The following is a 72,089-nucleotide window of genomic DNA, read 5'->3' on the forward strand; positions in this document are numbered from 1 at the left end:
TGGGTTCTTGGCATGGCTTACTGGAAATTAAATTAAATTGAAAAAAAAAAAAAAAAACAGCAAAAAAAAACCAGAGCTGAAGCCTGTGATGTAAACGTGCATAGGCCATGTATTCCTGTATTCAGAGAATGCTGAATGGGATGTAAAGCATGGAGCTGATGGTTTTCTCTAAAGCAACTTGCAACATGAGGCTTGTATTCTAAGCTACTTGTAATGCACACACACCGTCTGAAACGGCTTGGCCCAAACGGGGTCCCGGGGAGCCGGAGCCTAACCCGGCAACACAGGGCATAAAGCTGGAGGGGGAGGGGACATACCCAGGACAGGGCACCAGACCATCACAAGGCACCCCAAGTGGGACTTGAACCCCAGATCCACCAGAGAGCAGGACCCGGTCCAACCCACTGCACCACCACACCCCCTTGTAATGCTTTATTCATTTATACAGCTTGGAATTTTTTACTGCAGTGATCCAGGGTAAGTGTTTTGATCAGGATAGAACATGTTGAAGTGGGATTTGAACGCAGCTCCTTTGACTGTAACTAACTGTGCTACCCACTGAGACGATGCCATTTTTCATCCTTGTGGCCAGTTGTTGTTAAACCTTTTCTATTAGGATCAGCAGGTGGCACAGTGTTTAGGTGTGTTGCCTCCAAATGTGAAGGTCTGAACACCACTCCAGCTGTACTGTAGTATACTTGATCAAGGTACTTGACCTGAACACGTACGAGAATATACCCTGCTGCAAAATGGGTAGATCACGGTAAAGTTGATTATCTGGCATTGTATGTCGCCTGGGACGACTACATCGTCTAGGAAAGGTTAATTATTAAATCCTGAAAAACTTCACACTTTTTTAATTTTGAGGAAATTGCAGAGGGAGTGCGCCTGAAACAAACTGATATACCGCTCGTCCGCCCTGAACGGCCCCGGTCGCGCTCGCAGCTTCAGAGCCCCAGCTTCGTTTCCAACGCTGCCGTGACGTCAGAAGGCCGCAACACGCACGCCGCACGCGCCACGGCGGAGCGGGCGAAGGGGTTAACGTGCCTCGAGCAATAACCGTCCGCGGGCCCCGAGGCTGCACGGGAACGAGCAAGAGGGCGAGGACGCGCAAACGGGCGCGCGCAGACCTTCCCAGGTCGATCCGGGGAGGGACGCTGGGAAGGAGGGGGACGGTACTGACGGTACCCCGTTACTGAGCCGTTAGCGCGCGAGCTGCTGAGTCAATAACCATGGCAACAGCAGCAGCAGCAGCAGCAGCAGGACCAGCGGAGGCGCCGCGCGGTGGACGGCGCCGTCGTTGAGCAACGGCCGGTGTGTGTGTGTGTGTGTGTGTGTGTGTGTGTGTGTGCGCGCTCGAGTATCCGCATAGCCACCGTGGCACCGACTCGCAGCCACAAACAACCCGGCAGGTGAACCGAGCGGGGAAGGAGCACATGAGAAACCGGGAGGAGACAAAGCAGAGGGTCGCAGCGAGTTCGGGCGAGAGGTAAGTGCGCGCGGCCCCCCCGCCCGGCTGTGTTTTCCGCGCTCTCTACTGTGCGGTGTGTGTGCTGGTCGACATGGTCGTTGTCAGCGGCCGCATTTGGGACGGACGACTCGACTGGTGTGTCATTTTACAGAGAGGTGCGGACTTGTGTGAGGAGAGAGGACTGCAGCTGCATTGAAACGGAGGCTGGACACACACACACACACACACACACACACTGCGCGTTTCTCTTAAGGCATGCGTATTTGTCGCGTGTCACAGTCTCTGCGGGCTGAGTCAGGCTGAGGTGAGGGATGCCAGTGTTTCATCGCCTGGTTTCTCCGCATAACACAGACAGAGTAGTATGTTCGATGCGCATTTGCATGATTCTCTCCACGCGCTCCTCTCTCTCTGCCACCATAACACGCGCCGAGCACGTTACCCCTTCCTTTGTCTTCGACACGCGTCCAGTCAGAATTACTGAGGTGAGGAGAGCAATAAAATAATGAGAATGATGATAAAGTACGCGTGGGAGAGAATGCGTCGTTGAATCGGGGAGGCTGACCGGCCCCGCGAACAGTAACTCAGAGCGGCGGCTAATGAGCGGGCGGCGAGGAGGAGCGCGCGCCGCGCCGCGCGAGGACGCACACACTGTAGCTAATTAATCCCGAGCGAGCGGCTCCGCCGCGCGACGCGCCCGGGGCACGAGAGGCTCCAACTTCGTCAAACTGTCGCGTGCACCTGATGTGCCCCCCTCCCGCACGGTCTCAAATAAAGTATCTAGTTGGGTTTGCTTCTCTCGCTGATACAGATTTGGTGCAAAACAGTGACGGTTAATATATTTATAGTGACGAACAATAATCCGAACTGTTGGATACATAAGGAGAATAAATTCAGTCGTTTCAATATGATTTCCTTATCTATTAGCGCTTGCTGCTTTGAGCGATCAGTGTCGCCTTACTGTACAGTATGTGACCGAGAGTACAGTACAGTACACACTACTCTCCATTCTGTAAGTGTGCACTGAACAGTGTAGAGTATTTTAAATCATTTAGAGTCTACTGTACACTGTACTCTCTGATTAAGGGTAAAGATATTCAATTCAGTTTAACTGAGAGTGTACTCTAGTGTACTGTGTTTTACTGAGTCAGTGTCCCATACACTGCACTCTACTGCCGAGTGCCTGCTGTTCTATATAACCACAGGCCCAGAGGATGCTGTACAGTATAGTACACTCTGCACTCCATATCATTAAGGGTCAAGTTATTCATTATCACTGAGACTCCGCTGAACACTTTACTCTTTCTCACCGAGTGCACTGTACGTTATGCGTTATTGACATGGCACCTTACTGCACTGTGGTGCAGTGCTTGTCATTAAGAGTAAACTTATTCTGTACAGTAACTGAGGGTACAGTACACTATAACTGAGTCTAGTACTGTACCCTACTGATGAGTAGACTTGTATGTAATTGAAAGTGTCCTATATACTATAGAGTATCCTGTATAATTAAGAGTTCCCAGCATTGAGTATAATTATAGAGTACAGTGTACAGTACACTCCATACTCTGAATAATTGAGCAGACATATTCTATGTATTTGAATGGACTGTACACTGTAGTGTATATAATTTAGAGTGCACTGCACTGTATATAACGGTAGAATACAGTGTGTAGTACACTCTGTACTCGATATCTTTGAGTAAGCATAGTGTATGTCATTGAGCGTACTGTATTCTGTACTGTATATCACCATGGTAATATTGTACTCTTGAGTTCACTGAACGTCATCAAAAGTGTACTATATACAATTGAGCGTGCACTGTAGTGTACATGAAGGAGAGTAAAACGTGGTGGGAGTTTCAATGATTTGTCTTTTTGAAAGCTTTATTTTGGTGACAGATGGTATGCGGTTGTAGAGGCAGTGCCTCAGGTTATGTTACGCAAATGAACCGCAGCGCTTTAACGTCTCTGTTTGGTTAGTGTGCAGCTGTTGTTACAGAGATTATTTGGCGGATTTTACTAGCGTAATTTAAAAAAAAAAAAAAAAAGATTCATCAGGTAAGGGATGGAGTGCCATTAAATGACAATATGGACAAGATATGTGGAAAAACTAAGCACTGAAGGCAATAATGTAAATTAAAGCATATATATATATATATATATATATATAGTATATGTATAAAGAACAGAAGCAATTGCTTACAGTTATCCTCTTGAGCAAATGTCTGTGGCTGTGTGCAGGACATCTCTGGTGGCAAATGGCGATGTCTTTTGGTGGAATGTGTCCACAGAGGCCCTGCTGGACTCCAGGCCAGGGATGTAAATGTCATCAGCTGTTCTGCCAACGTCATCGTGACCCCACCAGCTTTCCATCCACAATGTCTGTATAAGTCTGCAAACCATTTTTCAAGCTGGGAAATAATTTCTACACGTGAAGTCTTGCTTTTCCCATGCATTTAACAGTATACTTATGGTAAAAGTGATTTTGTCATTTCTACTGTAAAAGTAGCGCTTTCTGTTGGGACATTGAAAGGCGTAGGCTTCAATCCTTAGTCTTGCTCTAGTACCCTTGAGCAAGGTGCTTACCCTGAATTGCTCGAGTAAAAATTACCCAGCTGCATAAATTGGGCAATAATTGTAACAAATAGCTTAATATTCTAAGGTGCTTTTGTAGAAACGTGTCAGCCAAATGGATGATTAAGCAGATGTAGCGACTCATGGCTACATTTGCAAGCAGTGGCATCCTCCGTATGTCAACAAGACCCTGTACAGAATCTTTACGCTCTACTTATTTGTTTCTTCGTACTACTTGCCTTGTTATTCACATTAGGAGTACAGTGGTATCCACACCAAAAAAGAATACATATATATATATATATATATATATATATATACACAATTATCACTGAGAAGTGAAACATCATTTCATTGAGTGCACTTTGCACTGTAGTGTATAAATAATGAGAGTAAACATGGTAGCACTTGTATACCTAAAATATACCTCTATAGACTATAAATATACCGAAAACATAACTCTCATATATGTGTGTATATATATATATATATATATATATAAACATAGCGAGAGAGAGAAAATTATGTTTTAGAGATACATATAGTCTGTGATGTGTAATTGGTATGTTGTTGTGGTTCATGTAGTATAGAAATTTCTCCTTTCCAATTTTGTCAGGAGAACGCTCATTTGGCAATCATATTAAGAAAGAGTCATGTGGAGATTCATGGTCTCAAGACAAGAGTGCATCCCTGAGGGGAAAACACTGCGGTTACATGCATCAATGTGTCAAGTGAGGAGTCCTGTATGGGACACAGTGCTAACTCAATTTCGTACACAAACAACTGAAACTGGACTGTCCTTTACATCATCCAGTCCTACTCATAAACACAAATAGACATCTATCTATCTATCTATCTATCTATCTATCTATCTATCTATCTATCTATCCACAGATATGTAATAAAATACCGTTTCAATAGGTAAATTCTAGAAAGCTGCAGTTTGAGAGTTTTCAGTCATTACTCATTAGTGCTGAAGTATCAGATTAGTGTGTCTTTGTTTTTTCCAGTGCCAGTAAATTGTAGGGGGTAGAGGGCTGTTCTCCTACAATCCTGAGGCTCCTGGTTCGAATACTATTTCTGTAGTACTCCACATCAAAATACTTACACTGAATTGGTGCAGTAAGTATACCCTGCTGTATAAATGGGTAAATCATTGTAAAATTGATAATCTAACACTCTAATTGACTTTGGAGAACAAAGTCAGTGAAATAATAATTAATAATGGAACTAATGTACATGTGATTTTTTGACAATGTGACTTTTTTATATTTCCTTATAATTATATGTCTCATAGTGTCTGACTGCTACCTGTGACCAGGAATGTCTGATTATAATAGAGTGGCAAAGACAACTCATAACTGTGATATAGGGGTGTGGAAAACATAGGTAACTACATCATTTTAAAAAGATGTTGCGGATGGATGGAAAATAGCTTTGAACTGACAAGCCATTCTGTATCATTTAGGCCCACATCATGCCATAATTTATTAAGTGACACAGCAAATGACACCATATTACACTGCAGCCCCAGCAACTCTAAAACTAACAACACTGAAGGCAGTAATGTAAATAAAATCATAATAGTAATAAAAACAGCTAGTATTTCTGTTTACAAGGGATGTCTTTGTCCAAGGTGACATAGAGTGTTTAATAATCAGATTTTCAGTGATTTATTCATTCATAGAGCTGGGTTTGCTGAATACATTAATTTAGTGTATTTGCCTTTATCAAGGGCGCTGCTGCAGTCCAAACTTGATTTTACATAAAACAAAGGCAACATATACCATACTGTAAGTGTGTGAAGGGGAAAAAAAACATTCACAGTTTTATTAAATTTGTTTGTTCTATTTCAGAATTGGACTTGATTAGTATGGCAGCGTGCAGCTGTGGATTGTTACCGTAGTGTTACAGGGATTTTCCAGCTGACTTCAACGCAGCTCGTGTCCGGCTGCTACAGGCAGGACGCGCTGAAGTCTGTCCCTGCGGAACAGCAGTGACGTGTCACGTACATCAGCATGTCAAAGCACCAGGCGTGTCTTTCAGCACCTTGAGGGAGAGCGTTGACTCAGGGCACCATGTAACCGGCTGTCGATGCTTTCTTTCTTCGGCTGTTTTCGCTCAAATCAAATATAATGAACCTTTATGGTAATGCATCAAAAAGTTTCCCCACGTAAATGCTGAAAGCAATTAATAAAAAGACTGCTGATTTCATAGTGAGTTTTCTCCTTAGGAAATAGGCAAGGCATTCACAAGCACATAGTGTTAGAATTAGAGATCCTTTTAGCTCTGACCTCCTTAACATTCAGTTTTGTATGTATATATATATACAAACACACACACACACACACACACAGACAGTTTTTATGTATGTATACAAAACAGAAGAAAAGAGGTTTGAGAAATTGTGTGGCTGCAGGGTATCTCTGGAAATCATCTATACATGTCAAGCATGTATATAGATATAGATATATTTCAAAGCCAAAAACGAAAAAAAAAAAAACTGTGTCCAGACACCCCATCTTCAAAATTGTAGACACTTGCCAAGCAAGATTGATACCCTTTTGTTACCACCGTAACAGGACATTATTATTAATGCATTACCTGGCTTACACTTTTATCTGAAGGGACTTACAATGCCAGATAATCAACTTTATAATGATTTTATTTATAGATGATGGCATTCTTTCTGCATCAGTTCAGGGTGAGCACCTTGATCAAGGTTAATGCAGCAGTAGCAGGGAGAGGGGCTTGAAACCAGCAACCTTCAGGCTGCAAGTCAACATCCACAAGCACAACATTAAATTTCTTAGAGAAAGCCTGTTCTCTGAGAGAGCACTTTCCAGTCATTACTCCATAAGCAGATGATACAACACCGTATTGGAATGTGGAAAAAAAAAATAGTATATCTATATTTATATCTAAAGCTAGAAAAAAATGTATATTACTTTTGTTGGAATTATAATTTTCATCCGATTCACTATGTAACAATATCGATTGATCTGTTTTTAGAGGATGCTGGTTTATTATATATTATTGCTAGTAAAGCACGCTGCGGCTTAAGAGGTTTTAACATAAACACATTTTAACAGTTCCGCACCGAAGTGTTTGTCGCAGCTTGCGCCCACAATGAATTGTTCATTTTTAACACTGAGCAATTAATCAGCGTTGGGTGGGCCCGCGGCGCAGTCCACGCCAGGGCGGGCGACGTCTCCATTAGCGAGAGGAGCTTCTTTTCTGGCCAAGCCGTCCGGGAATCCGCGGTCACCACTTACTTTGGAGACGGGACTAATTATAGAATTCATTTTCTCCACCTTCGAAAATGGAGCCAGACTCGATTAAAGCGGACGGCCTCGGGACGGGCGTAAGTTGATTAGCGCGCTTGTGCGCTGCCCTGCCGGGAGACCTCCGAGCGGCACCGTGGGGCGGGACGCGGGTGGGTCGCTCGCTTTGAGCCGCGGGGGTCCGTGCCAGCCGGTCTACGTCGGGACCTGGAGGACGCTCATCCCCCGCCGCCATCCCCTCCAAGGCATCCGCGCTCATTTCCTTAATGTCGCCTCGGCCAACATTCGCTCTCATATTATTTCTGTAACCTGCTTTGCCTTAAGCGCTTAAGTGAATTGCAGATGACATGAATCCACGGACTGGAAGCACACCTCCCCGTTCGTTCTCCTACAAGAAAGACATCGCAGATGAGTCCTTTCGGTGGCCGCTCTTCAAAAACCAAAGCGACACTTGTGTGAGGAGGTGAGAGGATTGTAGAGGGCTGCTCTAAGCGCGTCGGGGTAATTCGGGCGCTCTGCAGAACACGCTTCCTGACATGCGGATCGCTTTAATCAGAACCATAAAAAGCGCTTCGAGACGTTATGATGTCATCGCGCCACGCCGACACCTTGCAAACATGATGTCGCATCTTTACAGCCAACGAGAACAAGTTTTACAGCTTAATATTGTTAAATGAAACATGGGCTATAAATGGAGAGATGGAGGACTGCGTGCTCTGTCTGTCGGGTAAACGGGTGCTTTGTTGCATGTCAGCCTCCTATTTGGCCCGGAAACCAACCACTGTCTCAGAGCCGAACGTGCACAGTTCTGAGGTTGACTTTGAGGTGGCACCTTTTGCATTACAACAGCACTCTGTTCTGACAAAGTTATTTATTCAATATATTTTTTCGCTGAAATTTAACTGAAATTTTTATATGGTATATTTTTACATTATATATATATGGCAGACTGGCGCCTGCTCTCTGGTGGGTTTGGGGTTCGAATCCTGCTTGGGGTGCCTTGTGACGGACTGGTGTCCCGTCCTGGGTGTGTCCCTTCCCCTCCAGCCTTGCGCCCTGTGTTGCCGGGTTAGGCTCTGGTTCTCCACGACCCTGCTTGGAACAAGCAGTTTCAGACAATGTGTGTGTGTGTGTACAAAGTCGACTTATCGACGGGGTTGCTGGATCGTAAGCTAAGAGCACTTGCATTTGTGTAAAGATTATATTGTAGAGAGTTTGCGTTAGCAGCACAGTATAATTTTTTCGAGGGCAGATTTCAGTCCTTTATTAAGGTCCTTTCTCTCCTTTCCGAAATGCCGCTGGTCAGTGCAAGTTCATTGTGTTGATGGTGTCGTTAATAAGCTCCCCGAGTGCACCGCCAGCGTTTAAAGCGTCTGTGCTTTGTCTGCGCTCTGCATTTACAGACTTGGAACCGTCGGCCGACGCAGAAGGCCGGGGCCAAAAATTTCACCCTTATTACTCTTATTTGTCCGGACAGGGCGTGTTGAGAAGTCAGCACTCTTTAGAGTGCGTTTAATTCGACGGTAACCTTTGAAACGAAATGCCCAGAAGAGCACAAGGCTGCAGCGCCTGTCAAGTCCTGTTGTACGTGAGCGGGGCGCTGGGGTGAGGAGGCCCACTCAAGTGAGCTGGAGGACGTGGAAGGGGCACCTTCTGAGTGGGTGTGTGTGTGTGTGTGTGTGTGTGTGTGTGTGTGTGTGTGTGTGTGTGTGTCTTTTAGAGTACATCTACCAGTGTCCTTTATGTTACCTCTTCCTCCTCTTTGTTTACACCATAAATCACAGTTTTTTTTTTTTTTTGGGTTCATAACAGCAGTAATTAGCTCAAAACTGAGTAGTGTATAAGACTAGTGTAGTATTAATGACATACTGTATGTATAAAAGTAGAGGATACCGTAGAATTGTTGTATCAGTGCTCACAAATGCCTATTTGTAGTGCAAATATAGTGAATTTCTGCAAAATGAAACTGCACTGATTGATTTTTTTTTTTTTTTTAAAGACTGCTTAGATTAGCATGATGTTATTCAGTGTTGGAGTGCTCTGTGAGACCAGTGAAGGGTACGGCGGCTGCTTCGTTTCTCGCATTTGTTGACCTCTCCACTTGAAAGTAGTGTGCTGAAGGCAAGGGTTCGGCATGAGAGATGCTGCGACTGTGCGCTACAACTGTGCAATATAATGCACTTTTTTTAAAATGTTTCATTTCAGCCCATGCGGTAGCTGATATAAAGTATCTTAGTGCTGTTAGTTAGCCTTTTAGAAATAAAGTTTAAAAGCCAATCTTCCAAACAGTCACATAAAGTAAATAATTTTATTTTATGAAGACATTAAAAAATGACTCATTTTAAAAATGTAATTTCCTGAGATCTAAGAATAGGCTCAAACAACTTTCAATAATGACACTGATGTTTTTTTTTTTTTTTTAAATTGCCAACTAACTCTGAATTAATGCGTATATGTTGGTCTACTCTATATGTTGTTCTGCAAAACTGACAAAACACACACACACACACACACACACACACACACATTGACTGAAACTGCTTGTCCCAAGCGGGGTCGCGGCAAACTGGAACCTAACCCAACAACGTGGGGCGGTGGGCTGGAGGGGGAGGGAACACACCCAGGACAGGACGCCAGTCCATTGCAAGGCATCCCAAGCAGGACTCAAACCCCAGACCCACCAGAGAGCAGGCACAGACCAAATTCCCTGCACCACTGCAAACCCCCATACTGACAAAATAATCACTCACTCACTCTCTCACACACACACACACACACACACACACTTTCCAAACTGCTTGTCCCACATGGGGTCGCAGGGAACCGGAGCCTAACCCGGCAACACAGGGCGTAAGGCCGGAGGGGGAGGGGACACACCCAGGACGGGACGCCAGTCCATTGCAAGGCACCCCAAGTGGGACTTGAACCCCAGACCCACTGGAGAGCAGGACCCGGTCCAACCCACTGCGCCACTGCGCCCCCTACAAAATAATCATTTTAAAAAAAAAAAAAAAAAAAACAATGTGTGTGTGCCCAGATTTATCATGGACAGGTTAAGAATGGTAATTTTTTCAGTGTCTTTACGCATAACACTTGCAGAAATAATGAAACGCTGCCCCGAGAGCGTAGTGTATACACACCTGACACTCTCGCAGTGGCTGTATGTTAGGGCCACAGAAACGGAAAAGAGTACAGTTGAACTTCTGCGTGAGTGGGGAGACTGTGACTCGTTGGCTTTGCTTTAAATTTAAGTAATTTGTCGATCCGTCGCATCTTTTCTTACAGCACATTGTACAATATCACTGAATTAGACTATAATAATTCCCATTGCTTCATTCTTTCATAACACACATTCAGCGTTGTGTGGTACAGCTATCCTGTACGAGCGCAGCGAGTGTTGACTCTACGTTGTGATATTTGTTCCGATCAACAACACCGGCGTTTGTTTTCCCGTTGAGCAGAGTTCAGTTGGAAGCATATTAGGAACATTTTTATTTGTGGCCTGCACAATGTCTCCTGCCAGCTGGATCCGAAGCCTCCCCGTCAGGGGGGCGGTATATTGCGCCGTCATAATCTTTCAGCTTTTAAATGTCGTTATTGTTGTTGTTTAATGCCTCGGAAATGTCTACCAGCATTATTCACGCAGAGCGGTTGAGTAAAAGATGAATGTAATGTTTCCTACTCGTGCTGAAGGTTACGGTGATGGGGAACGGGTTCACACAGCGACACCTCTACCTGCAATGTTTCTCTGTTTCCGTGGTTACGCCATTACGCCGCTCTCTGTTCTCCCTGTTTTCCCAGCAGCCGTCGCACCCGGTAAACCCGCTTTGTAACGCGGAGACGGGCCGGCCGGAGCACGAAGGCGGTGCCGCTCGAAGCCGTGCGCTCGACTTCTCAATTAAAACACACGGCGATAATGAGCTCCTTCTGACGGGATGGCGGGCAATAATTCTCTTAATTTTTCTTCGTGTCTTCACAGTGGCAATTTCCATAAACAAATTAGCACCTTGTCACTTACGTAAGCGCTGTTCCGTCTCCGATGCATTTGGCTGCCTCGTTGTTAAGAATCGCTTTATTATCGTGCACCTTTACGGGGCGGCCGTTTAGAATGCGATTTGCTTCGGCGGGGAGCGTTCACCCTTCGGCGTGAAAGCTCCGAAGGGCTCCCGCTAACAAATTGCACCCCGTAGACACGCAACGCTCGCTGGGCGGTAACTCTAGTGTGGTTCATCTGTCTCCGCCTCACTGTAAGCGCACGCACTACAGGTGGCTCTGCTTCCGACCAATAAAGTTTACATTTATTCGTTTAGCTGACACTTTTTCCTTCAAATCGACTTACAATGTGAAGGTCGCACAATCATTTACCCATTTATACAGCTGGGTAATTTTACTGGAGCAATTTAGGCCAAGTACTATGCTCAAGGGTACTATAGCCAGAGGTGGGGATCCAACCTGCAACGTTTGGGTCCAAAGGCAGTAGCGCTAACCACTGCACTACCAGCTGTCCCCCCCTTTGCCTTGTAAATATGGAAAATGCGGATTGTGGATAAGCGCTTGTTCTATTCAGGGTCGCGGAGGTCCACAGCCTATCCTGGGAGCACAGGTTGCGAGGCACGGGTAGCACCTGGTACCTGGGCCACCAGTGTCCATCGCGGGGCAGTCACACGCTCAGTTCTTTGCACATTCGCATGCTACGGCAACGAAAGAGTCACCAGTTTAACTGAAACACATGTCTTTGGAGTGTGGGAGGAAACCAAAGCGCCCGGAGGAAACTCATGGAAACACGGGCAGGCCGCGCAAACTCCACGCGCGCCTGTCCGGATTGAAACCCACGTCCGACCACACGGCCGAGGAGCTTTCAGGAAGAAGCGCTACCCTCTGAGCCACCTTTCCACTCGGAATAAACACAATTTGTGTAAATCAGTTCCAGGATACGGGCAGTCTGTCAGCGTGGGGCACGTGAATCGCGCAGAATCGTCGCCGGCGAGTTTCTGTGCGCGCGCGGCCCCGCTATCGATGAAGAGCCGGGCATTTCGACATACGAAAAGGGGATTATGCAGATCGCGTTATTCCCTTGTCTTGTCGCGCCATTACAGATTTGAAGTGTGAAACGGGATTTTTCTGGGCGCTTCAAGGATGAACGTGCACTCGGCCCGTGTTCGAGAGCCTTTGCTCGGCATCGGGTGGAAAATAAAAACCGACAGCGTTCCCTCGCGGAAAGCGGTGGGCGCAGACCTCAGCGTTACAGGTGTGCCCGACGTGGAAACGCGCGTAACGGGCCCCCCGGCCGCGTTCCGCGTTGCACAGAGAGATCGGGCTTATATGGAGGAGCCGCACATTCCGAGTGCGCGCCGGTGGCTTCGCAAGTCATACCTGCCACTGCGTCACATGGCACGGATTGACGCACGTGTACGCTCTTCGTATAGAGTCGTCTTCTGGCCCGCGAGGGAGAGGAGCATCATTACCTGTCGTTGTAACATAGTCTTTTTATCCCTTTTTTTTGCAGCAAGAGTACAGATTAAATTGGATTACAGTATGGCATGAGCTCGTAAGGCCATATGGATGTAAATCCACGTTGCAGTACGCAAAGAGACAAAAGAAAAAAAAGTGTTAATTGGAATAAACAAAAGCAGCGTTTTCCCACTGTGGGATACAGTAGAGCAGTCAAAAGTTTGAGCACACCTGCTGTAAACTCTCCCCCCCCCCCACACACACATACACACACACACACACAACTGACATTTTATGAAGTGATTGGAGACTAACAAAAAACTGAAAATTGTCTGTGAATGTTAGATTTCTCAGAATTGCCATCGGTTGCATAATAACGAATGGAAGTAATTGCAGCTCCAGAAGTACGCGGCAGTCGGTTAACAAGTTTCAGCAGGTGTCCTTAAACTTTTGATTGCCTACTGTAGCAGCGCAGAAATGTAAAATATAGAAAAAATACATATTTCGCTGTTTTCCTGCTTCTAAACCTGTCTGTGCAGTGGTGACATATTTGGCCGCAGTGCCGGGCCTTCTGACAGCGCGGCGCTGCGGCGAAATGAGCACCTTTCTGGGACTCGAACGCTGTCATCGTGCTCTTTCTCGAGTCGTCGTGCCTCATCCCATCCATCTCCATGTTCCGCGCGCGACACGCTGATGAGCAGAGCTTCCGGGGCTCGTCGGAGATAACGGCAAACATTTCCTGCGATGACTCACCCTGGTCTAATTAGATGCGGCGGGGCTCGCCGCTGCGCTCCTCCGGCTCCGGGCTCCGTCCACGGAACGCGCCGTGGACGCCCGAGCTCTGCGGACGCGACCGAGGGCCCGCGAGGGGCTCCCGAGGGGCAGGACGGGCTCCTGAAAGAACGCTGCGGCTCCGGACTCCTTCATCACTCGATGATGTGTGCGATGAATTGCTGTTGTATAGACTGCAATGGGCTATTGGGTTGTGGCCAGTGCCATAAATGTGTGTGTGTGTGTAAGTAAATAAACAATATCAGATACTTCTTGTGAGAACAGATAATGAAACAAGGAAGACGATCTTCTTACTGTGTTGGTAGCAACACTGTTTCATCCTCAGCTGTCATCAGCTGCTTATCTTGCAACCTTGAGTGCAGTTTTACCCATTACTGTAAGTCACCTTGGACAGAGGCAGCAGCCAAACACATACACACACACACACTTTCTGAACCGCTTGTCCCATGCGGGGTCACGGGGAACCGGAGCCTAACCCGGCAACACAGGGCGTAAGGCTGCAGGGGGAGGGGACGCACCCAGGACGGGATGCCAGTCTATTACAAGGCACCCCAAGCGGGACTCGAACCCCAGACCCACTGGGGAGCAGGACCCGGTCCGACCCGGTCCGACCCACTGCGCCACTGCGCCACCGCGCCCCCCGTTGCTAAACACACACAAACTAAGTAATATGGCACAATGCAAGCAGCCAAGTAAGTAAATAGATAATTGCAATAATGTTAATAAGAACAACAAAATAACAGCAGTAATAATGAATAATTCACCTTCAGCTTTGCCAAGCTCAAAAGGTTTGAAATCCAATAAACTGTCATAATAATAATAATAATAATAATAATAATAATAATAATAAGTATTGTATCTGTAATGTATTGTGGTATATTTTGTCACTCGTTTCATTCTGTAGAAGATGCTGTAAAAGAACTGGATACAAGCTTGTGCAGTATAAGAAAAACATGACAAAACAGATTTTTTTTTCACTTTGTCAAATTGTTTTTTTGGACTTTTTTCCTCAGGTGATGAGCTGGAATAGATCATGTCTGAAGTGCAGGGAACCGTGGAGTTTTCTGTGGAACTCCACAAGTTTCATAACGTGGATCTCTTCCAAAGAGGGTAAGCTGCCACATCGTGTGTGTGTGTGTGTGTGTGTGTGTGTGTGTGTGTGTGTGTGTGTGTGTGTGTGTGTGTGTGTGTGTGTGTGTGTGTGTGTGTGTGTGTGTGTGTGTGTGTGTGTGTGTGTTTCTGCTAATGAGCAGACCGTGTTCTTGGTCTGAGGCAGGTTTTCTCTTCTTCCTGCTCTCCTGGCACCAGATGTTCCTCCAGCACATGTCACCAGAGTGTCCATCCAACCAGACAGAACTGGTGTGTGCAGAGGAAAGAGAAAAATCATCCTCTTTGCATTGTCATTTTGGACTTGTTCGGTCACACTCACAATAAATAAAAAAAAAAAAAACAAAACAAACTGATGTCACCAGATGCATCTAAGGGAAGCGATAAACAAGGCAGGAGAAAGTGAGCTATTCAGGGCTGCTTCCTAGGTTCTGCCAGAGAACTTACATTTGATTTGGACGTTGTCTAACTCAACTTTCTGCACGCGTCTCACACGCTGCTTGTGAGCATCACGGAAGTGCCTTTTTTCCCGTGCTGCGGAAACGTGACGCAGCTGGCGCCCCTCTCGCTGAGAGCAGCCGGGGTACGAAGGCCAGCTGCGCTGCCAGCAGGGAACATGTTGTGAGGAGGATGAGGATGAGGATGAGGAGAGTGGCTTCATGCAGGGCTGGATGACATTGGCCGGTTCCTCTTGAGGTGCTCACTCAGAGCTGTGCTCTCTCCACTGAATGCAAACTTAGCGTCGTGTCCTTCTGAGACTTTCTTCTGGACACCCGGTGCACTCGGTGCCACCAGTGGTGTGATGTGATGAGAGGTAGAGCGGACGCCAGGTGGCTTTGGATTCGCTGCTCCTGATTGGTGCAGTGCGGTGCTACCTATACTTGCCTTTCGAAGGGATCGGTAAACTTGGGGATGAAGATGGAGCTGGACACATGTCTGATCCTGGTACTTTCCTTTGGCTGGGGAAGGATGGAAGAAGCTCCAGGGCTCGTGAAGATCTTCTTGTGGACTTAGTGGAGAACCTTAGTTATGGAGTGCTGGCAGCTTGGCCTTGTGCAGGGAGGACTCCGAGGCTGTTACGTGTCCACCCATGTCAGTTATTTCCTCTGCGGAAGGACCGGTGGTCCTTCGAAGAAGGGAACGGATGACGCACGTGTACGCGTGGCGACTTCGGCAACGGAAAGGTGCCTTGCTTCGTTAAGGAAGAAGTGGCAAAAGGAGTCAGACAAGACAGGACAGGACTTCCCCCGGAGATACGCGCCAGAGGCGGCACGCAGCCGGGAGCACGCGGCCGCGATGGATCGCTCCCGTTCGCCAGGAAATCCAGAACGACGGCAGCACTTTGTCCCGGTGTTCCCGGCCATCCCGGGGTTGTGCGGCGGCGTTCCCGAGGCGTCTGTCACGGGCCGTTTTCAGACTTGTCTCCCGTGCCATTTCGACGGATGCCCTTTCCTCCCAGTTTGGAGGTGATGTCAGCCCCCAGCGATGCCAAGACAACCGAGGGCCGCGGAGTGGCCGCGTCGCCGAATCTCGGCATGCGGACGGGCCGACGCCTGACCTACCTCGCGTGTACCCCGGCTGGGCTCGCTGCGCGCCATCTGGCTGAACCCGTGCTCTCGGTCTAATCGCCAGTGACGTCTGTGCTCCCTCCAGCGTGCAATGCCCTCCGTCCCTAAATCGCCCGAACCTGGGGTTTGAGATAAGGGCAACTGAGGGCGGGGCCGGGAGAGGGGTGTGTGTGTGTGTGTGTGTGTGTGTGTGTGTGTGTATTATATATATATATATATATATATATATATATATATATATATTACATGGGAGCCATCTAGCAGCCATTCGGCCGGGAAAGAAGCAAAACAAGAACCAGACATGGGTAACTTTTACTTGTCCGTTTGCTTATTTTTTTTTTTTTTTTTTTAAATTGATTGGAGCAATTTATGTCCACACTTAATAGAAACGTCTGTGTTGGGACATCACCGAATCCTCCCAACGTAATTATACTATTCTTAATTCTTAATTGTACCCCTTCTGTTTTTTTTTTAATGATGGCACATCTATCTGCCTAGATATCTTTCTACATGTATTTATTTAGCTGCCATTTCTCACCCAAGCAACTTACAGCGTTACAATGATTTATACAACAGGGAAGTTATTAGTGGAACCATCCGTCTGCCTGTCCGTCCATCCGTCCGCGATTTATTCAGTTTCTTTATTTCTTCACATTACTTACTCACTGACTGCACGCAGGCGGATTTGGATTTCTGAAAGTTGTCTTTACAGTTTCCAAAAAGTATTAGCTGCATATCTAAATAATTATTTCTGTGAAACGCAAGTTGCTAAGCTCAGCAACAAAGTAGTATTGCGGTATTGTACTACGCAACGCACTGGTGTCTTCAGATGGACGTCTTGTTCTGAAAAAAGTAAATTATAACCTTTCTGCTCAGATTATTATTGCAGCATTGCTATTATTATCACAGTAATAATCTGAAATGCATCCATCTTATTTCCCAGGTATTGCTCTTTTGGTCTCTGCTCTCCACAGTACCTTACACATCTATGGCATTTCAGACACTTTTTGTTTGTGATAATGATATGAATTTGATAGATGATGTAATAATGTGTTGGCAGCACAACGGACAAGGAACATTACACACCAGAAAAAAAGAAAATCTAGGATCAGCATTAGCTAAATCATGTGATCTCTCACTGTGATGTAGATTATCTACATTTGCAATTTCTGGACTAAAACTGCTGGCCATTTCATAAACCCTCCACCAGCCTCAGGCAGTTTTAATGATTAAATCACCGTTACACATTTAGAATAAAGGTCATTTTCATGTCATATAACGCATCTGCAGGAGGGTAGTGATTATAACGTGGCATCTGGCTTTGGACTCGCCGAAATGCCGGCTTTAGTGAGATTTCATTTTCTGAACAGGAAGGCTAAACCTTCCTACAAAGTAATCTCTTGTGGAGAGTGCTCTAATACAGTGTGTGTGTGTGTGTGTGTGTGTGTGTGTGTGTATATACTGTATTAGAGTATTATACATACAACGTGTGTGTGCATATATAAATACATACATATATATATATATATATATACTATATCTTTATATATATAATTTTTTCCCCCCACTGGCTGTTCCTGCTTTTATGGACCAGTGAGCAAACTCTCTTAGCAAAACAATTTGATGGTTGAGTAAAAAGAATATGAATTAAATAATGATATGAGTAAATTTATACACACACACACACACACACACAAGGCACCCCGAGCAGGACTCGAACCCCAGACCAGCCACAGAGCAGGCCCCGGCGAAACCCACTGCACCACACCCCCCTTTATATATAATTAATATTAAGGAAAATCCTTTGTCCTTGAGGAGTACCGTTCACAGATGCAGACTCTCAGATGGCCGCTAGATAAATCACTGACCGAGTCTTCATTTAATGTTGAAAGCAGGATAGCTGCAAGAGCGTTGCTCGCCTTTTCAGTTCTCTGTGGCGGATGCCCAGAAAGAAACGGCCTCTGCGTTGCATTTTATGCAAACTCACAGCTGATTTGTATCTCATCTTCAGTTTTCATCGGACGCAAGCGGTACCGATGAAGCGTTCGAGTTCGCCGAAGCGCTTTCGAACCCTTCGACACCGCGTGACCTCGTCGGCTCGTGCGCGTCTGTACGGCTTGGCTAGCGGAGGACACGACGCTTTAGCGGCCGCAGATTGCGGGGGATCATGGGATTTTCACAGTCTTTGTCAAAGTGGGGCTTTGCAAAACCGCAGAACAGCAGGAGAACACGGAGAAGACCGTTCAGGACTTACTGTGCATGGTTAGGGTTTTATTGCAATAAAGAGAAAATGTTTTCTTAGTCCAACTACTTATTTCACTCACTCTGATGAATTGCTGAAGGTGGGAGCTGTTTACACCTATTGGTCAAATTTAAGGGCAAACATCATGATAGTTTTATTAAGGAAATGAAACAAAGTTTTTTTTAAGACACAAAGTATTTGATACAGAAAATGTGTGACCTGCGATATTTTTTAGCAGTATTTTCAAAACTATGAATGACATGGCCAATGAAAGTATGAACTATTTGTGCCGTAGTCAGTGTTTAATTGTGTTTATTTTTATTTCTGCCTAAAATTAAAAAAAAAAAAAAAAAAAAAAAAATGTAGGAAGGTGATCAGGAATTGTCTATTTTGTTTTATGCGGCTCCTCGTGTGATGAGCATCGGTGCATAAAGTGGAAAGAAACAAAGTTTACTTAAGAATCACAAGTCTGCAGCTATGTCTCTTTCTCCTAATGTGATGTATTTCTCTGAGATGTACGTTGCTTTGGAGAAAACTGTCTGCTAAATGAATAAATGTAAATGTAAATTGGGCAGTGTTTATGAATTAAACGCTTACCCAGGTCTTAAGCAGTTTGTACATGTGTGCTTTCTGTGCACCTTCATGCATAATAGCGTTGCATTTATTACATTGTATAGTGTTGTGTAGTGTGTTCCCGTGCAGTGTGGAATAAAACATGTAAGTAGGATATAAAATTGTTGTGGAGCACAGAAATCCTGCAGTTGTGTCTGAAGTTAATTAAAAATGATGAAATAAACAGAATATGTTTCTGTTTGTTAGAGCTTTGACTGTGATTTGTACTGAACCTAACGAGTAAATAAACTGAAGGAGAAAATTATTTTCGCTTCGACTTAGTGGTAAATTTCACTTCGAATTTACTTTTGACTTCTGGTCCCAATTGCGTTTGTAGGTTGAAGAGCTGGTGTACGTTTTACAACAGTTTTAATGAAAAATTGCTTGAGCGTGTTGCCCTGAATTAAGCCTATGTTGTCCAACCTCAGGTTCTATCAGGTTCGAGCTGGACTCAAAGTGTCGTCACGGGTGCCACACCGCCTGATTGCAACGACAGGGGGTCACACAGGTAAGAGGGAACCTGGCTACCGTCTCGCTCTATGTGCCAGTTGTATAGTCCGATACTGTGAGTATCATTCGCTTCTCTTACTTAATCACCGCAAACTAGTCATATGCACCTCACTCACAACACACACACATTTTCAGAACTGCTTGTCCCATATGGGGTCACGGGGGAACCGGAGCCTACCCAGCAACACAGGGCGTAAGGCCGGAGGGGGAGGGGACACACCCAGGACGGGACGCCAGTCCGCCGCAAGGCACCCCAAGCAGGATTTGAACCCCAGACCCACTAGAGAGCAGGACCATGGTCCAACCCACTGCACTACTGCGCCACCGCACCCCCTTTACTCACAACAGCACTTTGTAAATATCAAAAGTCCAAAGTGCATAGGTTGCAGGTCTTGGTTTGATGTGGTGGAATGAGCTCCCTGTCTCCCTCAGAACTGCTGAGCCCCTTTTAGCATACAAGAAATTGCTGAACTTTTCTGTTTTGGACCCACTGCTCTCTGCTTCATAAACTTGTATCACACCATCTATCATGATGACTTTTATATTTCCTCTCAATTCTATATGCAGCTACATTTACAATTATCCATTTAGCTGACGCCTTTCTCCGAAGCGGCTTACAATGTTAGTCTACCTACAATTATTTACCCATTTACAGGCGGTCTCTGAGTTCCGATGGGGTTACGTTCTGTGAAACTCATCATAAATTGAAAATATCGTAAGTCAAAAATGCATTTTAAATCCACCTAATACACACCTGTGCATGACAAAGTGGGAGATGCAGATCGCTTGCCAGTGTCACAAGAGAGTATCCCACCGCATATTGCTTACCCGGGAAAAAAATCGAAATTCAAAATTCAAAGTACGGTTTCTACTGAATGTCTATCGCCAGTTCACCATCGCAAAGTACAAAAAACGTAAGCGGAACCTACCCGTATATAACTGGGTAACATTACGGGAGCAATTGTAGGGTAAGTACAAAGGGGGGATCAAACCTGCAACCTTCAGGTTCAAAGGCAGTAGTTCTAACCACTATGCCACTAGCTGTCCTTGCAATAACTTCTTTTACAATGTGTGTCATTAAAAACAGGGGTATTGAACAAATTGACTGTACTTCCGCATTCGAATGTCTGCATTTATCGCTCTTCATCTGTTGGTGCAGTGCACTTCTGTTTGCTTTGGAGAAAAAAACATCTGCTAAACAAATAAATCCAAATGTGAATGTGGCATTTGAAGTGTGCAGTTGTTTCAAACCAGCAAAATCTTGTTTCGTACAGGTAGTACCTTTGAGACCCTTGTTTTAACCCGAAGAATGCGCAGGTGTCTTTGCGATGACCTCTTTCGGCAGACGGCGTTGATGTTTCCGAACGCAGTCATTTGTTCTTTGCTGCCTGCTGTCTTTCACATGGCGGCAGAATCCAAATGCTCAGTGTCTGAATTTTTGCTGCTCTCCTATTTTGTTTTGAGTTTTAGTGGCTTCACCAGGGAGAGGGCAAAGAAGTGCAAGGGTGTGATAGCGTAGCAGACTTTGTTGAGTCCTGCTCTCTGGTAGGTCGGGGGTTCGAGTCCCGCTGGGGGTGCCTTGTGATGGACTGGTGTCGTGCCCTGTCCTGGGTGTCCCCTCCCTGTGTTGCTGGGTTAGGCTCCGGCTTAGGACAAGCGGCTTCAGTCAACGTGTGATGTCATTGACATTTTACATGACAAGGTTTCCAAAGTGAAGATATGTGAGCTGCTGGGAATATGATATATTTTTTTTTTCGCTTTTTTGTGAGTCTGGGTGGAAAACAGACTTTACCGAGGATTAAGTGCCTATAATGAGAGTCTGCCTTGTGAGAATATGACGTCGGTAATTGTGATTCTCATATGACAGCAGCGTCCACAGACATCGCACCGTCGAAGGAAACTTCTCTTGATTAAATAAAAGAGATATAGCGTAGGCTACCGATCCTCCCTCGTCGCAGTTAGCGTAAGTGGTGTGTGTCCGTAGCGATGCAAAGAGACCGAGCTGCAGCAGAGAGTCCTTAGAGTCCTTATGTCTGCAGCTGCCCTCCAGCGCTCATGTGTTATGCCCCTTCGCCTCGCAGCACTGCCACACTCAGTGAGGGAAAAAAAAATCTAATTGATAGCAATAAAGAAGAATAAATAAGCTTGTTCTCTTTATCTGTTTCACATTTCAGTTGTTTCAGGGTTTCTCATCACCCTTTCGGAGGCATTTTGTTTGCAGAAATAATGCTGTACCTCTCTCGAAAAGATGGGAGGTAGACGTGCATCTGGGTAATATATATGTTGTATATATTTTGTATAGCACTTAACTGTATTAAGTCCTTTTCAAGTTGAAGGATGTCTGAGGAATTGAAATTCAGATTTTTTTTTGTTGTGGTTGTTTGTTCTGATTTTTTTTTTTTTATCCAAGAAGTAATGCAGTCATATATGGGCCTGAGAATGGAGCTTACCATGTCTGTGCCGCTGTAAGAAGATTATCCTTTATAGGGCAGCGCAGATGAATTGAGAGGCTTAGCAGAATTTATAAGTGAACAAGCAGCTAGTGCCATAATGAGAGTGCCAACAGCTCTCCTGCTACACCTTGGGCTGTGCTATGGCTCTGTTGTTAAGGAACTCAACCTATTACCAGAGCGCAACAGGTTCTAATCCCAGAAAAGTTACTGCTCTGAACAGGGACATTAAATCTGTGCTGCTCCACTAAAATGTCAGACTGTGTGGTATAAACACACAAACTGTGTGTATGCTTTGCTCATCTCAGATAAGCTTGTCTGCTGAGCAGATGAGTAAATATATAATATTCGGTGCACCACAATTTAAGACAGAGACTCCCATCTATTTCCTCAATATCTTATTTCTATATCCTGTTTTTAGCTCCGTGCAGGCAATTTTCATCTACAACTGTGAACTTGGAATTGGCAAAAAATATGCCAAACTATGTTAGATAATTACATTAAAATATTTATAATAAAGTATGTGTTGACTGTAAACGTACAGCGTAGGCCTGTAGTATGCAAGAGTTGTGCAAGAATTTTTGCATATTAATGTACTTAATTTTAGCATACCTTATTAAGTACTGCTGGTAACTCCATCTCTCATTTCCCCTCATAGGCGAATGCAGTTTTACATCTGCAGGGGTCCACGATGGGACTGTTTACAGCAGGATCTTCCAGATCATGTACAGAAACGAGGAGATAGCCGTGAACGACTCCATGAACTTCAAGGTCCACCTGCTGCTAGACGGAGAGAGAGTAAGCGAGTCCGTCAGTCGGTGCGCCCACAGACCGGCCTCGGTGTCAAAAGGAGGCGAAGAAGGACAGCAGAGACACCAGAGGGCATTCGTTCTGAATTTTATCATCATTAAAAGCATGCATTCGAAAGCTCTTCTGCGCGTACCCTGAACATTAAATGACGAGCGCTCTCAAAGACACTGTGAAGAAGCGCCCTGGCTTCGGGGCATCGATTGTCCTTCAGAGCTCCGTCACGGCCTTGGGAGCATGACTGCATTTATGTGCGGTGTTCGTGCTCGGGTTTACCGTGCCGGTGACCCCGTGCCGTCACTCAGGAGCTGCGGTAGACCTGGACAGTCTATTATTGTTCAGTGCCTCAAGGTTATTCTTCATGTCTAAACGTACACGTATCCACCTGTTACGTCTTTCTTCTGCATCCCTGCGCCTTTAGTCGCTTTGTATGACGATCGTTTCGTTAGAAGGATACAACTAAATAAGAAAATTTTTTTAAAATCCAAGGCAAAATGTATTTGCTTCTCATTTAGTTCTTTGTAGATATATTTCTAAGGACTATATTGTACTAAGAGGGGAACTGAGGCTTCACATAATATTACCGCCGTACCGTACCGCTGCCGAATACTGCACGGAAACACATTTATCAAAGCAAATTCCTCAGCTGGGAAATGAAATGACAAACCCTGCGCATCACAGAGGATAGGTTTATTGTCTTCCCTCTAATTTTAGAACTTTTCATTATAGAGTATTACATATTCATATTAAAGTAGGAAAATTCGGCGCTCCAAGGCATTTCAGCTGCCAGCAGTCACCTCTCATAATGAATACTTCTCATTAACCTTGTATGAAGTTTCCCTCTTTTAACCGTGGGATGAAACAATGCAAAGGAGAGAGGAAGGATTTGTGCTTCACAACGGCCGTCGGTGTTGTCTGCGGTGGCTTTTGAAGGGCATCCCCTCAAGTGTCGAAGCGTTATTGTTCCCGTCACGCTTCCTTTCAAACGCAGCTTTGTCGATCCCTTCGCGCTTCGGATTTTTGCCTGCTTTTAAAGTCGCTTATAAGCTCACGCATAAGCTCACTTTTCCGCAAATACATTTTCGCTTCGATGGAAACTTGTTTGCGTGCCACAGCAACTGTGCTCACAGCAATGCCCGTCCAGTTTTGCTTGAACACATACGCGTGTGTTTTTAGACTCCCGCCAGAGGCACGGATGCGAATGCACAGTATTATATATTATATAGCATATGTTATATTATCACATGCTGATTATTGCATCCTTTATTGTTACAGGTGGAAGAGGCTCTGGGTGAAGTAGATTTCCAGTTAAAACTGGACCTGCATTTCACAGACAACGAGCAGCAGTTTGTATTTCTTTTTTCTTTTTTCTTCCCCTGTGTCCTCTTCCTTCGCGTTCCACGTTTATTTCCAGAGCTAATGAACATCTGCCGGGGGCAAAAGGAGCGCAAGCGCTCCCCAGACAAAAGCGCGGCGTTATCCTGTGTAGAAATACAATGACAAACATGTTGAATCGCAGTAAGAGAACTGTTGAACATCTTAACAAGAGGTACCGGTCTGGGGGTTGATTCATGGGGAGAAATCGCTTTCTGCATCTTGTCTCCTCGAATTTGCCTGTTCACACATCCAAGGAGAGACTCGGAAAGGCCACCAACTTCTTCGCTTTCTTCGGCGTCCCTTTGCTTTTTTCGCAGCTACAAGCACGTTTGCTTGTGGTTCACTTCATACTTTTTCTCAGTTGTGTTGTACATATATACTGATCATAGGGTCACGGGGAACCTCCTCATTCATCCGAAGGTCACACATCCAAGGTTCAGAAAACAGGCGGGATAATGGTTTAGGGCACGGCCTTGTAACACGAAGTCTGCAGATTTTAAATTCTAGGAAGGCCCTGCTGTTGTACTGTTGAGAAATGGTCTCGAACAGAATTGCTCTGCTAAAACATCCAGGTGCGCATTACATTTGTCTCACACTTTTCTTTAAAGCAACTTCCAATTCTTTATACGGCTGTGTAATTTTAGTGGAGCAATTCAGGGTAAGTACCTTGCACAAGGGTACAATCGGTGGAGGTGAGGTTTGCACCTGTAGCTTTTGGGTCCAAAGGCAGCACCTCCAACTACTACCAGCTTAAGGCAAATGATCGTCATAACGGTAATATTCAGAAACGGCCGTTTCAAAAAACACGTTTCGGGTCAATGTCATTTTACACTTTTATCGCAACTGTTTTCCGTCTTAATTTTTTTGCTCTGGGTTACCAGAACAGTCACCTTTGTGAGGCTGTGCCTCATTAATCTTAAGTAATGGATGACGGTGAGGAGTCCAAAATCTCGCATGTGTTTGCCCTGCAGGCTGAGCGAGATCGCAGCGGTACCTCTGATAAGCAGCCGCACCCTGGGTCTCCACTTCCACCCCCGCAAGGGGCTGCACCACCACGTGCCGGTCATGTTCGACTACTTCCACCTGTCCGTCATCTCCGTCTCCATCCACGCCTCCTTGGTCGCCTTACATCAGCCGTTGATCAGGTACTGCGGCACAGCGCCCGTCGCCTGTAAAACGTGCACATTTAACCTTCTTCTCATCGCCCCAAGTTTTCCAAGTTCTGCTTCTGCCCCTTGTGCGCCTTTTATTTTTTAACCTCTTTCTAACTTCTTTACCTCTCAAGCAGAACAGCCCAGAAAAGTAAGCAGAAATAAGATCCCTTTATTGATGAGCGATTAACCTGACGAGCGTAGGCATTGCGCTAAATGCAGAATCATAAAATCATTATGAATGATTTAATGGTTTTTGAGAGTTATTTTAAAGTACACATAGCTTGCAGATGGGACTTTGCGTTGATGGTGCTGAAGGTGCTCGGTAACTTGTGTTTTGCTGCTGCAGCTTCGCTCGTTCAGGGAAGGGCTCGTGGTTGGGGAGGGGCTCCCCGGAGAATGGCACTGACCCCACCACCATGTCCATGGAGAACCTCATATTCGGGGCGGGCTACTGCAAGCCCGTTTTAAACGAGGTAAGACGTTCATCGGTGCCGTTGCACATTGCAGAACTGTCTTATCCAACGTTTTATGTAAGGCTCAGAAGAAGCTGGGTGTTTATATGGCATGAGATAGAAATACACGTTCATTTTGGTTATTTGTTCATTTTATTTTATTTTATTTGCTTCGTCAATCTGAGCTATTTTCAGAAACCACAACAAGTTCCGAGCAGTTTCCTACGTTTTAAGAAGCTCCCAATCATTTTGAGAATGACCATTATTTAACAACACTTCAATCAGCATTATCGGTGGCAGCACTTCCATCTTTTCTCATATCCGTCCCACCGAGGCAGTTTGCAGTTTATATCACGTGATGCATTGAAAGAGATTATTCTGGAAGCAAAATAAGCTTTTACTTTAAACAGCACACTTTTAAAGTGATCACACACTCAGGCTTTCCATCTGCCAGGGCTGCTGACGGATGGTTCAGAAATTGCCATTCAAACTTGTGCATGTCCTGCGTTCATACGCATGGGTACCTGTCTTAGCCATAATTCTTATATTTCACTCCCTTCACAATGCAGCAGATACAGTGAGACCTCATGTCGCACTGCTAATGTCTTCATGTCCCATAGTACGAACTCTGAACGTATTTGTATTTGACTCCTCACTGTGTAACTCTTCGCAGGGGATCTGTTTGCGTTTTCTGTCGTATTGATCTGATGTATGCGAGTGATTTGTTACTGAGGAACCCTTCGGAGATGTGAAGTGGGAGAAGAGCGGAACGAGCCTGAACGGGTCCAACCCAACGTCACCAGAAGCAGGACTAGCCATCCGTCAGGGCCGAGCGCAGTGGCTCACCAGCAACGGCTATAAATTAGTCTCCGGCTATTATTAGTGCGCCGCTTCGCTCCGACGAAAAAAGTTTTCAACTAAAGAATTTGCTTTGATCTTATTGGTTCTTAAGTCCCACTGCTTCAATGTTACCTCTTATTATGAGGATTTGAGGAAATTCATGCCAAATGTGATGAATGGGAGGACTGAAGAATTGATTTTTCTTGTTTGTTCTTCCTTTTATTGGCTTACTCTCCTTGTTGCACTTTTAGAACATATCTTTCTTCCTGCAGCCTGTTCAATATGAACTTATATTTCCTTTAAAAACTAATTTGAACATTTATTTTTCTTTAAAAATTAAATATATATATATATACACACATATATACACACATGGGGGGTGCAGTGGGTTGGACCATGGTCCTGCTCTCTGGTGGGTCTGGGGTTCAAGTCCCGCTTGGGGTGCCTTGCGACGGACTGGCGTCCCGTCCTGGGTGTGTCCCCTCCCCCTCCGGCCTTACGCCCTGTGCTGCCGGGTAGGCTCCGGTTCCCCGCAGCCCTGTACGGGACAAGCGGTTCAGAAAATGTGTGTGTATAAACTCATACATATGAATATATATAATATGTGTATATATATAATATAGTATATATACTGGCACAGTGGGTTGGACCGGGTCCTGCTCTCTGGTGGGTCTGGGGTTCCAGTCCTGCTTGCGGTGCCCTTGTGACGAACTGGCATCCTGTCCTGGGTGCGTCCCCACCCCCTCCAGCCTTATGCCCTGTGTTGCCGGGTTAGGCTCCAGTTCCTCGTGACCCGCTATGGGACAAGCAGTTCAGACAATGTGTGTGTGTGTATATGTATATACTGTATGTAGTGCATAGTATGCTTTTTTTCTGGGAGACCTTAGTGCAGCAGCTGTAAATCCTAATGAGAGCTCTTTTCGCCATCCACTCTTGGGTTTTACACCCGTCTCCCGTCGGGAGGCTTTAATATGTGTGCCATTAAGCGGCCCGGGGTTCCTCTTTTGATGGCGGTAATGAGTCCTGTTTCAGTGCCACGTGTCTGCTGGGGCAACGTGTAGCGCACAGTCCCGCCGCTTCCCACTCCGTTTGTTTAGCATATCTGCGTGGAGCTGCAGCTTTTTCAGCACTTTTTCTACTTTATAGTACAACGTTTGACAAGTGAGGGATTTTTTTTTTTTTTTTAATGGGAAAGTTTTATTGTGGAATGTGCTGCGTTCTGTGGTGCTGGATTGAACAAAATCAGCTAAATTCTCATGGGTCTGCTCGACCGAAAAGGATATTGTGCTCGGCGTTTTTTAAAAATAGAATTTTGTTCTGCAGAACCGCTTGTGGCGTCGTCTGTTAAATCAAATTTTTCCACACCGCAGCTCCTCTAACATTTAGTGCTTAGTGTTGTAGTTGGATGGACACGAGTTTATTGGTGTGTGGTGTTTCAAAATGTAAGCACAAGTCATTGTACCTACGGTGTACTTGGATTACGTTCAGCTGTTCTTCCAATGCAAAGCTTCTGAGGAAAGGCCAGCAGGTCCAGCTCCTCGGTTCCTGAGGACGGCCGTGCCTACGACCGGGTTTACCGCGGTCGAATGCAGTCGGCCGAGAGCTGCCGCGAACAGCACGCGGACGGTGGCTGGATTTCGGACGCCACAAGCTGCGGCGAGGACAGCGAGACGTGCGTCATCTGCTCGTTCAACATTCACTCTTCAGTTTGGTTCACACCTACGCGGTCGGAGTTTACGCTCCGAAACTCCGTAAAATTCCTGTACAGTAGAGCGGCGGACTTTACGACACCGTCCGAAACATGTCCTTTAAATACGTATTTCATTACCCGCAGACAGAGGTAGAAAAATGTGCACATTTTGTTCATTGTGACAGGAAGGAGAGCACCGTTCTTGTGTAAGATCTGAAAGAAATGCGTCTTATGGGAAACGACAGGTTTATAGCTTCTTTTTTGTTTTTTTTTTTTAAACTTCCAGTTATGACTCGCTCGCTTTCTGTAAACTGAAGGAGGAAAAAAAAAGGAATTAAGGTGAGAATGCAGATGTTCCTTCCTGCTGTCGGTGCGGCGGAGCACAGCAATTACAGACCGCGCGCGCTTGTGATGATAGGGCGCGCACTTTCTACTCAGCGCCACAAATTACAGTCGGCACTAGAGGGCACCTGCCGGTGCTCTGTGGCGCTGGGAATGTGACGCCTTTCATATGATCACAAAAGGTGGGCGATAAACAAGCGCGTGGCCCAGATGTGAGTTTTATGATACATTCGGGAGACGTGTCTCGATAATGCGATCGAAGTTAAAAGCGAATCCTTTGTTTTCCAACTCTCATTTACTAAAAAAGAAAAAAAAAACTGTAAATGTCTTTATGCAAAGCGATGTACAGTGTTAAGCTGCTTACAATGATGTATGCATTTGTACAGCAGGGTAACTCTTTTTGGGGCAATTTGGGGTAAGTCCTATGGTGAAGGGGCGTGTGGGGACATGGTGGCGCAGCGGGTTTGGCCAGGGCCCGCACTGTGGCGTGTCTGAGGTTTGAGTCTTGCTTGGGGTGCCTTGCGATGGACCGGCATCCCGTCCTGGGTGTGTCCCCTCCCCCTCCAGCCTTGCGCCCTGCATTGCCAGGTTAGGCTCTGGTTCACCGCGACCCCACTCAGGACAAGCGGTTTCTGACAATGCGTGTGTGTACCATGTTCAAGGCTATTACACTGGGGCTCAGCAGCCCCTGCGTGTCAGGCCATGTGTTAGGGCGCCATCTGCTGGAACGGAGCAGACATGTCTTGACTGGGATGGCATTCTTCCGCAAAACCATGTTATTTGTGGCTCACCTGATTGTTTTTTACGCAAAAAAACAGGTGGTGGGCTGAAGGAGGATGTCGTCGTATTCTCGCGTGTGTAGGCGAGGAGGCAGATGTGCCAAGAACGAGGGTCTGGAGCTGTTGCGCAACAACGTCGCCCAACGAGCTGGTGTGTTGTTTCTGCAGCAGGGAGTACAATGGGAGCGAGGTCTGTGGATAAGTTCCAAGGCGCTTAGTTTTTCTTAATCATCTGCCTAAAATAGCAAAAAAGCTGTGAAGGCTTTTACCAGCCTCAACACAATGTATTTCAGAGGGCAGAAGGTACAGCACAAACGTGGTACTCTAGTACTGTGTAGGGTGTCTCATGGTGGGCTTTGTCCTTTGAAGCCAAATTTGAACGCTCCCACAAGTCCAGAAGATTCTGAGTAGAAAAAAAAAATCACGTTCCACCACTCGAGGTCATTTTTTAAGAAAATTATTCTTTCGAGCTCCTACTTGTGCAAACAGGTTTCGCAGAAAATTTGAAAGGTTTCATGAGAATATTTTGAAACCTGAGCTTATTGGGAGAGGAAGAACGCGGGTGCGCTTCTGTGCGCCGACCGTGCTGCTTTTTAAAATCGTCTCACCGTTGAGTGCACAGCAACACCCGCCGCCCGTTAAGGGGACAGCCGCGTCTTCGAGGGTCCCATTAAAGAGATGCTGTGCTCTCGAGAGCCCAATATTCCCTTTTTTACTGCTGCGGACAGCCTGTGTTTTAGCGTTTCCAACAACTGTGTTTTAAAACGTCGCTGCTGTCACACTCGGCTCCAGTTACTCCTGCGCGGAACTTCCAGAGCAATAGCGGAGAGAGCAGAGCAGTAATAGCAGCGCATCTGCATGAGCTGGAATGCTGACGTTTCGTGCGGATGCTTTCCTCCAACTGCATCCTCGCATAATACTCACAATATGTCATTTGCTGGTAACCCTAACATTTGTTTTTTTTCTCGTTTGCATCATATCTGATGCGCAGAAGGTTGCCACGTAAATTTGGGGGCCGTGCTCTGTCTCGCTGCGTGAATGTTATACGCTGGAGTGCCTGGCGATGCTGTGTGCCCAGGCTTGTGGTGAAGGGCGGGGCTCGGTGTGGCATGTTGGAAGGAGTAACGGTCCGCTCTGAAGGTCAGACGCTTTCATCCCAGCAGGGCAGTTTCTACGTGCCGTCCGAGAACTGCCTGCAGCGCGCTCACACGTGGCACCGCAGGCTCTGCCGTCTCCTGCTGGCGGCACACAGAGGCCTGCGCTCCTACTACAGCGGCCTGATGCAGGAGGTCCCTCAGCTCACGCAGGTGGACGTAGGTAAGCGCAGAGCAGCCGTGGTCGGCAAACAGCCAGTCGCACGGTCACGACACCACACCTGTCCCAACCGCCAAAATATTTGGGTCTAGGGTGCAGCACAACAGATAGCACCGATACCTCACATATCCTGGGATGTACCTTTGGGTGTGGGTTAGAGGCGGGCTCAGTCTGTGTGGTCTGTGTGTTCTTCCTGTGTTTACGTGGATTTAATCTGGGAGCTCTGGTTTCTGCCCACCATCCAAAGATGTGTCTCAGACGGATTGGTGGCTCTGAATTGCTTTTTGTCTGTGTCTGTGTGTGTGCGCGTGGGGGGGGGGGATGAGAGGGGGAGAGAGAGAGAGAGAAGGAGGGGGGGGGAGAGAGCGGTGTGTGTGTGTGAGAGAGAGAGAGAGAGAGAGAGCGAGAGAGAGAGAGAAGGAGGGGGGGGAGAGAGCGGTGTGTGTGTGTGTCTGTGTGTGTGTGTGTGTGTGTGTGTGAGAGAGAGAGAGAGAGAGAGAGAGAGAGAGAAGGGGGGGGGGAGAGAGCGGTATGTGTGTGTGTGTGTGTGTGTGTGTGTGTGTGTGTGTGTGTGTGTGTGTGTGAGAGAGAGAGAGAGAGAGAGAGAGATATTGCCCAGGGATGGACAGGCGTCCCGTCGACTGTGCATCCTGCCTCATGCCGTATGCTTCCAGGGCAAACCGTAGTCCATCTTCGCCCTGTAAAAGCAGTTATCAATAATGGATGGATGGAGGAATGAATTTTTGGTTTTCAGATTCCAAATAGATATGAATATCTTCCATCAGACTGCGTAACAGCTCAAAAAAGAGCATAGTATAAAATGTGTTTAGAGCCCCGACAGACGTGCGTGCAGAAGTGCAGAATTCTTATGAATGATAACAATATCTGAATCCTTCTTTTTAGATGAGCTGCCAGTAGAAGAAACGCTGACTCAGCTATCGATAGAACTGCAGGTCTGAACAATTAAAAGTGACTCTGCGTCCCGGCACGGGCCGGAAGCCAGATGCTTTGTAAATGGAGGCTGCGCCGTGCGGCACGTCTGCTGGCTGAGCCCTCGTCTCCCTTTTCCCCCACAGCTGCAGAGCAGCCAGGAGAAGGTGGTGGAGCAGATCGGCCGGGACCTCACGCACCTGTGCTCGCAGCTCACAGCCCTGTGGAACCGGTTTGCGGAGGCCGTGGTGCCGCACGCCGGTGTCCTGTCGTACTTGGCCCAGGAGCATCACACATTGCGGGTGAGCGTTTCTACGTATTAGCTTTATTTTAACATTAATAACGTGTGAAATTAGATAAAAAGTAGTCCTGTTACGGAACAAGGCTTTCATGTGTTTTCCTGCTTTATGCATCCATATGGTTCATATAATAGAGAATAAGGGGTTTGCAACTTATGACGAGGTCGTTGGAAAGGCACCTCGTCCTAAATGGAGCACTAGCTGTATTTACTCGTTCATACAGCAGGATAACTTTTACCGTACCACTTGAGGGTAAGTACCTTTCTCAAGGGTACAACAGCAGGATATAGGATTCAAACCCGAGTCTTTCGAGCGCAAGGGGGCCATTGTGCCTCCTGCTGCCCTCAACTGTTCAAAGTAGTTCTTTTAATCGTCAGTCTAATACGAGTGTGTAAGAGTACTTATGATCCTAAGTTCTTATGATCTTAATGATTTGTGCCGCCGATGATATTTGATTAACGAATGGGAATTTTGCGATTGCAGGTCAGACGGTTCTCAGAAGCTTACTTTTTCACCGAACATCCCAAAGAGCTGTGTGTGACTTTCCAGGAAGACTTGTGAGTTGTTTTCCCACTCTGCTGAACTGCCTCAAAGTTCTAATATTACATTAATTCCTTCATGAAATTTCTGTTATAATTGTACAGACTCACACACACATTGCCAGAAACCGCTTGTCCCAAGCAGGGTTACGGCAAGCCGGAGCCCGACCCGGCAACGCAGGGCGCAGGGCTGGAGGGGGAGGGGACACGTGCAGGACGGGACGCCAGCCTGTCACAAGGCACCCCACACCCACCACATAGCAGGACCTGGTCAAACACGCTGCGCCACCCCCCACCCACCGGATAGACCCAGTAAACCTTAAAAAAAAGACAAGTAAAAATAATGCGTCTTCAACTGATTTATGCATTTATTTATGATATAAAGTGGAAGAAATATAAAGTTAAACACAAAACAAATCCAAAAAATAAATAAATTCTACTATGCATGCAGGGGGTGCAGTGGCGCAGTGGGTTGGATCGGGTCCTGCTCTCCGGTGAGTCTGGGGTTCAAGTCCCGCTTGGGGTGCCTTGCGGCGGACTGACGTCCCGTCCTGGGTGTGTCCCCTCCCCCTCCGGCCTTACGCCCTGTGTTGCCGGGTTAGGCTCCGGCTCCCCCAATGAAAAAAAAAAAAAACCAAACATGAAGGGTTGAGCGTATCACAATGTTTTAGCAACGAGTCACTTAGAAAGCAGGTGGGTGCAGAAATAAGAGACACTGAGCTCTGCTTCTGCTTCTCAGGATCACCAGACACGCGCAGATTGCTGTGGAGACCCGCAATTCGGAGTATCTCACCCGGATGCCACCCCTGCCCGTAGAGTGCCTCGACATCGATGGAGACTGGAGCAGTCTACCCATCATCTTTGAAGACAGATATGTTGACTTTCCTTCTCTCGGTCAGTGTTCTTTGTTCCTTTTCGCACACACTGATATTTCCCCAACACGACAGTGCCGGGCAGCGCGGTGACCTCACGTCAACACGTGGCGGTGTTGGGCTTTGAACCGCATGGTATGAACGAGAATATTTATTTAGTTTGTGTAAAGCCTTCAACTTTTCGTGTTTCTTGCTGTGGCTTTACACGTAGCTTGCTGTCATTCTGAAAGCGGGTGTTCATGGAACGAATAATTTCTGTTCGTCCACGCTTCTCCAGATCACGAAGCGGTGCTGGACGGCGTCTCGCCGAGCGTGTCCCCCGTGCCAACTCCCGCCGCGTGCGATGAGCCGCTCGTTTCAGACTGTCCGGCCGCAGCTGCCAAATCCTCCAGTCCTGCCGAAGGTCTGGATTCTTCCTCACCAGCAATAAACGTGGGTCGGCCCGACCGCGTACGCCCGCCTGCGTACGCGTCCTTGATCGGACGGCGCGGCGAGAGTCATAACGACCGCGTGGAGGCTGATGACTCCGAAGGTAGGGGTGCGTCCGACCGTGAGGAGGGATGCTCCTTGGACCCACCTGCTGCTGACATAGAGGACGACTCCGTCGCCGGCCTCAAGTACATCGAAATCAGGCCCAGGGATACAGATCCGTACAGAGGAGGTGCTGACCCAACTGAGGCACCAGAGAACAGCATTGGCTACGAGTTCAGTGACTCCAGCAGCGCAGACCCATCCCACACGCGTGACTTACGGCAGGATGAATCCAGGAGACGCATTCTCATAAACATTCAGGACAACAACGGAGGACATAGTGGAGATGTGTCAGAAGGCGGTGTCCCTCGGAGCGGTGATCCACACGTGTCTCCTCGACAGATGGACCAGTGCTCGGCTGATGGCGATGAAGACTTGCTGCTGAGCACGTTGTCTACCTCAGACAGCCCTCCGCTAGGGCACCGAACAGTGGCGCACGCACCTGCCGACGCGCCCAGGGAGGACCTCCTCCAAGCAGAGAGCGTGCCCAGGAGGCGCAGCATCGCGGGCTCTAAAACAATGAAAAGGTCTTCTTCGGTCATCTCCGACTCGGGCATCGAGAGTGAGCCCAGCTCGGTGGCGTGGCCCGACGTGCGGGGGCGGGCACCGGACTTCTCGAGCGAGCGCGACATCCTGCAGCACTTGACGCGGCGACACGCCGTCCACCGCAACTCCCTGGAGGGCTTTCAGACGGAGAGCAACACCAGCCTGCCCAGCGGCATCCAGGCCTCGCTCACCTCCATCAGCTCGCTGCCCTACGAGGAGGAGCAGGAGGTGGAGCTCAGCAAGCTGACTAAGTCCGTTTCGGCACCCCAGATCAGCAGTCCCGAGGACACGGAGGAAGATCAAGAGCCGGCGAACAAGGAGCCAGATGAGGAAAGCGAGGGTACGAGTGGCTACGAGCAAGAAGACGCATACGTCGCCGTCGTAGGAGATACCATCAGACCTGTTGGTCTTTCGGCTGAAAACGGATCATTTCTAGAGGACATCTTGGGAAGTGATCTGCCAGGTGGAATCTTATTTAACGGGGGGGTCACCGCGGTCCCTCAGGGGACTTTACCTTTCCCAGACGATAATAAGGATTCGGAAAATGCCGACGTAACAGGCGACCCGCCTGACGTCCTCGGAGAGGAAGCCGTGTTGAGCGGAGTTCCAGAAGTTCTGCTTTTCCAACGCTTTGTTGAGGGTCACACCGATGATGACTCGGATTTTGTCAAAGCGGTTGGGGATCCGGAGCACGGTCACATCAGCAGCGTGTTAAACCTGCACGGCCCCCTGGCACCTGTCTCCGAGGAGTACGCAGGGAAGGAGAACGACGAGAGTTTCCGACAGATTCGGCTCGGCGACGAGGATGAGAAGACGTGCGATCCTCTGGGTGGAGGTGGGAGCTGGCAGCCGAGCCCCGTGCGAGCGGCCCCTGTTCTCCCGCTGGGTGCTGCGGTTGCCGGAAAGGAACCCCAGCCCTTTGATGGTCTAGGCAAACCTGGGAAAGGTGCCACATCGGGCTTGGCGTTTGTGAACAAGAAGGTGGTGGAGGTGGTGAACATGTCGGTGTCGTGCGCCCCGACATGCCTGCCCTTCTCCTCCGTGCTCCGCGACTCGCCGTCCATAAGTGGGATCTCCGCCCGGCAAGCCGCTTCCCCCATCACCCATCAGCCCCTGGGCTCTTTCGGCCTCATCTCCTCTTCCTCCTTCTGTGCGGACGAGGAGACCAACGAGAGGATGCTCAAGTGAGTACACAGCTGCACGTGAGAGTAACCGTAAGCAAGTTCAAGATGACCACGAGTTGGACTTTCTCACGTTTTTCTTGTGGGATTTATGTCCTAATTTTAATTTCTGATTTGCACCGCGCTCGACTCACTGCAGTAACACCGTGGCTGATGCGTTCTCCTCTGATTCATGTCCTGGCTGATCTCTTGCTGTGTTCATAATTCAGATCAAACAGTCCCTTACAAGAACACTAGGAGCGACCGGGGAACCGGTGAAATTTCCACAGAGTGCCCCATAAGTCACCACCCCCTTATAATAATCAGTAACAACTAATCGTAAATGCTGCAGTGGTGAGAAAAACTCGCGATGCCTCTGTGATGGATGTTGTATTGAAATCCACCCAAATTTTGGATTCAGTTTTGGGCCAGCAGGCAGGTGGTGGTTAGAGCTGCTGCCTTGTACTCAAGGGCCCCAGATCCTGGCTCCTACCATAGGATCCTCAATCAAGGTACCTACCCTGAAGAGCTCCAGTAAAAATTACCTAGCTGTATAAGTTTACTTTACATTTACATTTATTAATTTAGCAGGTGTTTTTCTCCAACGCAACGTACAACTCAGAGTAAACAAAAGCGCATTTCACCCGCAAATGGAGAAATACAGATACAGAGAACGATACTCAAACTGCAGTCAGTTTGTCACTATTTAAAGTATGTTTCATAGGTAGCTGATAGGGAGTACAAAGATAATTGTAACAAATGATGTAAATTTATGGAAAAGGTTGGAGATCAAGTTGGAGATGGGTTTTGAGACTCATCTTGATTGGAAAAAGGGATTCAGCAGTGCTGAGGGACACGACACTCAATTCATTACATTGGGGCCAGAAGTGAGAACTAGCTATAGACACACACTGTCTGAAACCGCTTGTCTAGAGTGGGGGCATGGTGAACTGAAGCCTAACCCGGCAACACAGGGTGCGAGGCTGAAGGGGGAGGGGACACACCCAGGACGGAACCTCAGTCCGTCACAGGGCACCCCAAGCAGGACGCGAACCCTAGATCCACCAGAGAGCAGGACCCGGCCAAGCCCACTGCTCCACCGCACCCCCCCTGCACCAGCTATATAAAAAAGTTTAAATCTTTTGCGTTATGGTGGGGGGGGTGCGGTGGTGTAGTGGGTTGGACCGGGTCCTGCTCTCCGCTAGGTCTAGGGTTCGAGTCCCGCTTGTCGTGCCTTGCAATGGACCGGAGTCCCGTCCTGGGTCTGCCCTGTCCTGGGTGTGTCCTCTCTCCCTCCAGCCTTTCGCCCCGTGTTGCCGGGTTAGGCTCCGGCTCTCCGCGACCCCATATGGGACAAGCAGTTCTGACTGTGTGTGTGTGTGTGTGTGTGTGTGTGTGTGAGTTAACTACAGAAACAAGTAATTATTTAACTGAGGAGTGCTTAGCTGCAAGATAAACCGTTTCTGTGCAAAGACCTGGTCGTGCTCCAACCCACAAGATCAGTAGGGAAGTAGTTGTATGGCGACTTGCGGTGCCACCATCTACATCTAGCAGAGGGAGCATGTGCTCTGGGCAGCAGAGATACCGCAGCCAGTGTAAACCGGAATCGGTCATCCCTCCGTCAGCCGACTGATGCCAAGTGGGTCTTTGTCCCAATCGAGAATGACACGGTTCACCCTGGAGATGTGTTAGGAGCTGTAATGTGGTGTGAGCGGTGAGGGTTTCCCTCCACTGAGAAAGAATTGCTTTTTGTCAACAAGGGAGCAGCTCAGAAATACTTACTTTGTTTGGACTGTGCTCAGTTATTTCATTCATTACAATATTTACACCTTTTTTTATTGGTTATGGCATAAGCCGATAAACACTTAGGTCCAAGTACAGCTAGACCTTTTCGCTTGAGTGCGTGTGACTATGAAGTCCAAAGAAGAAGTATGATGTTTAAAATGTGTCTTGATTACCGGTCTTTGCCGTTGCAGTTTCTACAAGGCCAAAGAGGATCTGATGGCGGAACTGAACTTCCGGGCCTCTCTGTACAGCGACCTTCCTCAGCTGGCCTCTGATCTGCCCTACTTCCCCCCGGAGGAGGAAGAAGAGGAGTTTGAAGATGGTATCCATTTAGTGATCTGTGTCCATGGCCTCGATGGTCAGTATCGTACGAATTTAGGGAACGTAATACAAATCCCTCAATTCCAAATTCGAATTTCAAATTTTTCAAATTTCCATAGTAATATATTGTTTTGGGGGGGGCGCGGTGGCGCAGCGGGCATGACTGGGTCCCGCTCTCTGGGGATCCAGCTTGGGGTGCCTTGTGACGGACTGGTGTCCCGTCCTAGGCGCGTGCCCTCCCCTGCTAGCCTTGCGCCCCGTGTTGCCGGGTTAGGCTCCGGCTCACCGCGACCCCACTCCGGTGTGTGTGTGTACTTATTAATGTCCGTGTACCTAAAAATTATTGTGGCCAAGGATATGCACGGCTTCTTGTGTTATCAACAGACGTGTTACACAGTTTTATAGATACAAACTTATTAGAATGATTTATGGACTTCAGCATTTTGATACTTATATTTGGAGTAGAACAAGTAGAACATGTTTTAACCTGGAGGGCCAACAGATGGCAGTAAAACGCCCAGTGTTGACACCTAGCGTCTTACACCATCAATCGTGTCGAATAAATGCAAGAGTGTTCATCATACTACCGCAGAGAAGTTATTCCTTCGTATTTTGTTACTATGTTGAGTTTGAGAGGAGCTGTGATGACCTTCATGGCCCTAACAGGAAACAGTGCGGATCTACGCCTGGTGAAGACCTTCATCGAGTTAGGCTTGCCTGGGTCTAGACTGGACTTCTTGATGTCAGAGCGAAACCAGGTAATCTGACGTGATGGCACCCATGAAATGGTGTACGGCAGACTGTGAAATGGTACATATTCTACATGAGTACAGCACAATTTACTGTTACACTTGACACCGTGTTCGTTACATCACGACTAGCAGCCGAATTCCCTTAGTAAGACGAGCTCCAAAAATGTCATCCTAGTTTCCCTTTTATGCTTTCATCTGTGTTTGGTTTTTTTTTTTTTTGATCTCTTGCAGACAGACACCTTTGCCGATTTTGACACAATGACGGACAGGCTGCTCGACGAAATCATTCAGCACATTCAGCTGTATAACTTGACCATAGGCCGAATAAGGTTAGAACATCTTTTTGGTACGGATCGGTCGGAACCTCACCCGTACGCATCAAAGTGTTTAAAAAAAAATGTTGCAAGAGATCGAATACGTGAAAACCCCCTGGTAGAATTGAAGTGATGGAGCACGCAGACCTCGCTGCCAGTGGAAACTTAGAGACTTAGAGCACAAGGTGGCGTCATTGAGCTTCAGCACAGATTTGCTCCTTCATTCCATAGGAAAACATAACTAAATCAGAGTCAGTAACACCAACGCTATAGATTTTCTCCTCGCCTAAATATTTATCTGTATTATACACTACTGCTTGACAAGCAAATCTGAGCTCCGGAGGCTGAACAAGACGACGTTGGGAATAGATGAGCTCCTCACTAACTCTGTTCTGAGACTGTAGACACAGTCCCTTTTGCGCCATCTACGGTGCAAACACTTTAAAACCAGGTCCTGTCTGAAGGACGGTTATAGAAGTGCCTGTACCTCATTTTAGACAGCCTTTATGTTTGTTACGGCAAAGCATAATGGTAAAATTGCCCTTCGGGCATCTGCGGAGGGGTCCAGGGAAGCTGCGATGGCTGAAAATGATCTCAGGATTATTTTCAAAGGCAGTGATGCAACAAATGAGACATAAATCAAACTGAAAATGATTATCGCAGCCTGGGAAATTAAGGAAATGTGTTCGTAGTAACACAGCAACTGTAGTAAAACAGCGTTTTTGTAAAAATTAAATATTTCATTAAATGCACTGATGACTGATGCCATAGTAAGGGGGCAAAAAAAAGTTTGTGTGTTTGTGTGTGTCGATGTTCCCGCGGCAGTTTCATCGGCCACTCCCTAGGGAACGTGATCATCCGCTCCGTGTTAACAAGGCCGCGCTTCCGCTGCTACCTGTGCAAGCTGCACACCTTCCTGTCGCTGTCGGGTCCGCACCTGGGCACCCTGTACAACAGCAGCGCCCTGGTCAGCACGGGTAAGACCCTCCCCGTGCCGAGCGCCACGGTAACGAAACGCCCGGCTTCCTGCCGTTTGCCAACTCGCGCCCATTCATTTCTCAGGGCTGTGGTTGATGCAGAAGCTGAAGAAGTCCGGATCGCTGCTGCAGCTGACGTTCCGGGATCACGCGGACCCGCGGAAAACCTTCCTCTATCTGCTCAGCCAGAAACCAGGTTAGAGGGGCGATTACGGTCTGCCGCCGCGCCGGCGGGAGAGCGGCGGGTTCAAATAATGCCAAATCAAATATTCATGGGCTTTCTGCTTATCATTGTTTCCTTCCCCCAGCTCGCGCTCTCTCGCGACAATCTGCATAATTTCCTGACATGTAAACCGAACAAAGCGCGTTCGTCAGAGACGGGAATAGATAACATGCTGTTGCGGTGTCAAGCCGCCAAAGTGCTCAGCGATGTGTTATTCTGGGTGCTCGCGATGCGGAAACAAAGCTCTTTCCTCCTGCTTCAGGGCTCCAGTACTTCAAGAACGTGGTGCTGGTGGCCTCGCCCCAGGACCGCTACGTTCCCTTCCACTCTGCGCGGATAGAGATGTGCAGGACAGCTCTCAAAGACAGGACCACGGGTACGGCGCGTTGAGGGCGGCGCTGCTCTCCGACCCCAGTCTCGCTGGCCTTCCTTGAAAGACACCGTCATTTGCTCACTACACGTTAGTGAGCAGCTCTACATGTAGTGACATGACTTTGTGGATGAGCTGATTATAAAATCCACAGATGATTATTTTAGGCGCTCAAATACGGCCATATAATTGCATATATTAACATTTATTTGTTTTAGCAGACGCTTTTCTCCAAAGCGACTTCCAACAAACTCTATGTAGTGTTATGAGCCCACACACCTTATTCACCGTGGTGACTTACATGGCTAGATGCACTACTTACACTGGGTCACTCATCCGTGCATTAGTGCAACACACTCTCTCTGTCACTCACACACTATGGGAGAACCTGAACAGCATGTCTCTGGAGTGTGGGAGGAAACCAGAGCACCCGGAGGAAACCCACACAGACATGGGGAGAGCACGCAAACTCCACACAGGCTGAGCGGGGATCAAACCCAAGTCCTCTCGCTGTAGCCCAAACGCTACTTGCTGTGTGATCTTGTCGAGCGCTGAATATATAAATGAATAAAAATCTTGCATCTGAATCTGTGAGGGGAAGGCAAAAGTATGCGTAGTAGTTTACACACATTGTCTGAACCGCTCGTCCGATACGGGGTCGCGGGGAGCCGGAGCCTAACCCGGCAACACAGGACGCAAGGCCGAAGGGGGAGGGGACACACCCAGGACGGGACGCCGGTCCCTCGCAAGGCACCCCAAGCAGGGCCCGAACCCCTGACCCACCACACAGCGGGCACCGGCTGAACCTGCCGCGCCACTACACTCCCCTCCACACACATACACGTGACTTACGTATATAAAATTTATATAAAAAAACTAATTTATTTACATGCATATGTGTTGATGTAGTTTTTATTCTATTGTAAACGGCGAAACAGTGACCTCATACACACCGAGGCTCATGGGATCAGAAATTACTGCGGTAACATGGCGCTGTCTGCCAATGTATATAACTGCGGCCTTACAATGCAGTTTTTGCAGGACAGATTGGCAAACTGGGCTGTGTAATAATACAGAGGGAATAAAGAGAATTTATTATGTTTTTACAGGCTGTTAGAGCAGAGCTGCTAGAGAACAACGTTAAGAGGCGAGCGCAGTGTCTGAAGTGCCCCGCACGGTGTCACGGAGCATTGTTCGGGGGGCGTCGGCGCCTCGCCACGTCACTTAATTTTACAGGGTAACGCTCCGGCTTCTGCCGTGAGTCCGGAGTGCGTTCTGCGGAGTGTGTTCTTATTGGGGTCGTCGAGGACAAAGAGCAGGGTTTTCCAAGCGTATGCTTGTTTCTCCTGAAGTCTGTGTACAGTAGCTGCTCTTGGAGAGCGCGCCCAAGATTAAATCCTCCCTAATCCTCTCGCAGACGGAATAAGTTCGTGAGCCGCCGTGTGATGGGATTGCGTTTCGTCTCCTTTCAAGGCCCCGTGTACACGGAGATGATCAACAACCTGCTCCGTCCCCTGGTGGAGGCGAAGGGCTGCCGGCTGATCCGCCAGAACGTGTTCCACGCTCTTCCCAACACGGCCAACACGCTGATAGGGCGGGCGGCTCACATCGCCGTGCTCGACTCGGAGCTGTTCCTTGAGAAGTTCTTCTTGGTCGCCGGACTCAGCTACTTCAAGTAGTGGTCTCGCCATCACGGCTGAGGGAGAGGAAGGTGCGAAGGGAGGAAGGTGGGGGTGTACAGGTGAACCCCACCCTATAGCTATACACGTGTACTTAACGTTTACAACAATTCAGTTATCGCTGTTAATAAGGTGAAGAAAGCACTGGTACGGATGGCTGGAGATCCGCTCGAAGGACGGACCTCGAAAGCTTTTAAAATACCGCCAACTTTTGTTTATTTCCTCGACCGAACAATTTTGTAAACCGTAGAGACGCTCCGAAGCCCACGGATTAGAAGTAATCTGCGAGCGTATTTTATTGTAAAATAATGGTTAACTTTCTTTGAAAGGGAATAATAGTTAAACGTGCTTGGCAAGCATTTATTTTTTTGACGCCGTCGAAAAGCTTGCGTGTGCATCCAGTAGAGCTTCTGTACTGTATTAAAAGCCGTCAGATACACAAACAAGCCAAACCGGTAACATTAATAACTGATACAAACACTCATTTACTCTCTGTAAGTCATTTATATGCTGATATTACATGGTGAAGTATCTGGGTGTTATAATAACGTATCACATATTCGGTGTTATTAATGTTTCTATTACGACAGCATTGGCCGTTAAATGCCTTGATTTTTTTAAAGGCATAACACTGCGCGCACACACATACACACACACACACACACCATAGCTTAATGTAAAAATATCAAATTTCATAATTCCATGACACATTTCATACTTTGTAATAATTAATCAGTATGAGAGCATTGCACCTGTTTTGTGGAAAAAAAAAAAAACTTTTGCTAAGTATTTTATTATTTTATCTCTGCTGTATTCACCGAAACTTTAGAAGTATGTAACAATTCAATCAATGCAAGTGTCGGTTATGTGACCACGATAAAGGACATTTATTTCCGATGATCCATTCTTCCTTCCGCTTTCCTCAGACATGCTTTGTGATTTTTAAAGGCACTTAAAGTACAGACAGCATTATTTAACTGTGTGCCGTTTCGTTTTATTTATCTTCTCCGAGTCACGCTGTTGTTCCGAGATGTGTAACAAAGTGAACAAGACAATTAACAGCACCAGTCAGGGATGTGATTTCGGTAAACGTGTCCGAAACTGATGTACTGTAGCACTGAAGACCAGTCCGATCAAACGCGTTTACATTTTTATACTGAAAGCGGCTGTCACGTTATTAACAACAATAGTCTTGCACATTTGACTTCCTGCGCTGAAGAACATGCACGGATTACCACGTTAAAAGGACCGCTGTGTTAATTGTTCACCCCATGGCCTGTGTCTGTAACGTCCCAGTCTATCCGGTTTGACCGTACGCAACATCACTTTGGCATTGGCTTGTGTTTGTGTGTGTTTTTGTTTTCCTTTGTTTTTTCTTTTTTTTTTTTGCAAGATGAGTTGTAAGTTCCATTAAGTCGTCACATCTTTGTGCCGTCCTTGAAAAACAGAAAGGGTGACATGTCAAAGTGCTCTTTGTATTTATACGCTTTCCTTTGTTTGCTCAACTCCCGCATTGTAAGCAATGTGTCGCCATGATTGACTTTAATTAAATGACTCCCTTTAGAATCAAGATTCAGTTACATGCCACTTTCCACCATGTAAGCAATCTTTGAACTGCAAGGCATCATGGGTCATTTCACATTGATTTCCAACACGGTGTACACCCCCCACCCCCGTTTTCTCAGTTTTCTTTGAAAGGGTGTTCCGTTTGACCCAGTGCTACCACATTATAAGGGCAGTGTTCGTTAGAAGGAGTAAATCATGGCTAATCCATCAGCTAAGTGACCCGCTGCTTCAGTTGGGTAACAATTTAACTGAATATCCAGCGTAAATTTACAGAGAAACCCTTTAATTCCTGAAGTTCAATGACATATCATTTAGCAAGGTTTTTAGCTAATTCCGAAGAAAGTGCATGTTTTACATTAAAATGAACTAACGACTAGCAAAAGACACAACAAAAGTATTGCCACCTTTTACGATTTGTACATTTTAACGGCATGTGAGTAATTGACTCATCTGGGTAGCTATGTGTCAACTGAACGTCAAATTATATGAATAAATGTACAGAGTATTTATGATGCTGTTGTCGCTGAGGATTAACAACTACGTTCTTTAAAACAACTGGAAGTTCGAAGTGTTGAATTCTTGAATTCCCTCACAGAAAACTATTGGTGCTGTTATGAAGAAAGGATTTATGTTTTTTTTCTAGAGGAACGCTCCCCTCGTGGTCTGAGAAAGGATCAGACGATACCCTTAACTATAACACTGATCAAGTCCAGTCGTACCCATATTTTATTTTATTTTTTTTCATATTGCCATCTTTTTAAATTAGTTTTCACCTATCTTACTTCATACGTGTACTGGTGTGTTTGTTTTACCCAGGCAGCTTGACTTGTTATAAAATGCACTGTTTATGAAGTAAGATACGTATAATATTAATTGTAGTACTATTTGTCTGCTACTAAGTATTGTGTTGACATTTGGGACACAATCCTTAATGTAAATTCATTCATGAATGTAAAAAAAGGATACAATGTTTTGAATTCACTGTGAGATGGTAAGTGTATTATTTATTTTCTTTATAATATGTTGTCTGTTTAGAAATCCATCTGTGCCAATATTATTGAACTATTTTTCTATGTTTGCTTACTGTACGTGTTCCTTGTTGTAACTTGTCCCCAGAACATGAAGATATATAAAGTATAATAACTGATATGGATATATGAATATATTATAATAAAAGCATAAAAGTTCCCATTTTCAATTTTCTGGATTCTCATTTTGGAAATAAGGGAAATATTAACCTGGTTTTATGAGCACGGCTTAAAAGGAATAGTGTTATGGGTGGCAGTGGACAAAACTAAGTGGAGCAACACAGGAATTAATATACGAAATCATCAGGTCCTCTCTAGATACGATGAAGGAATATTCTTCTGGATGTTATATTGTACTGTGTTACGATAATTGCCGTTTACATTAGTTGAAATTTACATATTGCATCACCACTGTTTTCGGCCTCTCAATATATGGGCAGGATTGGCGACACAACCACCGGTCCCCACATGTCAGACTGGTGAAAGGAAAGGCTGTGATTTAGATTTTTAAATCAGGCGGAAAAAAAATTGGAATTGGAATTGAAAACACTGGGATTTCCAGTCTGTCATGAAAGCTATGAAAGATAAGTGTATTGCCGTACAGACTGAACAGACCAACTGAATTATTCAGTGTTTTTCAGTGTTTGATTTGACATGTCTTTATGAACTACGATGGAATGGCATCCCATCCAGGGTGGCCACTGACTAGCCTGGCACCCTGTGCATCTGGGGTAAGCTCTGAATCACTGCGACCCCCACTTGGATGAGCAGCTGCTGAGTTGCTGTATTGATCAACATATTCTTCTGTAAATTTAATCAAGTAAAATTAGTAACATCTAGAGAAAGTGATGTTCCCAGAAACGACCTCTTTTACACACTCCCGTGTTCCTCGTCTTTTTCTTCCTCGCATTTCTTTGGGCCATAAAGATACAGTAGCTTGACTGCTTGGACAGTTGAGATGTTAAAGGCAGAAAACTATAATATGAATGAACTTGATCAATCTCCACACCCCAACCAGACTGCTACGCTCTTCCCCATATGCCTGCTTGGTGGCCCCACACATGAAAGGTAAAGCACAGAGGTTCTCGGTTCTGGCTCCGTTGTGGTGGAACGAACTCCCCCTCTCACTCAGAACTGCTGAAACTCAACCTGCAATGTAATGTAAATGTTTATATGTATCTCAAAAAAAAAAAAAAATACTAGGAAGGTGATTAGAAATCGTTGATATTCTGGTTAAGTTTTATGCAGCTACTTGTGTGATGAACATCGGTGCATATGGTGTTGGAAGCAAACTGTACTTAATCATACAACTGTAGCAGGTATCTCTTTTTCCTAAGACAATGCACAAATTGTATTTTCTATGAGATGTACGTCACTCTGGAGAAAAGCATCTCCTAAATGAATGAATGTAAATGTAATGTGATGTGATGGAGATCCATTCCTAGACTGTTCCTCGCTGACCGTTTCTCACCAAAACCCTCAAAGAGTCCACGCTGATGCATTCATTTCATGTGTGGCCAGCTGTGGGCCGGAGGAAGCCCATGTGGGAGCAGTGCACTCGACAGAGGCCTTTCCAGCAGAAATAGACAAAAGGGAACACAAGATAGAAAAGGTCCCTTCAAACCAACAACACAACACTTTAATAGTTTATACGTGTCCCTACCAGCTTGTCTCCCAACAGTCTCGCAGGGTCTCGAATATGTTTGGGAGACAGGTGGTCTTCGTTCATGGGGAAAACGGTACTTACTCCATAATGTCTGGATCTTGAAATTTCCCCCCGACTTGACATAATTACAAATACCGTATAGTTTTAATGTGCGTGTAAATAATTGCTTTCTTTAATCATTGTTTTTTTCTCCTGTTGAATGCAAATTCCAAGAGGAATATTCCACCCCTTATATTGACAAAAATTTTTTTTTGGCTGCCCACGATAAAATGGACGGATCAGCTTCTGTTAACCTCCCGTTCTTCGATTTTCGATTTTCCACATTTGTTGCATCTCATGGGTTCTATGTACAGCTCTTTTAGATGTATCATGTGTTTAACCTCAGCTCGTGAGCTCAAGAAAAGGTAACGCAAAAACCTGGGCTTGAAGACAGGCAAAAGGTACAAGGCACAGTACATGTGGAGAAAGGCACGTGTTAAATGATGAGTGTAAATCTGTATTGCTCATATTCTAAATTGTTCAAAAATGTCAAATAGTGAGTGTTCCAGAAACTGTCGATAGCTACCCGTCTTAAATACAGATTTGTTTTCCTTTACGTGAGATTTTGGGAAATTTGTTTTCTGGCTTCCCTTTTGGTTACACCTACAGATCTTCTTGCCTAGGGCACCGTACCTGCTGCCTTTTTTTATTCCTTGTGAACTGTGTGCCTTTTCATACACTTTCTACTGGAACAGCATGGACAGGTGAGTTCTTTCAGCTGGAAGATTTCACCTGAAACATGTAATTTGCACAAATGTTGAGGCTAAAAAAAGAAGAACCTGGCCCAGTGTCCTCCACGTCTCCCGCGGAGCTGATGCGAAGCCGAACGGCATCATCGTCGAGGAGCTCAGTCGGCGCGTCAACAGTCGTGCGCTTTCATGTCGACCCGGCAGCTCGAGGACAGGCCTGTGCGCCTCCGCCGAATCACACCGACTAATAACGCACAAACGAGCGCACGATGCTCTTGAAAGCCCGCGTTGTGATTTTCCGCATTTTCCCTTGTCCGTGGGACAGCGTGGTGAAAGATCTTACGAAGCAGGGAGCACCTCCAGAGTGCTTGTTAAAAGCAAGCCCAGCACTCCCCAAACTGGCGACTGTGATGGATTGTGGAGCGCAGGTTTCCATGAAAATTGCCCCACCGGGGAGAGGACTAATGACCACAAGGAAGAGGGCGATTCGGGGAGTCGGGGGGGACGATGCTGAGCGCAGGAGCAGATTGGTTCCTGCCAAGGTCATGTTTTCATTATGCAGTGTCACTGAATATCTGCTCCTGACTGTGTGTGATATTACCTGTGCATACCAGCACACTGATGGTCGGCCAAAAGGTGTCACCGCTATGTTGCGTGATCTCGTACCTCTGTGACCCCTTTGATATATTTCTTAAATTTAGCACAATAAAGAGCAGTACAGTTTTTAACTGGGTACATTGTAAAAAGGGGGGAAAGTAATTAACACGGATGGCTTGTTAAATCAATTTCATGGTCTTCAATGCATTAATTATTAAATAATATCATCAAAAAATACCATTCATTTTTTTGTTCTGTACCATCAGTGCCAAATGCGTAATATATTGGATTTATTTTAAGACACCACTGCCATAAAATATAACACTGTACTGTTTTGGGATTTCTTTTTCGTAACAAAAAAAATTTTTGTTCACCAAGTGGCCCTCACCATGTTTCTTTATAACGAAACCAGTATTGCGTTTTACCTGTTCAATCCACGTTCATTTTAATCTGACGCCTTTCCCCAACACAGCTTAAAATCTTATGCTCCTTAAAACTATTTACCCATCTGTACAGCAGGATATCTATCTATCTATCTATCTATCTATCTATCTATCTATCTATCTATCTATCCTCTGTTTGTTTAGACTTTATAGTTTATATTGTTTTTCGGTGTCGGGCATTCGCTGATTTTTATGCTTTATTGTGAGAATGACATTAGATTCCTTTAGTATAATCTTTCATCCAAATCCAAATATTGAACAACAGACAAAATTGGTGATTAAAGTGCCTAACCCTCTATTCCGCTCTAACTTGTCCATCCATGTTCAGGTGTGTGTACCCCCCCCTCCTCCCCCCGCCAACCCCCATCCGTGGAGTTCCACCCCAGCACGAGGTTCCACTGCTCCAGTAGATGGCGCTCGTAGCTACACTTTGCGCCGGCAGTTCTCCCCGTGATGACAGGAGAAGGTCACGGATTCGTGAAGCAGCTAAATTGCTCATAAGAGGGCAAATAGAAACAAGTCTCTGACCTCTATTTGTTTTCTTGTTCCCGTTAATCTACGGCAGGGCGCTTGCGCCGTAAAGGAGGAGAAATGCAAACGAGCAGAACAATCCGGCCGACCGCACCGATGCCGAAGAATACCTTACTGACATTATTTGGATGAACAATATCAATCACCGTGGTGAATTTTCAGTGTTATTCTCCACGAAGTGTTTTTTCAGACAGCGAGAACGCCCTGCGCAGCCGTCGCAAAGGGCCCGGTTGGAAACCTTTGACGTGACGTATAGGTCAGCCTTAACAAACGGCGAGCGCTGTGGCTTCCGCGCATGCGGAGCGCGGACGCGGGGCAAGTATCGACCGTTAGACCGTTAACATTTACCGAACGTTGGGGGAGCTTCCATCCCGGACGGAAGAAAAACAGCGTGCCATCGCCGTCATCATCGTCGCTCATCATCAGATCAGGGAACTGTGGGCGAAAGAGCCCAAAAAACGTGGGGCGACGCGATCGCACCATCTCCGGCTACATATAAATTTTAAACGTACGCGGTGGCGTTTCCCACCGTAAAACTCGTATTTGTTTTCTGTCTCCTCCCGTCATTTCGACCGTGCTCGGTTACGTGACATTTAACCAAGACGCTGGAATAATATGTGCGACACTCTCGCAGACACAAACACTAAGAGCGTTACTCCCGCTCTTCGTGGCATTACCGTGTTCTGAACCACACGCCGCTGAATGCATTGGCTTCTTAATTAGCGCTAAGTGACTCATGTAGGAGGGGAAGAGTCAGAGGAGCAGTGTCAGACAAAGGGAGATAAAATTGTGTCCCCGCTACACTGCATTAAGTCACGGCTTATCGAGAGCGAGCCAGAGGAGTAATTGAGTTCTGGGGGCAGAGGTACGGCGTCAGGGGGGTGAATCTTTAGCTGGCGGCGGGGACGAGTAAAACGCCCCGCCGCTCTGACGGGGTATCGGGCTGGAGGGAGAATAAGCTCCGGCAACACAGCTGGGAGAGGGAGCTAATGACATCCTACAGGTATTGTGGTCCTTAGCCATCGGAGCGGCATTACGGAGCCACCTGCGGACTGCAGGCCCTTCTTTTGTTCGGAGGGGGGCGGTGGGTTGGGTCGGGGTGACGGGGGCGCTAGAAAGAGCAGGATGCGAAGAGGCAGGGGACGCGCAGGGGTCGGCCGCTTGTTTGCGCTACAGGACTAATGAAGGGCGCGGATCAGTCGGCGTGGAAATGGACTCGCGTGGGAGGAATATGTGCGCCGGGACACGTCGGATCCACACGTAATTATCCGACACACAAGGTCACGGCTCTCATTGGCCGAGAGTTCGCACTCCAACAGGTGATGGCGAGGGGGCGCGCAATAATAGCTTTCACTTTTAATGAGCTCATGCATGAACATAAGGGTTCCTGTCCACCCAAACTTCTATTACCACCTCCTTTTACTGTACACTCTCATTTCAGCAGCCAGTCTCTCTATTTATACACCCTAACCAGCTCCAGCGATCGAATGTCCCCGCTGTACGGTTTGCGGGCATCTTCGATTAAAGTTATGCAGGTTTTTCTTAATCACGTTCGCGTTACGTGTTCAGCACCTGCTGAGAGGAATGAAACGTAACTTCAGTGGTTCTCGGTGCCGTAATATAGAACGAAGAGCCGGAACTGCGCAGCGGGAGGAGGGAACGAGGTGCAGGCCCAGAAACACCAGGCGCGGGAGCAGCTGCAAAAAAAGCCCAAGTTAAATGATCGACGGGGGTTTCGTTCCCCCCAAGCATCACTTATTACTCCAAGGTTAAGTGGTCAGTTAGGAACAGCGGCAGGAAATGTTACTGTGATCCAGATGTGGCCTGACAACAGGCTGCAGGCTGATAAGACACCTGAATGGATGCGTTCAACCCTCCAACCTGGAAACCCTTAATCAAACGCTGGAAAATAATTCTACCACATGAAGCCATTCTGTTTGGTACTGCAGCACTGGGACATACAGTATTCTATATATGTGATTTATCAGTTTGTAAAAGCAATTGTTACACAGCTAAGAAAACTAAAAATTTGATCTTAAGTTAAAGAAAGGTAGCAATATTTGCATTCACTTGTACAGAAATAATTCACAACAGAAGTCATAACATGAGATGATGAACTGACATTTGTATTTTGCTGAGCTTTTCACGTACTCATACTAATGTAAACCCAATGGTTCTTCGTTGTGGCTCCAGTGTGGTGAAATGAGCTCCCTCTGTCACTCAGAACTGCTGAATCCCCCTCTGCATTCAGGAAGGGTCTCATAACTTATCTCTTTCAGACCCACTTCTCTCCAAATCTCCTATCTGCTCCATAAACGTGCATTATGATTTCACTCATTATCTTTGTCTTTCCTATAAATTCTGCATGCTGCTACGTGTGTAATGTCACAGTTAATATTATCTGTAAAAAAAGAGCTTACTCTCCGCCAAATGTATTTTCATCTTCTCACGTAACGCATGTTCGTTGGATTGTTCACTATATTTTGAGAACTGTGTATCTGAATCTATAAGTCACTGTCTGTTGTGGAATGCACTTTTGTTTTGACTGAGTTGTACATCACATTGGAGAAAAGTGTCTGCTAGATGGAGAAATGTAATCACAATACTATATTTCTTTAGTCACAGTTCTCTACCCACCCACACCACAGAGCAATACAACACACATTCACACGCTAGAGACAGCCGAGTGACCGGTTCACCTGCAGCACGTCTTTGGACTGCGGACAGAAACCGACATGAACACAGGGAGAAAATGCAAATACCCCACAGACTAAGATTCGAACCCGCAGCCCAGGAGCAACGAGGCATTCATGACCAACATTTTAAATACAGACAATATCAAATATATATATGCATGCTCAGAGAAATGCTTTGCTCTCCCCGTCTGTGCTGTGGTCTTGGTGGGAATGGACCTTTAAAACCATTTTGTCAATCACCGTTTTGGCAAGTTGCCATGGCAACCACAGCTGTGACATTTAATGGACAAAACGCTTATTGGCAAGGCCTAACAGACGCACTTCTCTCGCACAAAAGTAATTAGCTTCTCTAAAATGTTTTGGCACCTTTCTGCAAACCGAGGTTCAGGTTCTCAAAGCATTTCATAGAGGCATCTAAAAAGATTTCCCAGTCTGTAACGCAGCCAAATTCCACAGAAAATGAAATATTTACACCTTTCGTAACTCCTTTATAGGAAAGGTATCTGTATCAGAAGTGCAGCAGGCAACATCAGCCAAGGAAGTGATCTTATATTAAACCCGAATCTAAATCTGTACTGAAATACAAATGAGGGGACGTGTTGATTAGAATGCTTAGCAATACAGTTACTGAATGTTATGCGTGTGTGTGTGTGGTGGAATTTTAGATTTGTTTGTACGTAGAACAAAAACACATTTGAATGAGGTTTTCAATATGTAAAAAAGAAGAGGGAAAAAAAAAGACACATTTTTATTTTTTACAAAAATTTTGTTTGTTGACTGTAATGAGCCCACAGGGAATGAACAAATATTGATGAATCACACATGATATCATCAATTTTATTTATCCAGGCTTTGGTTTCTGTCAGGCAACAGCACTTCATCTACATTAGGGAATATTTTCACTGGCAAAATGCCTAAGGAAAAAATGGAGAGAGCGACGATTTCGTCGCTGCTTTTGCTTTTATATCCCTCTCAGGCTTTCTCCATGGCCTGCAGAAGTGTTGCCCTCCTTTATAGATTGTGGCCGTACACCTTTCACCTCCGAGAGGAAAAGAACAACTTATAAAAGAGGTATGGAGCAGGGTATATGATAAACTGTCTCAAAACAGGGATGGGTGTCAGTGAATGTGAACATTATGGACGTTGCCCAAAACAAACACATCATTTTTATACTCTTGTCCCTCCAGGTCTCATTCCTCTTGAAAGATGAAATAATAACTGAGCAACTATGGAATGTGAGAACTCCAAGAAGGGCCGTTTACAAGTATGTGAACCTAGGCAATCTCTTGGGGGTGCCGAAACTGGGGGGAGGGGGGTTGGACCAAGGAATATCTGCCTCTTCATATATAAACATCGTACGATACATCGCCACTCCATGTCTTTGAAATGTTGCAGCTTTGTAGGTAACTGAGACAAACTGTCAGTCAGTACAGTAAACTGTCTTTACTTATTCCTTTAACCGATCCACTTAACTTCAACAACGTCTCGTCCTGGGCAGGGTTGTGGTGATCCAAAGCCTATCCCAGAATCACTGGGCGCAGGGCAGAGGAGGGTGCACCCTGGATGAGACGTCTTTCCGTCACAGCATGGCCACATACGCACCCATTCATGCACAAAGGGCAAGTTAGAATCACCATTTCACTTGAATTGCATTTCTTTGGACTGTGGGAGGAAACCAGAGCACCTGAAGGAAACCCAAGCAGGCATGGGGAGAACATGCAACCACCACTCAGACTGCGCAGGGATGGAACTAACGTTCTCTCACACCACCCAGGTGCTGCGAGGTGGTAGTGCAACCCGCTGTGCCACCTTGCCGCCCAAACCAGCTTCAGTCTTGAAAATTAGTCTTCAGTCCATTTGAAGACTTTGAAGCACAACTTTATGCTCTGTGCATATATAACATTAACATGAATGTTATCATGAAAAATGACATAAAAACAACTTGCTTTCTATTCTTCATCATCTGTATGTGTCTGTGTCTAAAATAAAAATAATTTCGTTATGTACAGGTACCCTTATTATACAAAGATAGGAGTCTAAGGGGTGCTGCATTGATTCTTGCTCTATATATTTTGAAAAGTACTGTAATACAATAAGATGCTCTGACAAACGTTTGAGGACACTGCCGTGTAGAAAGAATCAGGATAATGGTGCTCGTGTCACTGTTTGTGATCGAGATTATTTGTGATTGAGATTATTTTCCTCCTTGGATCCATCCAAGTTGCTTTTAAATGGCCCTTTACAAAGTCAACATGCTTATTTTAGATATCGTTCCTCATCGGCACACAACCGTTAATAGCCGCACTACTCTTCTGAATGTAGCTGTAATAAAAACTTGGGCTTCTAATGTAATTTTAAACAATGTGCAGACAAAAATAAAATCTATCTTCCTTAGATAAATTAGTCATAAATTTATCATAAAAGCATAATGCCTGATGCACTGGAACAAGTCTGCGTAGGACCATGTTCCTCTCTTGCAGAAACCTTTCTTATTATGACAAGGTCTGCATTCTTTCAGAGATACTGTATGCCTTCAGCAGCCAATCATTTGTTTTCTCTGCTGACAAATTTCAGGGAATGTGCCCTAAAATATATATATATAAAAAAAAAACATTTACAATTTTTTCCCTTTATATCTTTGGTGCAAACTGCCAGAAATAGGTTATCTAGACACCACATCAACAGAACAACAAATACTAAAGGGAAATATGCAACCAGAGACGCCTTCTAACTGCTGATACAGCAAACTATCAGAAATCTCAGAAAAGGCCCAGCAAAAAAGAAAAAAGGAACTGCTGCCTAAATAAACAAATAAATAAATAAAAATGAACAACATTTGGAAATTCAGGTTTTTGGTCATTTTACATAAAGTGTTCCAAGGTTTTTAGTCTGATGCAATGGTTTTAAGAACAGAATAATCTGTTTTAATCCTGAGAGATCGTTATATATAAAGAAACAGTAATCCTTCTTAATAATTACTAATCCTAAAAAAAGGTTTGTGCCCCATTGCATGAAATATATAAAGAAAATGAAATGTGAAGGAATCATTTACACAGCAGGTGTCAGTGGATAAATGAAAAACACAGATTTGACAGGAAAGAAAAAGGGAGAGAGTTACATCTATTGCTTGCATTTTCTGAGATGTTTTCATAGCAGATTACCTTTGACCCTGAGTAGATTATTCACGCCGTGAACATGGTGTGCACCTAAAATCCAGCAAAATTCATTTGATGTGATTCCATAAAGAAAGTGTGTTGTGCTCCCAGTGTGAATGGCTCCCTGGTGCTACCGGGGGGTTAAAAAAACGACCTGAGGAATGACAAGGCAGGCCGACATGGCGAGAGCTGCGGCGTTTCGCTCAGTCATTCTGCAATAGGTACGTGATGAAGAGGAAGGAACCACAGTATGTTGGATCGTTCCTCACACAGCCTTGGCACGGCTGGGCTTCACTTCTTCAGACATTATCTCCTTCTCAGAAGGAGCATGTCTTGCAAAATGCAGCACCATCTTTCGATTGCATTCGAACAAAACAAAAATTTCGATTGCTTTCGGAAAAAACGAAAATTTCGATTGCTTTCGGACAAAACAAAAATGCATATTTCAGAGGACTGAAAAATACTAAATCAGTTGTTTTACATTTTGTCTCCATTTCTCACTCATGTTTTATGAACTCATTTCACTAAAATGTCTATGATTTCTGACAGTTTTTCAAAGCTTTAAAGCCTGTTCAGCAAAAGACAAGACTGGTGTGAAAATCATGTACAGTAAGTACTTCTCAAAATGGAATAGTTACATCAAAAGGTAACAAACACGGCATTTTCTTCTCTGCAATAAACATGTGCTGCACAGGAATTTCCTTTCGAATGGAAGAAAATTGTTATGTAATTGTCCAATATTATTTCTATTATTAATTCTTATGAAAAAATATTTTTAATAATAATATAATTGCTAACATAATTAAAATGAATATAATAAATGTTGTTTAATTTTAAATATATGTGTGTGTGTATGTGTGTGTGTATATATACACATATATATATATTTTTTTTTACCATAACAACAACAATAAGGGAAGTGGACATAAAGGGTATATATTTTACATTACAAAACTCTGTAAAAGCACAGCAAAACAATTTTTTTTTTTAACAGTTATTCATGTTTGGTCATAAAATTTTGTCTGATCTCTTGCAACACTTGGAAAAATCTGCAGGTTAAGCAGAAACAACCTGACACATCTCCGCACAGCTGATTTTGCTTGTCCCCACAAGAATGCGAGTCAACTGGTGGAGAGAGAGGCAGTGATAGATCCTCCATCACAAAAAAATCAAAAAAAGAAAAAAAAACTGGAAAAGAGAGAAGATGCCGGAAGGTACAGAAGAGAAAATTTCAGATTGCTCTGGAACTACTCTTGATGAAGTGTTGCACAATGAAAATAGACATCATATGAGGTCACCATACAGATGGTCTCCTACTGTAGTACTTGTCGATCCCTTTCTGGAGATGGAGTGAAAACTTTACACAGAGCATCCAGAAGAAAAAGATGCTCCAATTATAGCATGTTGGTGGGAATTATGAATACCAAAGGCATTACATATGGCTACATTGTACCACAGTGACATTACCATAAATTCTGGTCGGTTCTCCCTCATTTACAAACATGAATTCTTGGATGGACTGAAGCTAAAGCCGATCACTCACTACACCACAACGAGACACCATCTCTGACCACTTGGTTGTCCCAAGCACAAAGAACTTCAAAAAGCCTGAAGGTTCTCTATTCTGGCTGGTGGAATGACCTCCCTGTCTCACTCAGAACTGCTGAATCCCTCTTAAGAAGATTCACCGCCCTCCGGATCTCCTCCCTTCTCTATCTCCATCTTTGTGCTCTACGAGTGAATATGACTGTATTCTACAAAAAGGTCACATAAAAGAACACTCTCCAATGAGAAATTCACCAGTGTACACACTAACATCTCACTTACCTGGTCAGTACTCCTTCTGAACACAGCTCAAAAGTTCTCACTCTCTTGAATTTAACTCTGACTTCTGTCTGTGGTCTGTGTGCTCATTCTTGAACACTCTCAACCTAACTTGTGCTCAGTGTCAATATTTTTCACTACCGCATTTACAATCACTGTGTGATACACAAGGTCTTCTGTAAATGTAGGCAAGACACATAAATCTCAATTCATACAGCACTGTGACAGTAAATAAACAAATAATGCACTATTGCTTGAATTTACTTACAATAATTTATTGCTAATTGAGTTACTGTGTACATGACAGACTATACTACAGTAGAAAGCACTGTAAGAGTGCATTGGCTGGTCAACGAACCAGTATAGTGCAATGGTTCCCACTTCAATGCTCCTAGATTACACAGGATATTGCAAAGCCATTCAAGTCAGGTTCCAAGTGCTGACCTGCCTCCACAATGCTTTGACTCATGGGAAAGAACATGTTCTAGCAGCATTTCACAAACCCCATCAGAAGGCTCCTTGAGCAAGGCCTTCCTCTTGCTCTTCTTAAATTTCCGTTTCTTTATTCAGCAGATACTTTTCTCCAAAGCGACTTCCAAAGAACTCTATGTAGTGTTATGAGCCCACACACCTTATTCACCACAGTGACTTACACTGCTAGATACACTACTTACAATGGGTCACTCATCCATACATCAGTGGAACACACATACACTGTCACTCACACACTATGGGGGAACCTGAACAGCAAGTCTTTGGCCTGTGGGAGGAAACAGGAGCATCCGGAGAAACCCATGCAGACATGAGGAGAACATGCAAACTCCACACAGCCTGAGTGGGGATCAAACCCACATCCTCTCGCACCACCCAGGCGCTGTGAGACAGCAGCGCTACTCGCCGTGCCACCGCGCCATCCGATGTTGGGCTCTGTCTCACCCATTTCCTCTTCCTTTGCTCTGGTACAGTTTTATGGGTCACAAGCATTAAGGTGCATGCCTCCCTGAAGCCTGTTGTGTTTGTGCAAATGCTCCTGTGAAAGAGCCCTACAGAGGAAAATGCATTAAAACCAGGCATAGTCAGTATTTCTGTAGATACAATCAAAATGCAGGAATATTGCTACGCAATCCCAGGTATACTGAGCCAGCACTCACCTAATGACTTCATTTAACTCATAACATAGACCAGAAATAAACAAGAGATTGAACGCACACGTTATCGGACAGTTGTTCTCGTGAAGCTGACTCATGCCACCGATGCCTCGATTTATGCACGTGCAGTTTCACGGTTTTCAAAAACACACAAGCGATTTGGCCGCGAAAACGGGGTTTAAAATTGAGCATCGTGTGATCTGTTGTACCGAGGGTGGCTGAAATCAGCGAGACACGCGATGAATTGCACGTATAATTTCGCAGAAGGAGCTGAAGAAAAAGAAATGTCTGTGCAGCCCAGAGGCCGTTGTACTATTATGCCACAGCGAAGGAAATCAAATATTCACATGTGAAAGTTCACACTTGCACTGAGAACCTTATTTCAAGGGTTTACGTTCTTGAATTGAAAAGTCATTAATCAGTTATGGATCCCACACTTTCTTTCGCTCCTAAACTGAGTTACAAACTTCCTTACACGTTTTTTTTTTTACCATGCTCACTTTTTCTTGCAAGTCCAAATGTTTGTTCCTGTGCGTCTCAAAAGTGTTTAGAGATTGTTAGCACGTAACCTAATTTACGTATTCCTTTGCAATTACTGATTTGTAAAAATGTGCTTGGTATTTTCTTCTGTTGTACAGTGTATCACACACACGCTGACTGAAACAGCTGGTCCCAAACGGGGTCGCGGCAAACCGGAGCCTAACCCGGCAACACAGGGCGCAAGGTTGGAGGGGGCGGGGACACACCCAGGACGGGATGCCAGTCCACCCCAAGGCACCCCAAACAGGACTCGAACCCCAGACCCGCCGGAGAGCAGCACCCGGCCAAACCCGCTATGCCACCGCACCCCCCCCCAGACAGCGTATCATAAACTTAAAATTTTGCAAAACGCAACACTGTTGTGGAGACTGCACCAGCCGTTGAAAATGTAGGCAATACTTATGGAAATGTAAATGATACATCAAGAATTTCACGAAACCAACTGAGAAAGGCAACAATTTAAAAATCCATTAGTTTTCCCGTGCAAGAGGTTGTGCCAATATACTTAATCATACAATGTATATGAACCTGGAATACTCTAATGGACATGACAGGGACTAATATGCTCCCTCTTCCCTGGGAAAAAGGTGATAAAGATACATTTTAAGAGTCTAATTACTGAACTTGCAAAAATTAAGATGACTGATCAGTTTATTATGACGATAACTAATTTAGGATACCATTTGTAATTAAAACACAAGAGATGTGAACAGAAAAAGGTATGATCTCCTTTTGTCCAGCAGTTAATATTATAAACTACCTATGTTAAACACTGGAATTATTGATGCTCTGCTGCATTCAGCCATTCGGTCATCCTGCTGCTCTGCGGTATCATCTCTGACCCATGTCTTTGGCCTCTGGGTGCCACTGATCTCCAGGCAGCTTGGCCACAAATCACCAAGGGCCTCATCCCAAACACCATATACAGTACAGAGTACAATATGTGCTCTATGGAGTGCTGGAAAGGGGCTCACACCTTATGTGCCATATACAGTATTTCATTTCACTTAAACTTTAATTCCCCACTTTCTGTTATTCAGCACTGGCTTACAGTAAAAACATTGTTGTATCCACCATAGGTCAGAACTTTGCTTCCATTTTATCACAGGATACAGTATGTTGTGGAGTTTAGACTCATCAGATGATATAGGGTACAAAATATTAAAATGCTGTTTCCTTCTAAGCCTCGAGACACCAAAGTATGTAGTGAATTGTCTGAAATGATTTTAAAATAACAAACTGACAGGCATCATTAGCATTATCTAATTATTAGCTGTCACCTATTGCCTATTATCTAGGCACTATTAGGAAATAAGAGGAGAATGGCTTTCCCCCCCACCCCCTCCCAATGTGGGTAGCGCAGCCACACATGCGTAAAAGTCCTACAGGCCCACTGTTATGGACCACTACCCATGATAAGCATCCAGAGAACAGGTCGAGGAGCACTCGCTGGGGGCACTGCCCCCCCCCCCCATCCACGAAAGGGAAAGCTTATCATTCAGACTAAGAATGTTAGACATCAAGACATCACTCAGTCACAGTGTTCACAATCAGCTAGTACTTTCCCAAAGAAAAATATGTGAAATACTTATTTCAGCAATCCTGAATGAGATTAACTGTGGTAGTAATTCACACCAAAAATAACTGTACAAGTGTGAGGTGACTTTGCTGTTCTGAGGGTTTGACACCTTTCAAAGTTGTTTTAAGGAAGAATGAGGTCATTTTAGTTTTTTGTTTTTTTTTTCACTTTCAGCTGTTGCGCTTTATTACTGGCAATGTTCACACTAATGTTTTGCGCAGGTTGCTTTCAAGTTAATCATGTTTTTCCCACCTTGAGAATCACAATTCAACATGTGGCATTAAAAAAAAAAAAAAAAAAAATTTAAAAACATAATGTACAAAATGTTTGCTGATGATGATGATGATGATGATGATGATGATAACGATGATGACAACGTGCACGGCCCCTTTAAAAGGCCTTGGACTGCCGCCCATACAGGCCACCGAGTTAATCCAGCCATGCATAAGGGGGTATAAAAAAAGAAAGCAGGTAAAGGAATCCTGCAAGCTAAATTAATGAAGTGCCATCTTGCCAAGCATGATGAAAGTCTGGAGGATTAGATGCAGCACAAAAGAGCAGAGGCAGGTAGCCAAATTTAATTGAGAGGGAACCCTGATACCAACACAGGGAAGACACACAGTAAACGAATGGGCAAAGACTAAATGAAAGGAAGGCTTTGTATAAAGATGCTGTGCATACAAGAGCTCTGTGTTCTCAGGACACCGGAAAAATGATCACAGTCCAACAGCAGCGCAGCGTTTCAAAAGAAGACACTAAACAGAGCATGATGTGGGGAATAGAAGGCGTTATTGGACAGATTTCGGGCATGGTAATTAATGTATGTGTTGAGGGAAACAGTTGCCTTTTGGAAGAAAACTATAGAGTCACAACAACTGTTTCTTTAATGTAAGGATAAGGTAAATACATAGTGCTGTGGATAATGATCTCCTCCTGGCTGTCAAGCTAAAGTTTGATCATACAACACATCACGTGGGGTTATGATGAATGTGTTTTACCACTGTTTGAACCACACCGCACAGCACAGCATTTTGACAACATTGTATTTGATATACTGCACAAAGTTAAAATCTATTCATAAGGGTGTGCTTCTGTACATTAAAAAGGAGAGTAGACAGACGCATTATATTTATATGGCAGAGGTTTTCGGTAATCATATTTCAATTATTTAATTCATAAACCGTTAACCATATTTTGAACTGGAGGACTGAAATTCTAATTTAAAGGGGAAGAGAGATGCTGACACTGACACTAAGGTGACACTGTGTTGCTGTCATGCTACAATAACGCAAAACCAATCTTTTAATTGGAACCACTGACACACTCGAATCAGGCCTAAAATGAATAACTTTACCATCTCATTAATACTTCACGGTACACCGTTACTTTCTGGAGCAAACATTGTTTAGATTACACTCTTGTAACAAAGGCTTCTAGTTATGGTGCGTAAGACTGACTGAACGTTATTCTTAACAGAGGTGAATACATAGTTATTCATAACCTAAGAGCCACAGAGTCTCTTGCTCACTATGTTACATTGTCAAAATAAATCTGATTTCCACCTATGAAGCTGATGCACTAAATCTACCATACATATTTGAAATGTTAAAACTAAAATAAAATTAAGATGTTTTTTTAAACCTTAAATCTACATTTGTATTCAATAAATATCATTAAAATAATGCCGGCATGTATCTATAAAAGGTACGGCTTTGTGAAGAATGTGGTTTCAAATTGCGGTTGCTTTAAGGCAACAGCCACTCGATTCTCCACTCCTTGAATTTGCTTAACGGGTATTTCAGAATTATCCATTATTTGCCTGATGGCTCTTTCCAATGCAATTTACAATGTTAGGTTTGTACACCAAGCTAATTCACTGTTATTTAAGCAGCTGGACATTTTTTATTTGCTAAAGCAATTTAAATTAAATGCTTTGCCCAAGGGGTAGCATGGTGTCACAGTGGCTGTGCTGTGCATTCAGACACAGGTTTGAACCCAGCTGAGCTTGTGTGGAGTTTTTATGTTCTCCCTGTTTTCCCTTGGAATCCCTCTAGGTGCTCTGGTTTCCTCCCATAATTCAAAGATGTATTTCGGGTGGAATGGAGTTTTTAAATTGTCAGCGGAGTGTGTGTGAGAATCCCTTGATGGACTAGTGTTCCACCCAGGTTGTATCATGTCTCACGCCCTATGTTTCTGAGATAGAGCTGGAGTACCACAAAACCACACTGGATAAGTGGTAAATGACAATGAAGAAGGGAAAGCAATACCTTCTTAAGGCTACTACTCCAGGAATGGGGATTTAATCCCAGGTTCCGTAACATATAACTGAGGGGGATGATTCTGCAGCGAGGGTATTTCTGAACCCCTGACATTTGCCACATATACTGCATATTTCACTTTCTCTTCCCACAAACTTGTGCTCTCATTCCATGTAAAACAATGTGTGCCTGGCTGAATCATTAGTGTTATGTTCCCCATAGTACAGCCGCCCGCCGTGACAGGTGTCCATCTAAATGTCAGGTAAGTACTAAATTAGTCCCGTCATTCAATGGCCTCAGCGTGTCCAGAGACCCACACTTGTCACGCCAGAGATGAACACTGGATCCCGCTCACTGTGCCTTTGTGCTGTTCTCTTCACAAGGCGGCTCTTGCAGGGAGAGCAGAAGGAGAGAGCTTTTAAAGCCGCGCCGTGTCGAAAGTGCTCTCGCCCACACGTGGGGCCGTTCAATAAATGTCAATTAATGCTGCACACAGAAGACATTTGGCCCATATTTCTTCTTGAATTACGCAGAGTAAAACTGAACCAGGTACTCTGTTTTTGCTCTTGTAACATGTCAAAATCTTGGTGCACATACAAATTATTTCTTGGACTTAACTATCAGACTCGGAACACATGCTGAGAGTTTGGAAATTAAGAACTGGATCTCCACATTTAATATATACAATGTTTTTTTTTTTCCAAAACAACTTTGAATTATTTATACAGCTGGGTAATGTTTACTAGAGCAATTCAGGGTAAGTGTCTTGATCAAGGGCACAACAGCAGGAGGTCAGATTCAAATCTGTGAGCGAGTCCAAAGGCAGCTGCGCTAACACACTGTACCACCTGTCCCGCAGTTGAGGGCCAACGCACGGAGTTCTGTGTGGCTTGGGCGACAAGCCGAAGGGAGCGTGACTCTTATCCAGGGCCTGCGGTCCACATCTGTATCCTGCATGCAGAGTTGTCCTTGGACTTTGACTACGGCAAATATCAGGAGATCAGGACGTAGCAAGCAGGACATGCTGACTGAAAAGGACTAAAATTTGGTGGAAGCAGACATATGACTCTTGAGTCAGTCATTCTAGGCCATGCATTCCCTACGTGGCACAGCAAGTGCTAAGAGGTGGTCCTCGACTTGTGATGGGGCTCTGTTCCAATGATCTCATCATTAACTTAGTCTTAAATCACACACCCTCTTATCCTGCTCTATGCAAACCATAAGGGTATTCTAACAATTTCATGAATGCTATGGTGTATTTTCCACAAACTTCACACGATTCATTTTCAAATATTTCTAATACAGATTGACAAAAATGTCAATATAGTAAAATATAACAATTATATTTTCATGCTGCACTATTATTTTCACCTCCATTTTTAAATCTGCTTTCTTTTACATTTTCTTTTCGCACCACCACAAGGCTCATGTTTTCGCTTGCTAGCTGTAGTAAAGAAAAGTAGCTTGCACGACATCACAGATGAAGTATGCCGTAAGTAAAACACAGTCTATGAGACACACTCTGAGTGAGTCGATAAGAAATATGGTGCCAGTGTTATTGCAGGGCAGAGCGGTCGTCATCACATGTTACGACCAAGCATCGGGACTCGAAAATAATATAATGAAGTTATTGGAACAACCGTTGGGACTCCAGATCATCGAAACTCAAGTGTCCTAAGTTGAGGACTACCTGTAACTAGAGACATAAAAATATTCAGTTTCATGCTTTATTGTCCATCTGTACTAAATGTCTGAAATCTACTACTCTGCTCATGACACATGCATACTTCCCTTCTCCTCATAAGCAAAATTTGCTCTTGTCCCAAAAAAAACAATGCATGCTTGGTTGAACAGTTTGCTTTTTGTTGCCCTTAGTGCACCTGCTCTCACTGACAGGTGTTCATCTAAAAATCATCTAAGTGTCAAATGAGTATCGTCGGTCAGTGGGCCAGCCTGTCCGGGGGGTCCACGTTTGTCATTCCAGAGATAGAGAAAGCGGCCCAAGTGCTGTCCGTTCGATCCCACTCGCTGAGCTATTGTGCTGTTCTTTTCAGTGTTGCAGGGGGACTTGAAGGCGAGAGCTTTTAAACCAGCAGTGTGTCAAAAGTGCCCTCGCCCGCATGCAGTGCCTTTCAATAAATGTCAATTAATGCCGCATACAGAAGACATTCAGCCTCTTGATCTGACTCCTAGTAGGCAGCTCCTTGTCCTTTTCTTTCATTAGGAAAATGTATCTCTGAAAACACGTCCTCTGTGTTTCACTAATGTAAGGAGTCAAAGTAGGGATCGGAGAAAAATGAGTTTTTTGATTTAATTATCAAACTCTGAACTTTGCACAAACATACCAAGTGATGATATTGGAAGGTCATTTTAATATTTCAGAGCTTGGGATGACCTTGGAAAACCTAGTAACATCTGCAAATGCAATGGATGTATTTTAAAAAATTAATAATCGTGTTGGACTTCCTTCATTGGGCCATATAGGGCTGTGTCCTGAAATTAAAACACACTCTCCATATCTTATCGAGATACCCATAGAAATAAAACAGTCATGACGTCCAAATAAAGTGCTGTCCGGTGTAAACAGAGTTCCCATTGAGATAAGTTCAAGCAGCTTCCCCTTTGCTAATATGAAATGATTCATTAGCATAATGAGGGCCAAAGGAGAGCAATGTTTGCCCATAATCAAAATGCATTTATTCAAATGGATGTGCTGAGTACCACCTGGTTAATGCAATGTTTGTTCTCTCTCTGATGCAAACAGAATCTGGAGTTTAAATGAAGAATCCGTGTAAATTTCCATTCTCGGCATAAATTTCCCTTCAGGAAGAGGTGAAAAGGCAACAAAAATATATCGTGTTGTATTGTGTCATAAATCATACTAATTCCTATTACAGCTAAATGGAACTGTTTATGTTTACGAAACATTACATATATCTGACGGTTCTCCAAGTCAGCTTACGATGATTTACCCATTTATATAGCTGGACAACTCTACCAGAGCAATTTCAGGGTAAGTACCTTGCTCAAGAGTACTACAGCTGCAGGTGGGAATTGAACCTATAACCTTTGGGTCCAAAGGGACAAGGGAGTGGCTCTAACCACTACACTACCAACTGTCCATGGAGCATGGATTTTATATACATTAATGTTGCTAAAACAAGGTTCCACAAATATGGTTACAAAGTTCAGTTGTTATGGGACGTATTTTTTAAAAGACAGTTTTTGAGGTACAAGTGAGAATGTCTTGGACTCATAGCGAATGTTAACAGGAAGTCATTTTTCTTTTTATTTTTACATGCTGCTTGTCTATATAGTGGAGACATCAATGAAACTCAGACACTTTAAACTTTTAACTGATGGCTACATGTGATTAGTAATTCCATGTGCAGGATGTTGTCCAGAAGAAATGAGTATAAATAAATATAAATATAAATGTATAAATTTATATTTATAAAATTTTATTTACAATCACTAATCAACTGGATAACAAATAGAAAATGTTGATTTTATTTTAAAGTATTGACTTTTGTTGAAATGTATATTATATCTGTACTCCGTACTTCCATCTCCTGTAGACCTCGATGTGCCGGACAGTTTGAGTTTTTCTGTCTTGAAAAAGTATCATCACACATTTTTTTATTACAATACGGAAATGACAACAAAACTCTAAAAACAGAACCAAACTTATTCACAAAACTAGTACATCTAACAAATCATACTGGTTAATGCAGAACTAAGGACATACAATCGTGATTGAATGAATGAATGAATGAATGAATGAATGAATGAATGAAACACCTTAGACCAGTCACGATTTACACTTTCAATTTCAATTATCTTCTGCCCATAATAAAGGGTTAAAGACAGTGTTTAAATGAGCAGAAAGCTCAACACTGTATACATACAACTTATCACAAAGGAAACACAGCAAACCAGACCATTTAATGCAGAATCAAAAACAAGGTACTTGTCAAACGCACATTCAAAAGGAACTTTGTGTAACACAATATTAAAAAGGCAATTATGCCTTAAACTTGTTTCAAATGAAGAAATAAGAACAGCACTACGGAACGCAAAATTAATAAAATATTGCTCACACTCATTAAAAAAAGATATATTTAATAAAAGGACTCCAAACTGCACAGTATTACCTTGAATGAAGTTACTGTTCAGATGTCAGTTTTAATGATGTTTGATTTATGAACTGAAACGGTGATAAATATTCAGAACAAATAGACTTAAGAGTTAGAGGACTCTCTACTCATGGTTACTGTTTCAACAACAGGTTTTACATAACAGTTTCTAGAGGAACAGTGAACTCGCTGAGCTGTTTATGGCAGCATTAGTAAAATATAATAAAGGGTACAAGGTCACACAAAGAAGGGCACCTTGTTAACGATACACTTTTCATATAATATGCAATGATATTAACTGCCCTGCTCCGACTCTGTCAGAGGGCACCGAGCAATCACAGGGATAAGGTCAACTTTAAATGTCAAAAATGTTTACCCTTTCGAGCTGACAGATTGGCCAGTATTCATTTGCAGTAACCCAGGGTTCTTATTTATTTCTTAGGGAAGCAGTAAGTCTTCCCTTTCCCATGGTTCACGCACCTTCAGGTGTAAGTGAGTGTGAAAAAAAGACAATGCAAACATTATGGCAATTAAATTGTATGTGAAGAGCTGTATTTGTGCACCTTGGGCAAGATATTTAACCTGACATGTTTTAGTAAAATAGCCAGCAGTTCAAACTGACAAAACTGGACAACTACACCTTCCCACTTGCAGGACTTCCAGCATCCACATTCCACATTTTTTTTTTTTTTCAAACTGTTATAGTCTATATATGGTGTTCCCTGTATGAATATGGCATATGGATGATTAAAGTATTGGACTTTTTCTGCTGGCAAAATTAACATGTAATCTACATGCTAATTCAGTAAAATTTTTGGAACTTCTGGGTGCCTTTCTGGATCCTCTTAGATAGTGATATGGAATCACACCCTTGAAATACTGTATTTGGCCCTCATTTTATGCTTGTAGATGTATTTAGATTTTCCCACTGCACAGGTTCTGTCTCTTTGCTGCAATCTTGTGCAGTTCTGTTAATATATTAAAATGTTAGTAATTAGTTTTTTTTAATTAACATATGATTTGCATGACAATTCTAAAGAATTGTGGAACGCTAAGGCATCATACCTGCGAAATATTGTAACCCTTTGACCTTGAGCCCTACCTCTATGTACAAGGATATATTTGCAATTTCTCAGTATACTGTCCACATAGCTATGTTTCTGGGACCCTGTGCTGTTCATAAATGTAAGAATTTTTTAAAACTATGTTTTTACCCAGCTAGTGTATACCACTCAACACCATATATCCACCTCTGCTCTTTTTCCCCTGTAGGCCCGTTTCTGCTACTAGGATAGAGTCTATGCCTCTCAGCCTGGCCTCCAGATCTCTACATGGCTGTACCCCCGAGTGCCTCCAGACTGTCGTTTCTCACTGCTGTCCACCCCGTGACCTCGATTCCACCTCTGGCAACCTGCTTTCCCCAGATGAACAAGAAAAAACCTCTCATTCTCTCTTATTACTCCCAAGTTGAAGAAAGAACCACCAATTGACATCAGGTCTATTTCCAGTCTCCTGACTTTCCGCCACCTTTTTAAGACCAGTCTCTTCTCACAAGGCCATGGGAGTCTTTAGCCTCTGCTCTGGCTATTGCGTTCACGTTTACATTTATTCATTTAGTAGATGCTTTTCTCCAAAGCGACTTCCAATGAACAACAGTGTTCTGCTGACACCTTTCAATCCAAGGTGATTCACACTGCTAGATACACCATAGTAAACTACCTAGAGTCAATCACTCATCTGTACATCAGAGGAACACACTCTGTCTCGCTCATACGTACACAGTGGGCAATTTGGAATTCAGTTCAAACACACGTCTTTAGATTGAGGGTGGAAACCCGTGTGAACACGGGAAGAGCATGGACACTGCACACAGATTAAGCAGGTATCAAACCCATGTCCACTCACACTGCTCAGGCTCTGTAAGACAAAAGTGCTACTTGCTGCACCACCAGGCCACCCCACTTTCACCAACATGTTTACCTTACTGGGCTCACAGATGATTTTGATAATACTGTGATTTTGCTTCAGCACCACACCCCTTCATTGGCCTAGGAGTTACAGCTGGATGGATGGATGGATTGATGGATGGATGGATGGATGGATGGATGTTTACTGCAAATTTTCATCAGTTAATTCAAATGACAAATGTGTAATATTCTGCATGTATTAATATTTTTGCCTACACTGGAAAGAAAGGGTCTCCTTGCTTGGTGATATGCCTCCCTTTGTAAGGGGAATACTTTCACAGTAACTGTGGTATGTCTACTGCTCGTTCTACCAGTGCAGTATTTGTCATTCAGCTGTGCAGACAATTTATTAACCTTATGATATAAGAAACAATATGTTCCCAGTTAGGTGACCTTAAATTCCACTATGACACAGAACTGCATGTTGGTTCATTACTTAAATAATAAAAGGTGACTTTTAACAAAGTGCCACCAAGCACAGAGCAATTTATTACACCCAATAATTGTTAAACTGCCCTGGATCAATAGTTTTGGAGTAGGGAGAATTCTTGGGTGCAATATGTCATCATTTTAATGAAATATAGATTTAAGACCATTAAAAAGCTTGCTCGTGTTGGGAGAATTGCCCACTTTTTCACCGATAAACAAAGCCATCTGTTTAAGTTTAGAGAAATCAATAGCAAGCCATGGACAATATGTACCACCATAATGTGTGTACACCTGCACCTGAGACTGCAGAATAAGTCAGGACTGCGCTGTAACACTTGATAATTGTCAATATATTTCGCTTTAAATGATCCACTTATTCTGTTGCTATCTGTGAATTTCTTCTTGGAAGAGGTATAAATTACAAAAAAATATGAAACTTAAATACGTGGACCAGTGCACACGTAATACACATGTAATACGTGTCAACAAAGCTCGAGAATCAGGATAGCAAGGAACACAAATGGCAGAAAGAGTTCAACGGTAAACAAAGTCAAAGTAAACAGAGGCATTCTGGCAGCACACTGGGATGGGGGGGGGGCAGTACAGTATTTTTTATGAATTTCTAATGCGATATGTGGACTGGGTGACTTGATGCCAGAACGCCTGCGCAGACCTTCACAGCATCAGTGAAAGTGCAGCAGGAGACCTCTGAACAGGGACCAATGACCGCTATGCTCATAATGGATGATGGAAAAAATAAAAGTACTGCTTAGTTACAGAGCTACACAGCCATAGAAATCTTTATGAGACACTTATGAGTAAGTAACTAGCAAATATATAATGCCAATGCCATCACATCATGCAGAGCAGGTGAAATAACGCAAAAGAAAGAAAAAGAGCTGTTTGCGGTAACTTTTAAAAGATATCGCAATTGCAGACGTATATGTTATGAACGCTTGTCTGAAAGTGATGGGCTGGAAACAGTGCTACAGATGCACTACTGTATATTGCAGATGCTCGTTGCTGCAGCAGCATCGCACCGTTCCCTCTCCCGATGGAAGAAAGCAGTTGTGTAATGCAGTATGCCAACAGTCAGATGGAAACATTTCAATTCAAGGGATACAGATGAGACACAACAACTATACAAGCATAACAAAACAGCAACGCAAGCGCTGTGCGGAAAGTGACGGGAACGTTCATTAAAAATGTCCATCACGCCACTTTCGGTGGCGTAGGGCCAAAGAGACGTAAGCCGTTGCGTGATGAGCCTAGCCTTTTCGATCTGAAAGTGACATCAATGCCATCATATCTCAGAGAAGCGAACATGATTGCCTGCTTGTTACGCTGTTTTGCGAATCCCCCTGAGACAAAGTGTAACTAATGTTATTTTGATAATTACTTGTGTTTTAACTTAGCAGACAGCCAGCGTCGGGCATCGGTGTTTTAATGCGGACCCGCTCATTCCCGGCCGTTACGAGACGTCACCGTGTCACAGTTAGATAATGAAAAATAGCAAATACGTTGCCTTGATATAAAACCTGGCAGGAAAAGGGATATAGATGGGACTCTAAGGCTCCAAGAGCACGTAGGTCCTGCTATTGAGATGTGCGTTAATGGGCACTTCCAAGCCGGGTGAATGACCCATGAAAGTATGTTGAATGTTTAAGTGGATGTAATAGCCCCTTAAAAGCCGGCCAAATGGCTTTGTCAGAGATGGTGACAACATCACATTTTAACGGTGGTCACTTTTCACTTCCAGACCATGCCCACCCAGGATGGTTTTCCCCCCTGTATGGGATGCAAAAAAATGCTGCTGAAAACCTCTTCGCCGCAGCTCTGTAGCGGCACACAGATAAAGTTGCGTGATATCACAATAGCTGCTGTGACTTTTTTATTTTTTAGATAAAGCCAACTGGCAGACTCCTGAGAACTGCTTACTGCAGAATACATAATGAGAAATGACTGCTGCCTTTTGCAATAAAGCACCTGCTGGAAAGTCTGGCAAATTCTCAGTGCATAATCAGGGAGAGGAGGGAGTGCCCACCCCCCCATCTCCCCCTGCACAATTTCCAGCTGAGCTGAGGCCAGGCCATTAGGACCAAAGCTGCTGGGTTTTATGGGCTGCACAGTGGCACAGCAGGTAGCACTGGTGCCTCACGCATCCTGGCATGTGGGCTCAGATGTTGGTTTGAATCTGGCTCTGTCTGTGTGGAGTTGTCATGTTCTCCCTGTGTTCACATGGGTTTTTTCTCACTGTCCAAAGACATGTGTTTCAGGTCAACTGCTAACTCTAAGTTGCCCACAGTGTGTGTGCGTGTGTGTGCGAGAGCCCTTTGGTGAACTTCTGGGATACGTTCCAGACAACTGTGACCCTGCACTGGACATGTCTTCACTGTTAATGGATGGACGGTCAATGAATGAATGTTGGGTTATGTCTTTTGTCTTTTCTACAAAGACCAATAGGCAGTTGGAAAACTTGTTGCTGGGAGTTAGTATGTGCGCACACACACACACAGTTTCTACAACCGTTTATCCCAAACACAGTCGCGGCGAACCGGAGCCTATCCCAGCAATACAGGGTGCAAATCCGGAGGGGGAGGGGACACACCCAGGACGGGACACCAGGAGAACAGATTTAAACCAAGATGCATCAATGCCTGTTAAATACATTATTTTTAAGTGCAGAAATAACAAGAAGAGTATGTAATTCTGGCTGCCCCATGGAGCACAACTCACGAGACGCAGTGGTGAAACAACTATCTGGCGTAACATACAAATGCATAGTCTACTGAGAAAAAAACCTATATTCACACACATTAAAAGTACTTATATAAATACTTAATAAAATGTATCAAATCTGAGCAAAAGAAATTACCTGTTGGAACACTGAGGTTCACTGGACATCAGCACAATTTTGTTTGACTGGTGAATCAGCAAAATTTGTGAAAAGAATGACACAGCAATGGAGTAGTTCGTCACAGATGGTGCGACGCTATTGGCCAGTTTTACTCAGTTTTACTGTTTCTTTACACTGTCCACTTTAGAATCACTAAAGTGAAGGCAACTGTTACTGTCTTCTTCATACAGTCGTGCTTGTGCATCTGTTAAAAATGCAAGTTTATGGATTTAATTTAAATTTTAAAAAAATTGAAACTTTACAGGGGGTGCGGTGGCGCAGTGGGTTGGACCACGGTCCTGCTCTCCAGTGGGTCTGGGGTTCGAGTCCCACTTGGGGTGCCTTGTGACGGACTGGCGTCCCGTCCTGGGTGTATCCCCTCCCCCTCCGGCCTTACGCCCTGTGTTACCAGGTAGGCTCCGGTTCCCCGTGACCCTCTATGGGACAAGCGGTTCTGAAAATGTGTGTGTGTGTGTGTGTGTGTGTGTGTGTGTGAAACTTTACAACTACCTTTGAATTCAAAAGCGCTTGAGTTCAAAACAATTTTAGAAAATGTACATTTATCGAAGATAAAACAACATCACTGACTTACCCAAGATATATTAAAAAAAAACTTCGTAAGTGAATCAATCTGGAACAAAAAAAACAAACTGTTGACTTAGCATTCCCCCCTTTCTTGTGAGGATTAGACTAATTGAAATAATTTATACTTTGTTATCCATTCACAGCACCGTTTAGTAGCACCCTGTTTGTTTAAATGCCGTATATTTGGTATTATTTTCTCAGAAT

The 72,089-nt window shown here is 44.8% G+C and overlaps 1 protein-coding gene across 4 annotated transcripts; it reads left to right on the forward strand.

Moving 5' to 3' along the window:
- The first annotated feature begins 1,068 nt into the window (after positions 1-1,068).
- On the forward strand, positions 1,069-44,785 carry fam135b (family with sequence similarity 135 member B). 4 transcript variants are annotated; one of them, XM_018731963.2, is made up of 20 exons: positions 1,069-1,489; positions 14,585-14,681; positions 19,529-19,608; positions 22,719-22,858; positions 24,143-24,213; positions 25,216-25,389; positions 25,745-25,871; positions 30,662-30,818; positions 31,719-31,768; positions 31,892-32,047; positions 32,528-32,601; positions 33,323-33,477; positions 33,733-35,716; positions 37,669-37,835; positions 38,465-38,556; positions 38,782-38,879; positions 39,690-39,841; positions 39,927-40,037; positions 40,327-40,440; positions 41,908-44,785. In XM_018731963.2, exons 2-20 carry the CDS (start codon positions 14,605-14,607, stop codon positions 42,111-42,113), a joined length of 4,185 nt encoding a protein of 1,394 aa, XP_018587479.2. In that variant the 5' UTR covers positions 1,069-1,489; positions 14,585-14,604; the 3' UTR covers positions 42,114-44,785. The 4 variants fall into 4 exon arrangements, with proteins under 4 accessions (XP_018587479.2, XP_018587481.2, XP_018587480.2 ...); XM_018731965.2 differs by having other exon boundaries at positions 30,665-30,818; XM_018731964.2 differs by lacking the exon at positions 1,069-1,489 and adding an exon at positions 7,734-7,791.
- Positions 44,786-72,089: the final 27,304 nt, after the last annotated feature.

The sequence above is a fragment of the Scleropages formosus genome, chromosome 23, assembly GCF_900964775.1.
Source record: "Scleropages formosus chromosome 23, fSclFor1.1, whole genome shotgun sequence".
NCBI lineage: Eukaryota > Metazoa > Chordata > Actinopteri > Osteoglossiformes > Osteoglossidae > Scleropages > Scleropages formosus.

What these genes read in the sequence shown, in the direction of transcription:
- fam135b (XM_018731963.2), top strand. Translation starts at nt 14,605, where the DNA reads ATGTCTGAAGTGCAGGGAACCGTGGAGTTTTCTGTGGAACTCCACAAG. An exon ending in AGCTATCGATAGAACTGCAG is followed by an intron (nt 31,769 to 31,891) that starts GTCTGAACAATT and finishes TTTCCCCCACAG; the next exon opens with CTGCAGAGCAGCCAGGAGAA. An exon ending in ACCAACGAGAGGATGCTCAA is followed by an intron (nt 35,717 to 37,668) that starts GTGAGTACACAG and finishes TTGCCGTTGCAG; the next exon opens with TTTCTACAAGGCCAAAGAGG.